At 33.5% G+C, this 72,089-nt stretch overlaps 1 protein-coding gene across 1 annotated transcript; it reads left to right on the forward strand.

The window, feature by feature from the left end:
• The first annotated feature begins 11,534 nt into the window (after positions 1-11,534).
• On the forward strand, positions 11,535-12,707 carry LOC107917111 (WUSCHEL-related homeobox 4). Its single transcript, XM_016846493.2, has 3 exons — positions 11,535-11,821; positions 12,056-12,337; positions 12,429-12,707. The coding sequence occupies exons 1-3, from the start codon at positions 11,597-11,599 to the stop codon at positions 12,573-12,575; spliced, it is 654 nt and encodes a 217-aa protein (XP_016701982.1). The 5' UTR covers positions 11,535-11,596; the 3' UTR covers positions 12,576-12,707.
• The last annotated feature ends 59,382 nt before the right edge of the window (positions 12,708-72,089 follow it).

Here is a 72,089-nt window from a genome sequence, read left to right on the forward strand (position 1 = left end):
GAATTAGAATCTTGAAATGGTATCTTAATGTGTGTTTAGGTGATGCTTAGATTTCTTTAAGGTGTGCATGAATGGCTGAACAATTATGCATGGAATGGTTTTAGGGATAACTTGAATTTAGGTAATTTTGGGTCCACACGGCCTGAGACACAGGTGTGTAACTCAGTCGTGTGAGGCACACAACCTAGCAACATGGTCGTGTGTCATCTGAGAGTTCTTTTGTATACAAGTCAGTGAATTACACGGTTTGGTACTCGGGCATGTGGGGCAACTCAAAGAGTTACACAGGTGAGGACACAGGCTGGGACACAGCCACTTGTCCTTTATTCAAAAGTTACACAGCCTGGTCACACTAACCCTTATTTTTAATTTTTTCATGTTTTTCCTAGAATGTTTGGGGGCTATAGCCAATAGCCCCCTCACTCATGCTTACATTAGCATGTTCACACTAGAGCTGTTAAATATAAACATTTAGACTACCTGGAAGTAACGTTCGGGTACTAGTGGATGACAATAGCACCCTCACTCATGTTACCACTAGAGCTGATTACTATTAATTAAAGACTTCTAAAAGTAAATCTCTTAAAACCTAGAGAGCTCCTAAAAATGTCATAAGTGACCAATGAAACACCTAGAAGTTGGAGCTATTTAGTCATGAGTAGCACTTATTACGATAGCTTTCAGATTCTTCTAGGTGAGAATATGACAACTAGTCGTACTATAACAATAGAACACCCTTAAAAAGGGACATTGGACTATTTAGGCTGTCCTAGTTGGGTTGGGGTAGGCTATAAAAGTAGATCTACTCGGTTATAGTGCATGTCCCCTAAAAAATGACACACGCTCATGTTTTGTTTCAAATTAGTCTCGAATTGCTCCCAAGCTATTTTTAAGGTCCCGAGGGCTCAATTTAGGTACGAAATGCATGTGATTGAATGGTTAATGATATATTTAAGTTATAGAATGATATGATGTTGTATGATTTACGATTGATCAGTAATACTTCGTAACTTTAATCTGACGACGATACGGGTTAGGGGTGTTACATCAAGTCCCAATAAAGGTTTGGTTATTTATATAGATACTCGAGTTAGAAGAAAGAGAGTTTTCTTCTTCCTTCCTAAAGAAGTATTGTTAACTGAATCTTAAAGAACTTACAATATTTCTCTCTCCTTCAAGCTTAAATTGTAGATCTGGTTTTTCACCAGTGGTTACTTCATAACAAGGTAAGATTTATGACTCTGCCAATTATATTATGAAAGAGTAAGTTTATTGGATATGTTAAATCAGTAAGATGGAGATATAAAGCCTTGCTTGGGGATTTTTAATGATAGAAATGATAGAAAAAGAGGTATATGAATAAATCTTGATGGGTTTTCATGTTTTGTACCAACAATTGCTGCTGATTTGTGCAGTAAAAGTTTGGATCTGGAGTTTTGAGCTGCTGTAGGTGAGTATCAGATGAGTTTCTAAACTGAATCCTGGATGTATACCATGTATACTAGATATTTCTATGGAAATCGAATGAACTATGAAACCGAATTTAGAAAAGTATAATATGAATGTTTCCCTATGTCTTGCATGTGTAGTTCACATGGAATTTGATAAGTATACTATTGATGAAGTATGACTGTATGAGCACAAATAGAATGTAAGTGATGATATGTGAGTTATTTAGGTGTTGTTAATTGATCAAAGTGTGAAGTCTTAAATGGTGTCAATACATAAATAGCCGGCCAAGTGAGTTTTTGTTTGTTCATCGTCATGGAGTCTAAAATTGTTTGTTAGGATTAAGAATAGAATCTTTGATATGAACCTTGAAGGAAAAGCCCATGGTAATGGCACTCTCTGAAGAGGAACTAAAGGAAGGTTATTACCCAATAAGGTTCCTTGCGTGTCCTAGGACGATCATGGGCAAACCTCACGCAACATGAGTCTAGGTAAATCCATATCATAAACATGTCAGGAAAGAAAAGCCTTTTTGGCGTAACATGAAAGAAAATCCTTTGTGGCGAATCATGATATGGAAGCCTTTTATGGAAAATCATGAAATGAAAGTGCCTTGTAGCGAAAAATAGAAAGATTAGCCTTTGTGGAAATCTCTATAAAAATGACCCTTGTGGCAACGATTTGAATGAAACACCTCTGTGGTGAACTCTAAAAGAATGATATTCATGGCGAACTCTGAACGAATGATATGACACCCCTAACCCATATCCATCACTGGATTAGGGTCATGAAGTATTACCAAACCGTACACAGCTTAAGAAAGTCAAATGTTACTAGTCATGTTTAAGGTAATACAAAATCAATTATACGAATCGTATGTACATTTCCTTTATAGCATTTAAATGATTTTATTATATCAAATTTTTAATACATAACAAATTTTATGCGCATACCTTAAAACATTCAAACACAAATATTAAATACATGCTATTATATCTATTTAATTTAACAAATTTCAAACATATTATTGAAATAACTTTACACGTGTGCATGGTAAAAGCCAAACATACTATTACATGCCAATTCAAGTCCAAACATATATGCAACCTCAATATTATTACTATATGCCTGAACCTAACTTTAAAGCAATATATATATTGCACATCTTAGCATACCACTATGAACCATTAAATAAGCACAGAATACAACCCATAGTACATCCCACTCGCATGTAAATTATTATACACCATTAATATTCATATAACGAAGTACACATGCTCATACCATTAGTGGAAACACTTATTTTACTTGTGACTATCCGATTATATATATTTACTTAGTATTTCTTTTTACTATTCCAATGATCATAATTTCAATCATCAAATATATTTACACAAGAATCATACTAATACATCACATAAATTATGCCATAAAAACACTTCTAAAACAATTTAGGAACATAGCCGAATACACAATGTACGTAATATTACTCTTTTAGCGAATCATATAACAACATCGCAAACATATATTCTTCATATTAAGTTTATTAACTTGGACTATTCATGACACAAATTATATATTTCTAATATGCCAATATTTAATCACAACTAAATATATATATTTACTTATCCAACAACCATGTTTATCTTGATTAAACTAAATCATAAAATTCAACTAAAGAAAAACATATCAGTTTGTCAAACTTACCATATTGAATAATCACAAGCTATACATATCATTACTTTAAACTGTAAACATATATGAAACACACCATATATATATGACTTGCATTTTACTTATCTAATATATTACATATTATAACTCAGTAAGCATCTGTTATTTATATATGCAACTGTCGAATCATCAATCAAATATATTCATTATCTAAATTCAACATTTAACCAAATATACTTGTTAACCCACTTTAACCAATATTATTAAATACAAGACACAATCGAATCATTACACTAACGACTTAACCTTTAAATACCAAACCACAAACAAGCCTATCACAAGCATATGTATGAATTTCATCTATCACAAACCGAATATAGAAGCATTTCATTTACTACTCCCAACCGATTTGCAAGGCAAATCACACATCCTAAATAAGTCAATAATAAACCACATCCAAAACACATTCATCACCCATATATTAAGTTTAACTTGCACATATATATACATAACCCATGACCAAAGTTACTTAAACGTTAGGACATTAGCACTAGGATCAAGCCATTTTCGCATGGCTTTATATACATACGCATCCAAAATAAACTAACTCCAAGGCTAGCCTATACATGCCATAAGATCGAGTTTAACTTATAAGATGCCGAAACCTTAGATAGTGTGATGGACTGTGCTGATCATCCCCGAGCTCGTAACTTGATCCAAAATCTATAAAACAAAAATGAGCATACACACAGAGTAAGCTTTTATAGCTTAGTAAGTCATAAGCAAATAACAATTCAAGACATTATCAATTCATTTAAATCAAACCATAATATACTATCATAACTACATTTAATCCCACATTTAACATTTCATATATATATCCTGTGCTTTTATAATAAACCTTATCTTAACCGAATGTACATATATATATACTCAAAGTATCATTCGTTTTCAAAGGCATATTAACACCATATAACCGAATGTTCATAGACTAATATACATATACTCATAAATCCAACTTTAACAACTCATACTTATACATAGCATATAACCGAAAATACTACATGAATCCACCTACATTTACATTATTATCATATATAGAATTTTCATTTAATAACAAATAACAAACTTACCTTACTTTCAATTAGGTAATCAAATAACTGATACCTAATCGTTTAACTCATTTTACACATTCGATCATAACTTATCATTGTCTGTTGAACCATTCGGAATTGAATAGAATACTCAGATAATCACACGTATCGAACAATGCCGACATCCCAGACGTGGTCTTACATGTAATCACATAACGATGCCACTGTCTCATATAGGGTCTTACTTGTGCACATATATCGGAATCACATATCGATGGCAACGTATTAAACGTGGTCTTACTCGCACACATATATCGGAATCACATATCGATGCCAACGTATTAAACGTGGTCTTACTCGCACATATATATCGGAATCACATATCACAAGTCGAAGTCTCATATATATATATACATGTATCAATTTAAACTTGGCCAAAACACAAATATGTTCATTAATAATATTATTATTCACTTTCTAGGTTACAAAATCATCATACAATCGAATATATATATACACTCATGATTCACACTTTAATATCATATACATATATCATTTAGCCGAATTTAAATTTGCAATTATTATACATATAATCAACACTTTAACATGAATAGTTCATGTCATTACTTCAAATACCAAACTTATTCGTTACTTTATCATTAAACATAGATTATTTTTCCATATTCAATGTTGATTTGTAATTTTCTACTATTTACTACAATTATTTACAGATCACTTATATTAAAAGTTAACAACATCTATATGCATATGAACTTACCTCGGGCAATGTAAAACGGAACGGGATGACTAGTCGACAACTTTAGTTTTCCCCCGATCCAAATTCGAGTTCTTTGGTTCTTGATCTAAATATATTCAATTTAAACTCATTCAAACACATTTTCATTCAATTTAATCCAAACACACATAAATGGGAAAATTACCATTTTACCCCTGACATTTTACACTTTTTACAATTTAGTCCCTATTGCACAAAACACAAAATATGCAAAATCTAAACATACCCATGTTAGGCCAAATGTTCCTAGTGTTCATACAAGTCCATATATTTCATTTATTTCACATTTTAGTCCCCTAAATTATTATTTTTGCAATTTAGTCCTAATTACTCAAAATCATCAAAAACTCCAATACAAAATATGTTAATCTAAAACATATCTTTCATATTTCATCATCAAACAACAAAGCTCACAAGCTCTCAACAATGGCATAACTCAAAATATTTACCAAAAGAAAAAAATTCAAGCATGGGTTTACTAGTACTCGAAGCAACGATATCAAAAACGTAGAAATTATCAAAAACCGAGCTAAACACATACCTTGATTGAGCTTGAAAGTGCCGAACTAGGTTTTTCTTTTTCTTTTCTCTTGTTTCGGCAAGAACACCAAAATATAACACATAAATGGCTTATTTCTTTATGTTTTATGATATATAATATATTATATTAACATAACATTTAATTTACACTTTTAACCTTAGTTAAAATATTACACTTTCATATATATTATGCCCATAGCCATCCACTTACATTAACAATGGCCCAATTACAACATGAAGGTTTCATATTATAAAGACATTCAACAAGTTGGTCCTTTTACTATTAACCACCTAATTTTTATTTTACGTGATTAAGTCCTTTTATTTAATCGGACACTCAAACGACAAAATTAAATCACAAAAATTTCACAGATATAAATTCACACATAATAAACATAAAAATAAATTTTAAATATTTTTCTGACTCGGATTCATGGTCCCGAAACCACCGTTCCAATTAGGGTCTAAATCGGGCTGTTACAAATGATATTCATGAAGAACTTTGAATGAACGATATGCGTGACGAACTATGAAGGAAATGTCCTTGTGGAGGACTGTGTAGAACCCTTATTCTTAATGAGTTTCTTTTGTGGTAGACTCCGTATGGAATGACGTAGCATATTCGCCTGGATTCTTTTAAAATCAAAATCAGTAAGAGTAGAATGTGCTATCTGATGAATACAAAGTAAGAACCAAGTGAGTTTAAAGAATGAATTTAAGTAAAGACTATGTTTGATAATTCAAAGTAGGATATATACTTGTAAATAGTAAGAGAAATAGGGGGTTGAAGAATGATCAGGTATGAAAAGTAACTCAAAGCGTCGATTTTCGAAGAGTATGGGTAAAGGAACCATCTTCATGATAAGTTATAAAGGAAGTCTAATGGGATGAAGTCATTGATGGAACTATGATAAAGGATACAGACCATGTTATAGGGGACAAAAAGAATGATCATGTTCATAAATGGTGCGATCCTCATAATGATAGATAGGTGATGTTTAAAGAAGATAAGTTGGTGGTAATGAACTATCTGCCTGTTTATGGAATACAACGACTAAGGTATAAATGATTATTTCTCACTAAGTTCTTATGAACTTACATGGTTGTTTCCTATCTTTTAGGATGAATGTGAGACCGAGCCTGGAGGAATGAGGCTAGGACTACGCCAAAAGAGTGGCGTATCGATTTATTATGCATATAGAGCGAGTTAGGCTACGTATTCAAAGTTTGAGCCGGTGCGTAGAATTTGTACCTCGATAATATCTATGATAGATTAGGATTTCAAGCTAGACACTTTTGTAATTTAATTGCCATGCATTGTGCTTGTATTCACTCGATTGTATATACTTACGTATTTTAGTTCAAATTTTTGTAATTAAGTGAGTTGTAGTCTATTGTAATTTGTATAAGTAGGGTAAGTTTACATCTGTATTGATGTGGTAATACCCAAGATGCGGATCCAGTTCATTGAATCGGGTTTGGGGTGTTATAGATCTGGTTTGCTAAATCAGTGTGTAACATTTAAAATATTAAATGTTAAAAATATTTATTTTCAATGAAATGGAAATTTTTAGGAATATATTAAATACATCCTAAATATTAATCAATTTTCAAATGCTAATTAAAGATATTTTTTCAATACTTTTTTTCTCTTAAAATTATAAATGAAATACTTTCTACCTTTTTTTTAAATGCTATCAATTTTGTACAATGATTGTTTCTATTTGAACGTAAATTCAAATGTTATCTTGAGAAACAAATATTTATTCCACCACAATATTATATTTATAGGAAACATTTCAGAAAGAAAATTACGATATTGAGTTTATGAAATTTTATGTAGAAGCTTTTGATTGTAACTTGATATTATACTTTTGTGTCTTAATAATTTTTAATTGTCATAAATTGTGTTTTTAATTTAGAGACTAGACTGCAGAGTTATCGTCTATACAAAAATTATTTTCTGAATTGTTCCATTAATGATAACTTCTTTTCAAGTGTTTTTTTTCCTTATTTGTTAATTTTATTCTAAATAATTTTGTTTCTTTTATTTTTATTTTTTTAATTTTTTTATTGGAATGATAAATTTTTCAATAATATTATTAAAATTTAATTATATTGAATTAAATTATTTTTGGTGCAATGATGATTCAAATCCAAGCTATTCCTAGAGGATGTGAATAACCAATCAATAAGTCACAATTTGAGATTTTGAATTAAATCCTTTGTGAAGTTAAAGTTTTTTTATTTTAAATTATTTTAGAAATTATATAATGTTATAATTATGTGTCTTAAATAATTTTTAAAGGTTATAAATTTTTTGGGTGAATTACAAGAGGATGGCAAAACCTTAACAACAACGCGGCTAGCATAACTTGAATCCATACTACACGTGGAGTGGTGAATACCCTAACCATCAGGTCAACGCATAAAGTTTTATAAGTTACAAATTTTAAGTGTTAAATTTATTTTATAAGTTATAGTCTTGAGATGTATTTAGAGAATCATTTAAAGCACATAAATTTCAATTGTTATCCATATTTTTACCAGTGTATAGTTAAAGGTAATGAATTTTTAATGAATCTCTCTAGAATTAATCTTTTATTATTTAGTATTAAAATTTATGTTCTTCCTATACATCTTTGTAACTTATACTGTTAAATTCCATAGCTAAAGTTTTAGAAGTAACTTTATCAATGGAATAAAAAATTTATTTAAATAGTTAATTTTTTCAAGTATTTAGATCAAATTTAAAATTTAGAATCAATATTATTTGGAAGTCCTTATTTAAATACCATCCTAATCTGAATAAGACTATGCTCACACCATAAAATTGATGAGAACATAATAAAAATTTTTGTATAGAAATATCATGATTCTATACCCATTTCGTTTTTAAATTTATTGTGAAAAGTATGCATGACAATGACTACCAACTATTATTTAAGAAAATCTTTAAAATATATAGAGAAAAATCTCAAAATATTATATAAATTTTGTTATACAATGCAATATGATGTATATTAATTTTGATTTTGTGTGAAATTTTGATTTTAATTTTTACAAACTACTAATATTATTATCAACATATTACTCTTTTAAATTTACTTATTACATATATAAACGACTATATTTGTCTCATACAAAAATAATTGAATTTATTTGTTTTTAAAGTATTTATAATTAAAATTAAATTAAATTTTATATATGCAATTGAATTAAAATAAAAATTTTACATATATAATTATATTAAATTATATTACACATTAAATTAAATTTTATATATAATTTTAAAATTTATTCTAAAATTATCACTTTTTAGAAATATTTTTAAACCATTTGTGAAATTAATAAAAAGCTACTACATTATAATAAAATGGAAATGGTTTCATATGTAATATCTTGTTAAGAGAAAAAAGTGTGTATATAATTGAATCGCACACGTGTAGTTTGGGTCAGATGTTGAGAGTCACACGTGCTACATCCAATCAAGTGGTCATAAAATCAAGTTCTATATTCAAACCTCATCATACAAAGTGAAACATGCAATTATTATTTACCCACACTCAAATATTATATAATCATTTGGAATTCTTTTATTTATGTATATAAAAGGATTGCATGTATGGTTCCATTGCATGGCAATTCCTGATAAATAAGATATTGCCAAATTCAGACCCAAAAAGGCAGTGAGTATTGTTGGTTTTTTAAGATTATAATATAAAAATTTGGGAAACCTAGTGCTACAGTTCCAAAGTAGAGGTGGAGAGACTATTTGGTATGTTTATAATGCACTAAACCATAAACTTTTTTTTTCCTTTAATAAACATTCTTTGCTTATAGAGATAAATTTAATAATGGCTTATAATAATAGAAAATAATTATAATATGATAAGATGACATGACTAGAATATATGATGTTTAGGAAGCTATTATTAATTATTTCTAAAATTTTAAAATTTTTATTTAAGTTATTGAATTATTCAAAAGTTTTTATTTAAGTCATTAGGTTGTTAATTTTTTTTTAATTTATGCCAAAAAGCTCCTAGCGATGATTCGACAATAAATACGGTGAATCAATACCTATTGATGAATAGAACAATATACTTTAGATCCAAGATGATCTGACTATAAAAAAAACTAAACTATAAAAGAGAAGGAGAAAAAAAGTTTTCGATTGATGCAGGTAATGTGAACAGAGAAAATCACATAACATTAATTTTAGGGTGTGTTCTCCATTGCTTTTGGGATGAACTTTTTCTAAAAAAAGTACTTTTCTCTTAAAAGCAATGAAGAACACATATCATTGGGGCAACTTTTTTAACTTTTGGGATGAGCTTTTTAGAGATGAAAAAGCAGTAAATTTTAGCTTTTTCAGCCAAAAAGCACTTTTGGCTGTTATTTTATTTTTTTAACCTTACTTTTTGACTTAAAATGTGTTTGATGCTATTATTTTGTGTTCTCTTTCTTGGTTATTTAATATGAGTTTTACAAATGTATTAGAAGCATTAATTAAAAATAAAAAATATTTTTTAAAATAATACAATTGTGTCAATATCTAATTACAAATATTTAATTATTATATTTAAATATTTAAATATAGTTTATATATTCTAATTAAATTTAATAAATAATTAATATTAATTACTTAGAAATATTTAAAATTAATATTATATATTAAAATATTAACAATAAGTTATAATAAATTATTTTTTTATATTTTTACTAAAATATCATAATATTAACTAATTTGAACATTATTTAAATACATATTTGTTACTTTATAATATCATGTCTAAAATGGACATTTTACTTTTCAAAAATACTTTTTGACAGCAATATCAAACACTTAAATTTTTCCAAAGCACTTCTCAAAAGCACTTCTCAAAAGTACTTCTCAAAAGCACTTCTCTACAGCACTTTTCAAAAGCAATGAAGAACTGGCCCTTAATGGTCGAGTAACTTAAATAAAAACTTTCAAATAATTAAGTAACTAAAATGAAAATTTATCCATATTTCAATAATTAATGATATAATTTACCATTTTATATATTATATAATAAAAATGATTAACAAATAAAAAAATTTCTATAAATATAAAATGATAAATTATGAATAGACATAATTACTAGGTGTAAGCTTTGTGTATCCCTTTTTTTTTTTGAGTGTCTGTTTCATCATATTCCGTATCTTGGAAAGCAAAGGAAAGAGTTCCATTTTCAAGTATTGGGATTGGAGGAATCCTTTTAAATTCCTCTCCCACATTCACTTTATAGCTAAAAATTAAAAAGTTTTGAGGGAGAGAGAGAGTAGTGTAAAGGAGCAAAAAAAGAGGCCACCGAAAAGCAATAACACCTTATCATCACAGCAGTGAAATTGAAACACCCAACCCACACGGATTTGCAAATTAGCATTACACTATATTGCATTCCTACCACTCATTCACCCACACGCCCATACCTAATAATAAAACCAAATGTTTCTGCATGTATTCTAATATTTAATTCATATCAATTGTTCATTCCATTCTTAAACATTTTTTACTATTATTATCATAAAAAATAATAAAATAAAAATATTTTAAAATGGAGAGGAATTAATTTATATAATGTAAAATCTAAAGTAATTTATATTATTAATATTTTAATAATTTAATCATTATATTTCATATTTTATTTATGTAAATATGAATGTCAAATTTAATATAAATTTAAAATTTTTAACTATTTATTTTATGTAAAAATTCAACTACTTAATAATTAAAATATTAATTTTATAAATAATTATGAAAGCGTGTATAATTATTTTGATTTTTACGGCATAATTAAATCGAATCTCTTCTCTTATTGCAACACTTATCTTTTCTTTTCTTTTTTTAAAATATGGGAAATCACAAGTCAACCTCACCTCATCATTTGGTCTCCGTTCTTCAAAGCACCACCGCACATCCCACTTTCATTCTTTTTCTTTTCCTTTAAAGTTTGCTTTTTTCCCCCTCAATCTGCTATATAATTCACTACTCTCCATCGTTCACACCTTCACCATGGGAAACATGAAGATGCACCAGCTGGCTTGTGGATTTTGGGAGCAAGAACCATTGCTCTCTCTTGGCTGTAAGCGTTTACGCCCTCTTGCTCCAAAGCTACACTCCAACTCTACTTATACTACCGTCTCCTCTTTCGACCTTAAGAGCTTCATTAGGCCCGATAGCGGCCCTCGGAAACTTGGCAATGGCCCCTCTGAAGACAACAACCGACATTCTCCTCCGGTACACTCCACCAGCCCCCATTCCCTCTATTACTAGCCTATACTTGCATACAATTATTTATATCATTTCATGTACCCTAGTAGCTTGGTTTCAGTCGGAAGATCTACAGCATAATCATAAGGTTTAAGGCTTTAAACTATGTTTCATCACTATTAGTAATGGAAACTCAATTAATGAAGTAAATATGATTAATAGTGTTTGAAGAAGTCTAACGTGAAAGTTGACGACATGTAGGTGGAAACGCACCCAGGAGGTACGCGGTGGAATCCAACGCAAGAGCAGATAGGGATTTTGGAGATGTTGTATCGGGGTGGGATGCGAACTCCAAACGCACAACAAATAGAACAAATCACTGAGAAGCTAGGGAAGTACGGCAAGATCGAAGGCAAAAACGTGTTCTACTGGTTCCAAAACCACAAAGCACGGGAGAGACAAAAGCAGAAGCGAAGCAGCCTTGGACTCACCCATTGTCCCAGAAGCTCTGCTCCCATTACTCCAATAACTTTGGATACTAGGGTACGTAAAAGTTAACGCTAAAACCTCTCTCCCTTTGATTTAACTATATTAGCTTTATGAAGCTTATCAAATTATCATGCATGTATAATAGGAGGAAACAATGGAAAGAGAGGAAGATAGTCTATGTAAGAGGAAGTGCAGAAGCTGGTCATTTGAGGAAAAAGATAGCAGATCGTCAAGTAAAGAAGATGAAAATAGAACTCTGGAGCTCTTCCCATTGCACCCGGAAAGCAGATGAATGATGATGATGGTGGTGATTGTGTAGCTTTTTTTTTCTATCCCTATCTTCTTTTGTTGCAGGGAAGAAGAAAGATACAAAGTTGTCTCCATGTACTCTAATGCATTATTTATTCCTGACTTGAGAACCAAATCTATTACTCTCTTTATTATTTCTCTGATCATCAGCTGGTGAAATGAGTTGTTTTTGGGTGAGTGATCCATCCTTGCTGATTATGGGATGAACATAATAAACTTGTTGAAATGGATAGGTTTTAGCTTGAAAGCAGTGTTGTGATCCTTGGACAATGAAGTCCCGCTCCTACTTCTTCCCTTGCCATTGACTATTGCCTTGGCTCCTTTGAATCTGGATCGGATAATAATTTTTTTGCCAAAATTGAAAAAGATCCCTCGATGGCAGCCACCAACAAAAGTAGGTGGGTCGGGGTGTTCTTCAGTATAATTAAAGTTAAATGCATGATCTATCTTTGTTATGATTCTCATTCTATTTCTTAGAAGACTTGTATAAAGTTGCAATTATATCTATTTGCTTCTCGTTGTGACTAGTGAGTTATTAATTGACGTAGCAAGGTTAAAGAAAAGAAGGAAAAAAGAATCTTGAAGTGGAAATGGTTGGTTCGATAAACAGAAAAATCCGTTTTCTATCCATTCAATATAAAATTTTAATTTTAATTATATCAATTTAAACGTTTTTACTTGTTTATATTAATTATAATCCAAAATAACTTGGTTTGCCTATTCATGTTGCTGTTGTTGTTATAATAAGTAATAGAACAAAACAATAATGTGAGATAAGTAAATAGAGAAAAAAAATCAAAACACTAAGTTTATTAATACAATCTGGATCTAATAATTTTACTAGTACAAAGTTTAGTTTAGAGTATGAATTCATTTTAATTGTTTAACTTGAAACTACTATTGATTTACGATCGGATAATACAACTTCAAAATAATTCACGATTATTACATTCATCCTCCTTTACAATTGTGACTTCCCTTACTCTATTAGGGTGAAATTTTCAATAATTTAATTCACCTACATATCAATAAACCCTATCAACATTTTTTTTACAATTCTTAAATATTTTTAAGCAATTGATTAACACTATTGATATTAGCCCTTAGTAGAACATTGACGGAACCTAGTTAAGGTATATGGAATATATCCACTCAAACGTTCCTATGCACCATAAATTAAGAAACATTAAATGTACCCACCAAAAATTCCAACAAAGATTTGTGCAAACAAATTAAGTTCATCGTCCTAACACTTTAACCGTAGATTTATTTATGATTAGTGTAAAAACAATGATGGTAGTGATATTAGATACTATAGCAATATTATAAGGTAAGACAAAATAAACTAAATACACCGCACTGTCCATCCAAACTCATCCTGTTCATCCACACATTTAGTGCAGTCATTATAACTTTTATATTCCACATCCTGTATATATACCCCATTCACTAGTTTATTAATAATTTCTATTGTCATGTGAATTATACCTAAACCTGTTCTCACCAAATTTACAACGACTAATACAAATTTTCTTATCAACTTATATTAATTACTCATTCGTATTGACGATGCATATATATGCAAGCTCAATTTCATGTCAATTCACTTTATAAGCACACAAGTTTTCTCAATTCATGCATATACTAATATATATAAAATTACATCTCTAACAATTTATTCTTTTTTAACAAATATAAGACGACATTTTATTTAAATCATGCCTTTTTCATTGCCTTTTATAATCAAACCATGCCAAGAGGCATTCCCAAGTAATTTATTTAACCCAATTAGCCATTATCAATTCTTTTAGCATTACAAAACCTTTATACATCCATTTTAACCATTTAACATTTTCATAATACCCAAACATATTTATTTATAATGCCAAGTAAGAGATTGACCCGAGCACTTAAAAGATCAAAGCTTGACAAAAACGGAGCTTTCTTCCTTAGTTCATAGCTTTTTCCTTTTCTTTGCTGCACCCACCATTCTAACCTTTTTTTTTTCAAATAACACATTTAATAACATAATCAAATATATATTCACAATAACTCAAATGTAACCATCTATACTTTAATTGAATATAAAATGCAAAATAACCCCTAAAATTTCTCACATATCACCTTTAATCTTCTTATACATTCTAAACTTTCTCTACAACTTCTTCTTCTTCAAATCCATGGATTTTAAGGTTGAAACTAAGTTCATAAAAATCTAGAATGTAAGATTTCTCGGGAAATGAAAAATAGTAATAAAAAAAAGAGAGTTTTCTTCTTGTTGTAGTGCACTTGAATATTCCAAGAGAAATGAGGGAAATATTATTTTCTCAACTATTTTTCATTTAAAACATAACACCTCAATTTTTTTATAAGATACATGACACTATTTGGGATTTGATATAGTAAAATTATGAAAAGGTTGGGGTGAGTTAGATAAAGAATTTTTTTTATGAAAGAAAATTTTGTATTAGAGATAAGAATTACAAAAAAAAAAAGAAAAAGGAATGATAATATATCATAAAGGACTAAATTGTAAAATTTGGAAAGTTGAAAGACAAATGAAAATTAACCAAAAGGGAAACAATATTTTTTTTTACTATTTGGCATGTGAATAAATTGGGTTATGTACTGGGGTTATGAAAATCACTTTTGGGGATCCAAGTTGAATGATTTAAAAGTATAGAGAATAAATTGTAAATTTTTCATTTTTGAAAAAAATAGGATAAGAACATAATTTTCATTACACAAGGATGTTATTAAGTATGAAATGTGAATTATGGATTTTTGAGTTGATTTATAACTATTTATTGTCAATAAATTGTGTTTAGAGGCATAAAAAGACAAAAAAGGTAATTTGACCCCATAAGGGTATTTTGGTCATTTATTGAGAATTTTATGATTGAAATATTATTTGGATAATACTTTTGATATATGGAATTTATTTGAACATTCGGATCATGAATTAGGGAAGTGAACCAAAGATTTTAAAACTTTTGACTTAGATGGGTGGACTTCGACCTTTGGCCCACTTGAATAATTTTTAAGAGAAAATTTAAGGAGGATTCAGCCTCCATCGGGCTACTTGCAGTTGGACATTTCCTCCCATGGGACTTCTTCTTCTTGTCTCATTTCCCCATCCTTTTTATCAAAATTTCTTAAATACCCAACACCCAAACTTTGAGATTTTGCTAAACTCACTTGGAAAACAACCTGCTAAACTCATTTCCACATTCAATCTCTCAAATTTAAGCCTAGGTTTCATGGATTCTTTAGAAAGAAAATAAAGCCAAAGAGAGAAAGCTCTATAAAGGTAAGAAATGGTGATTTCCACCTCTCCTCACTTAATATTTGAGTTTAGTTATTTTGAGAAAGCTTGAGAAGCTTAGATGTTGAGGTGATGGAGTTTCAAGCTTGTTAGAGGTTGAATTCAAGTATTAGATGTAACACCCTTAACTTGTCTCCATCACTGGATTAGGGTTACAGAACATTACTGTACAATCCTAAACATTTAACATCAATATTTAAATAAATTAAACCTATCATAATCCATTCAATCGTATGCATTCTATCCCTAAATCGAGCCCTCAAGGCCTTAAAAATAACTTAGAATCAATTTGGGATTAATTTGAAACAAAACAGGAAGTTTAAGAAAAGGGTGCAAAAATTGGAAAATAAAAGTCACATGGCTGTGCGACATCACCCCAGGCCGTGTAACTTTCGAATAAGGGACACATGGCTGTGTCCCAACCTGTGTCCTCACCCGTGTGACTCACTGAGTAGGGTCACACGACCATGTCACATGCCCATGTGCCAGGCCCTGTAACTTTCTGGTTTGCCTCACACGCCCGTGTTCTAGGCCGTGTGCTCGGCCGTGTAACTCAATAACTTGAATACTAACAAAAATATCAGATGACACACGACCGTGTTGCTAGGCCGTTTGTGTCACACAGCCGTGTGACAGCTCGTGTGAACCCAAAATTTACCTAAAAATCAAGCCATTTCATAACCAATTCATGCATAACTAACCCAACCATTTGTGCACACTTTTAAGGGACTTAAACATTATTCAAACACACATAATCATGCCATTTCATACAAACTAATTTTCCTAACTAGTATGCCATTTAAAGGCACCACAATGCATCCAAGCATCATTTACCTAAACATGTTAACTGTAATATCCCGATTTTGGGCCTAGTTGGAACAGTGGTTTATGGACCACAAATCCTTTGAGAAAAAATTTATTTTTAAAATATTTTTATGGTCTAAAATTCATGGAATGATTTCATAAAAATTTTATTCAAAAATTTTGACGTTTGGACACTCAATTTAGTTAAAAGGACTAAATCGTAAAAAGTGCAAAAGTTGAGTTCTACATGTTACAGGTGTCCAATTGTTATAAAATTTTAAATTGGAGGTCCTTATGTGGTAATTAGACCATTGTTTAAGTTGGTGGACAAAAATGAACATGGTTAGGCATGTTTTCAAAGTTTTTCATTAAGGGCATTTTGGTCATTTAGTTATTAAAATAAATTAAAAGCCAAATTTTGTCAATCTTCAACCTCTTGGACAAAACTTGTATGGAGAAATTATGGATAGGGTTTTTCAAGCTTCAAAGCTCGATTGTAAGTCTGTTCTAGCCTCGTTTTTAATGATTTTTACATTTTTGCAATCCCCGTAACAAGATCTAACTATTTCTACCATTAATTTGAGTTAGGGTTCATGTTTAAAAATTGACCCATGTGTGACATGTATGAATGTTGATATCTAATGGTAGAAAATGAGTGTTGGGTGTTAAATAAACGACTTTTACTAAGCAACTTTCGATGAAAACATCCATAAGGACCATTTTGTAAAAGTTGTAAAATGGTATAAAAGGGTGTTTTGATGAGAATTTTAGTTTTATATAGTTATGAAAATGGTTTATCTAGGCCTATAGAGTGAGAAAATTGAATAAAAATCACTTTACGAACCTAGGGGCAAAAGTGTAATTTTGATAAAGTTTAGGGGCAAAAATGTAATTTTTAAAAAATATGATTTTTGGATCACATTAAATAATGTGACTAATAATTAGACTAAATGTGATATTATAGATGAAGGAAAACAAGGATTGGACCTAGATCGGGTGAAAAATGAAAAATTGACGGTTAGGTTCCTTTTTGTTATTTTGGAGCCGAGGTAAGTTCGTGTGTCAATAATATTGCAATGCTATGTTTGAATTGAAAATTCTATATTATTATTACACAAATGGCATGATTTAATATATTCAAATGTGATGAAAGAATGGTACATAAAATTTGTAAGAACAATGATATATGATTAGTAGCACATGAAATGTTGAATGGTTCAATCATTGATGGCTTGCTTTATAATAGCTGAATATATTGAGAATTTGATATAACATGATGTTTTATTAATTTGGATAACTTGTGAAAGAGTGAAAAGGAAGGTAAGTCCATTTACAAGTAAATACAATGTGTGAGGTATGTTAATTGCTTAAATGATGATTATATGATAAATGTATGCTCTTAATAAGAATATGATTTGAATGCTCAGTGTATGAAAATTTATGAAACATTGACATGATTGATAATAAGAGGAAGAAAAATCTCGATTGAATGAAATAGGATATTCGATTGATTCTTGAAAAAGAATTGATGGTAAAAATGATCTAGCCTGGACGGGTGATCCAATCCTTATATAGCCCTCCCGAAGAATATGTGTAAACGGATTTAGCCCAGATGGGTAATCCGAATAAGGTTCTGAATTTAGCCTAGACTGGTAATTCAGATCCGAGCTCATTAGAGTATATGTCATTGTAGGGGATTTAGCCTGGACTAGTAATCCCGACGATACTCTATAAGTTTATATTACAGGGGATTTAGCCTGGACTGTTAATCCCGCTGTAAGAAAGGAGGTTCGCATGAGTGTGTTTTTTAGAAATAGAAAATACGAATTGACAGACATGAACTTGTAAAGTGATCTAGCCTTCCGAAGAATATGTGTGCTGAAATGGATTTAGCCCAGATGGGTAATCCGATTAGGGTCTGGACTGGAAATCCTGACATTACCATATGAGTTTATTCTGTGGGGGATTTAGCCTAGACTGGTGATCCCATCGTAAGAGCGAGGTTTGCGGGAGTGCGTACTTAAAATGATCACTTGTATGAATTGACGGTGAGCGGGATATCTGTCGAGATTCCGAGAAATTTAACAAGATTAATATGAGAAATGAAATAAAAATTCTTGCCATGATAAACTCATTTATGTTATATGATACTGTTATGATGCATATGAATTGTCACGTTTGGACGAGTGTTGAGCTAAATGATAGCATAGGTAAATACTCGAAACCCATGGACTTGTGATAAGAGCGAAAATGAATGAGTGATACTTATGAGAGTAATTTCATGAAAATCTTGTGATGGTATCATTATATTGTACTAAAACAGTTTGGACAGCAGCAGTAGTCCTACTTTGAAAATCTACCAAAAATTGTGGACGTTGAATTAAAGGCCGAATAAAATTGGAATTAAATCTTATCGAGTATAGTCTCTTACAAAGGAAATGGTATAAGTAAATGAATCTCCTATTATGAGATATTTGAATGTTTGTGAAACAGGGTTAGAGTGATCTCGGACTCCCCTATATTAACTTTGGAAAATCATTAAAAATTTTATGAAGATAATCATGGGTTATAAATTACATGCTTAAAATCCTTAATGAGTCTACTTTCAAGGGAAATAGATGAGAGCATCATCCAAGTCCCGTACTATGAGATAAATAAATTTTTAGTGAAGAAAGGTTGAAGCTGTTAAATAGCGAAACAGGGGAGAATTTGAATAATAAACTGTACTTATTGGCTAGACCAAAAGTTTTGAAAATTTTATGGTAAGAAGATATGTGAGTCTAATTTCTAGGAAAATTATCATTTCTCAATTTGGAGTCCCGTATCTCCGAATATAAATAATTTAGTGACCATGACTTGAGAAAACAACTTAACTGGACTTTGAATAAATAGAGAGGAATTGAAAAATAGCATGTTAATACATTTCTTATTATTTTTCATGCGAGCTTACTAAACGTAAATCTTACTCCCTCCTTTCCATTTCTTTTAGTGTTGTTAGGTTGGCTCGGGGTTAGAGATCATCGGAGGCAGCATCACACTATCAAGTCAATACCTTTGGAGTATTGATACATATGTTAGAAATATCAAGTGAGTGGCATGTATAGGGACCTAGTTCTATGACATGTGTTATTATGATTTGGCCAAAGTATTGACCTATTGTCTATGGCCATGAGATGTGGCTCATATTGATTATGGCTTGTAAGTATAGCTAGTCAAGTTATGATTTATTGTTTATGATGTGAAGATATGATTATTTTTATTTGTCATGCATGGTTGGCAATATGTCATGTGTGTTGAATGCGTGTTTTATGGCCATGAATTAAATGTGTAATATGGAGATAAACTAATAATGCTTTGAACATGGAAGTTTGATAATAATTTGAAATAAATTGGCACAAAGATAACTATGGTATGACTAGTGTTGGTTTACTGTGAGAATGTGTAACACATGTATGTTGATAGGTAAATGATATGTTTGTATCATTACTGAAGATGTTGAATGCCATTAGATCCATGTATATGTGTGTGCATGTAAGGGTGACAAAATGGCTTGGAAAATAGCCTAAAAGTTAACTACATGGGATGAGACACGACTGTGTGTCTCAACCATGTGAGGGACATTGCTTGGTGACACGTGCGCGTGGCCTGACCGTGTGGTTCAATTTATCTTCTGACGTCAAAAATAGAGAGTTACACGGCCTGAGGACACGGGCGTGTTGATGGCACATGGGTGTGCCCCTGTGTCCACACGGGCGTGTGACCCTGTCTCATGGGAAAAATTTCAAAGTTTTTCCCAGAGCTTTCTAAAGTTCTTGGTTTAGTTCTGAACCCTTTCTAAAGTATGTTTTAGGCTTCGTAAACCCAAATAAGGGACTATGTGTATGTGATTGAATGTTTTAAAATATGAATGAAATTTTATGGCCCAATTTGCATGATTGTTTGTGTTTAAGTCTGGTAATGCCTCGTACCCTGTTCCGGCGTAGGATACGGTTAATGGGTGTTACATTAACATTACCTCATTCCATGCATAAAGACCTAATTCCATTATGTGCCTAAATCACGCCACAAATGACCATTCCTAAGCCAACATCAACATACCCAAAAGGCCATGCACATCAATTACCTTAAAGTGTTAAAAGGAACTTAACTTAACAAGCATTACAAGTCCATCCACCAAACATAAAATTCAAGGCACAAACATACCAAATTACCATTTACACATTCACTAAAATACCATTACAAAACAACCTATACATGCCATTATTAACATTGGCCAAAATGTTCAAAAACTACCAAAATGATTGTTGGATAGTGTGATAGGTCTCTGACGAGCTTCCAATCGATCGAGCTTCCGATAATCCATAAAACAAAGGGAAAAAACTACGTAAGCTACGAGTGCTGAGTAAGCTCATATAAACTTAAACACAACTTACCATTTCATTTGCATAATGTATTTAGCATAAGTGCAATATCAACTAAAACCATAAGCTTGGCATAAACCTAAGCAGAATCATCACATTCACAAGTTAGTACTCTTGTACATGATTCAAATGAATTCATCCACAAAATAAGTAGATTTGCACAAGAAATCACATCATTTAATTCATAAATATTTTTCATAAGTTCATGATTCATTCCATTTGAATACTTAGCATTTTGTTTCCTTTTCATACCCGTTAAACCATCTAGAATTACATTGAATACTCGGGAAAGATAAAAAATAGTCTGCCTTTACATTTAACTGTAACCTTTCCTTTATATCATTGTTCACACGAGCTGTTAAATGGGCCTGCTCACATGAGTTATGGGTTAAAATTTAAGCTACACGATGTTGCTCACATGAGCTATGGAGAATCCGCAACAAATGCAGGACCTTAGAATCGGTCGGACATTTAATACCAGCACCCGAAACATGAAATCCTTATTGACATGGCATCCGTATCCTAAGAATTTTTAAGGTTCAATCGGGACAAGATATCCGTCAATTCATTATAGTATGAGTACATTCATATATTGATTCATTTGCTGTAACACCCCTAACCCGTATCCATCGCTGGAACAGGGTTACATAGCATTACCAAAATTTTCAAAACATTTACAAATAATTCACGTTAATTACTATTATTTTACCAAAATTATTCATAATGTCCCTTAAATGGACCCTTGAGGCCCAAATGGAGTGTTAGGATCGAGTCGGGACTTAATCGGGAACTCCAAGAATTTTTCACAAAATTTCTAAAATTTTCCTAGGTGCAGGGCTCACACGCCCATGTGGTCTAGGGACACGCCCGTGTGACCCTAAGACATGCCCATGCTACAGGCCGTGTTTGACCCCGTGTAACTCTCTAACTTGTGCCACACGGCTAGCCACACGCCCGTGTGAGTAGACCATGTGATCAATTTAATTTTCAAAAATTAGGTGCAGGGTTCACACGGCCAAAACACACGCCCATGTTCTAGTTCGTGTACCACACACGGCTAAGACACACGCTTATGTCTTTACCCATGTGCTCAATTTTGAGCATTCTATTTCTCGAATTTAAGATGTAGGGGACACATGGTCTAACCACATGCCTATGTACCAAGCCGTGTGTCACACACGGTCTAGACACACGCCCGTGTGTCTACCCGTGTGGACAAAATAAAGCCATTTCTAGCTTCATTTCTCACCTAAAATTTTACCTATATCCTGCACCAAAACCTACATCCAAATACCAAGCAATCCAAGCATTATATCAAGACTAATTCAAGCATCAAACATAATATATCATTATATGCATACCTCAATCAAACCATAATTTATGTACTTATGATAATACCATAAGATTACCTTAATAGATATCCCTAAACATAATCATTACTAGCCATTTCAAATAGCTAGATTACAACAACATTTGTAATAGGCCCATTTTGCCCGGGCCCATCAAAAACAATAAAACAAAATAATTAACAAAAAAAAACAAAACAAAAAAGAACCACAAAATTAAATAGTCCAAAATAGTTCATTTACAGTTTTTACCAACTCATACAAAAACAAAACCATAAAATAAAACCAAATAAATAATAAACCAAAATAAACTTTTATGGGTCTAATGTCCTTTTACAAATTTCTAGGCCCAAACCATAAACTAAATTCAAAGCCCAAACATCAAACCTAACGTAGGCCCGAATTAAAACTAAAAAAACCCTTTAAGCCCAATTTCTAACCCAAACTCGAATTAAGATTACCCTAACCAAATACAGGACCTGAGCCCAATGGCCCAATACCCAAAACGAGCCCAGGCGACCCAAGCAGTTTCGACTGGTGAGAACCCTAGCAAGGGGCCTTGCGCCACTACCCACAAGCGGCCTTCTCCTTCGTACAGCATTCCTCGCGTCAGTAGAACCTGCGAGAAGAAGCCAAAAAATGATAAAAGCAGGAAATGCAGCACAGAAATAACAAAAGAAAATATAAAAAAGAATGATAATGTAAATTCATATTTTTCATTTTTTGCTTCGGCTATATAAGGCCAATTGTAAACAAAGAAAAGGGGATACTAAAAATACATATACAAAGGCCATTAAAAATCAGTTTTAAAGGTGATCTTAGATCTCACTTTTCTTTTGATTTGGTTTCTATTTCTCTGATCTTTACTTACTGCATGTAGAAAATGTAAAAGGAAAGGGGAAAAGGAACAAGAATCTCACCTGGGTTTCATCCGTTTCCAGCACAGTGGCCTTCTTTTATGCCGGAATCGGCATTCAGATAAAGAGGTTGAGAGCATTTGGGACATTTTAGGTTTTTTTTAGGGGCAGAAGAATAGATTTTTTTTTTGAAATTTTGCTTGCTTTTGTACTTCAAATCAGATGACGTCGTTTTAGGCCAATTTGAATGGTCTCAAAATGGCGCCATTTAGGCGCCAGACCTATGCGACCCGACTCGTTACCCTCAAGACCCACGTGTTTCTGCGGTGAAGGGATATTTGCGCAATAGACCCTTCCGTTTTTGTGGTGTAATGCAATGTGGTCACGTATTTTTCTATCTTTTTATTTTTACCCTATAATTTCTGTTTTTGATTCATTTAGGTTTGCATTGAAACGACGCATTTTAAGGGTTTGGGATAATCAGTTAGTCCCTATTCTTTGCATGCGCATTCCATCTAAATCCTCTTGTTGATTTAATGTTTAGTTTTTAGATTTCAGATATTGTTTTAATTTCAAATTTGTCCTTAACCTGTTTTGATTTATTTATTTATTACTTTTCTGTTTTATTATTATCATTTATTTTAAATATTTCTATATATTATTTATTTCAACTAGTTTTTTATTAAATTTCTTTCATGTATATTATTTATATTAAGCTTATATATCATTGACTTTAAATATTCGTATATATATATTAGTTAATTTAGGCTATTTTCATATATTATTTATTCTAAACTTTTTTATGAATTATTTATTTAAAAAATTGGTTTTATAATTATTTATTTCAAGATCTTTTATTTTATCTTTACTAAATTGTTTCACATTCTTTATATATCATTCATTTCAAACTTAGTAAATTTAAATTTTTATATGTTAGTTTAAGTTGCTTTTAAATTAATTGTTCTAAATCATTTTATATATTATATTATTTTAAAAATCATTTTGCATATTAATTGTTTTAAATTATTTTATATTTTTGCCATTTATAGTATTTATTTTAAAACTGTTTTGTTATATATTATCTATTTTCATCTTGCTTACAATAGTTGTTTTTCAAACTCTTATTTGTTTTTATTTCATTGTTTTAAACCTTTTTATTTTTTTTATTTTTATTTTTACTCTTTTATTACTTATTCTAATCTTTTTCATATCATTTATTTTTTATTCTTTATTTTTTTAGACATATCATTTTGTATCATTTCCATCAATTGTAAATGTTGAGATTGTATGTTATGCATTTATTGTTATCACGGGTATTATAATCTTGTATTGTATTTATTGGTTATTCGTGATTCAATATTGTGGCATTTTACTTGTAAATTGTTACTTTGCGTCATATATTATCATTCCACCGCACTTCATTCGCTTTAAAGGTTGCATTTTAACATTGTTCCTATCCTGAAATCATTGTTATTAAACAAAGAATTTGCTAAAAACGAAGGCAATATTCCATGTTTGGGAATTCGAGAAATCGTGCCCTAACGTGTTGGGTTTCAATTTTTTGTTTGACCAAATACCCGAATATCCTTTTAAAATTTTCAATGTATGAACTTTAGAAATCATGAGATGATCTTGGAATCGAGGGTTTGAAATGACGTATCCTAACGTGCTGGATATGGTATTTTATTTCTTTGGAACATGAGAATTTCGATATTCACTTCAAGTTATCCAAACCTTTTTTAAGAAACTGAATTTCAAAATCTTTTCAAATTTTCAACATTAGGACTTTAATTAATCAATTAGGTACCAATTTTCGGCGTTACGAGGGTGCTAATCCTTCCTCGTAAGTAACCGACTCCCGAACCCTTTTTTCTTGAATTTCATAGGCCAAAATCGATATTTTAATAAAATAAAATATTTTACAAGGTGATCCGATCACACCTAAACAAAAAGGATTGGTGGCGACTCCATATTTCCTTTAAAAGTTGATCCCCTTTTTTTCAAAATAAAAAGAATGCTTGCGACAGCTTGGCGACTCCGCTGGGGAACAATAAGAGAGTCAAGCTGTAAAATTGATTATTTTTTGTCCTTTTGTCGAAAATTGAAAATTTGATTTGAAAAATCATGTTGCATTTGTTTGCGAACTTTATGATTGTTGTGGTTTAAGTCTCGTAGAATACTCTTACATTGCATTGCATGACCGTTGTGGTTACACCTTTTAAGTGGGAGTGAAAAGCTATGCCTTCGTGAGGTTTTCACCTCCGCATGGGCTAGTGGATTGCCTCCGGGATACATCCGTACCTATGTCTTCGTGAGATTTTCATCTCCGCATGGCCATAGGGAAATATATTCCCCTGAATCGAACTTGGTCCATATGAGCCTATAATGGGTGAGGATTGAGGAATTTGCTGGTTCGGGTATCCTTTTCTTTAGAACTGAACCTCATATAACGAATCCTAGGAGCTTACCCTAGATAGAGTTATGCTAGATTCTAGCGGGTATCCAAATAGATGTTTGATTATTTTCTGTTTGCTTTGAATTTTATTATTTGATACTGACTTATGTGTTTTGTTTTGGCCGTGATTGCATGGCATTGCATATTTAAAGAGGTGTTGATTCGTGTTCGATTACTAAGTTAGAAGGCTTACCACAGAGAACGAATTTCTTGATGAAGTGGAGGATAACGAAGCTATTCGTATATGGTCAGAGAAGTTACAATTAGAGAAAGGGGATAGTCTAGCTGAGGGATATACATCGGAGTTGTGGGATTTCACTCGTATTAGTGTGACACAAAATGAGCCGCAGGAATTGAGAGATATATGGGCCTATTGGGATTAGGGGACTAAGCAGATGTTCTACCATAATTATGGCGATCTACCCTATATGCTCGATATCAAGGTGGACAAGCATTTGTTTCGAGCTATGACTTAATTTTGGAACCCCGCTTATAGTTGTTTCACTTTCAGGAGGGTGGACTTGGTGCCCACTATGGAAGAGTATACTACCTTGCTTTGTTGTCCAAAGATCCAAATTGACAAAGCTTACTCTAGGGCCGCTAACGTCCCAGCTTTCATGAAGAAATTAATGAATATTACTGGGATGAGTGAGCCTTCAGTTACGACCCGGATTCAGCAAAAAAGGATGGCAAATGCATTTCTTGGGTGAATTTAAGAGACTTGATCTTAGCACATCCGGATGTAAAGAAGAAATTTGACATCTTCGCCTTGAGTATTTATGGCTTGGTAATCTTTCCTAAAGCTTTAAGGCATATAGATGAAGCAGTCACCGATTTATTTGATCGACTTAATAAAAAGGTCACACCTGTACCTGCAATTCCAGCCGAGACATTTAGATATTTGAACATGTGTCGAGGGCAAGCGAAGGCAGATTTATTGGATGCACGCAGCTATTATTATTATGGTTTCATTGTCATTTTTGGAAGTGGACAAAGTTTCTCACCGAGTCTTATTTGAGAGTTATTCCCCATTAAAGGAGGAAGTAGCTATGCAGAGGAGGGATGACATTTCAGAAGAAAGGTGGAAGGAAATTCTTTAAAATCTCAAAGAGGAGGATGTTGAATGGAGAGCCCTTTGGATGGTTCCCTACAAGATCCTTTATCGGTGTGGGAGTTTTGATTGGGTACCTTTGCTTGGAATCTAGGGAGCCGTTGGATATGCCCCTTTGCTCGTATTAAGGCAGTACAAATCAAGGCAGTTTAACCAGTGACATACGGATTAGCTCAATGTGAGTTCTCGTATAAGAGGGACAATTATAAAAAAAAGGTTTGAGAGATTTCTGATGCTTTGATGCAAACCCGCTGGATGAAGAGGTTGGCTGTGGGTTCCATGACGACTCCTGAATACAATGAATGGTTTAGTAAAAAGGTCAATGATAATATTCCTGAGCCGAATTTAGAAGGCGCTCAATCAATAGAGGAATACTTGCAAGTGGTCCCATCAGAGTTAGAAATCATAAAACAAGACTTCGAAAAGAAGAGTTTCGAGCTTGGGAAGAGGATTGAACAGCTGGAGGAGGAAAAAAATGAATTTGAGATTAGACGTGGATGTTCAGAAGTCAGGGGCCGAGAAGTTAAGAAAAGGGAAAAATAAGGCTGAAGAGGATCTGGATAGTTTGAAGATAGATTATAAGAAGCTACGTTTATCAATAAGAATTGCTGGGTTGGGGAAAACATCAGAGCAGTGGTGTCAAGAGATTCGAGAGGAAAAGATCAAAGCTGATCTGTGGGAAATGAAATTTCAAGAGACTCAAGCGCAAAACGAGGCTCTAGAGAAAAGTCTATCAGAAAGTTGAAATGAACAAAACGAATTAAAGGTTAGAGTAGTGGAACTCGAGAAATCTCTTCATCAGTATCGAAATCGTAATTCCATGATAGAGTTGAAAGTAAGCTTAAACAAGATGCAGGAAATGAAAAGAAAAATAGAAGAATTAGAGGTGGCATTACAGAGTTGTGAAATACAAATTGGGTTCTTCGAAGCAAGTGAAGAGCGTTGGAAGGAACAGCTTCACTATTCGTAAAATTAAGTTAGAAACAGAGATTACATTATGGGAGAAGCCGTAGCTCAAATTCAGGAGTTAGTTGATCACTTGCAAACTTTGGCAGTACAGGCAGATATACTAAGTATGAAGTATAAGTTGGAGTCAGATCGAGGGGGAGGGAGGAGAGCTAGCTTCACTGCTTAGGAAAATTAAAATTTTGAGCATTAGGGCAATGCCTTATTTGTAACCCATTTTATGTAGAGAACTTTGTTTTCTAGTAAACTTTTCTAATTGGGATTGAATTAGAATCAACGCCTTTTTGCATTCACTACATGCATCTGCATTACATTACATCATATGCATTAAAGTCCATCAAAAGATCCTAATTAACTAAAAATTATTTTAGTAATCTGGAAACTGACAAAAATCTACCAAGTACGCATCCTTACGGTACACGAAGAAAAACCAAAACAATGGACAAAATATTAGAAAGGTTGGAACAAATGAAAAAGGAGATGCAAGAGCAAATGCAAGCACAGATGCAAGAGTAAATGGTTAAGATCCAGCAGGACATGAGGGACCAAATGCTAGAGTCTCAAAGGAATATGATGAATCAGATATCCTAATTGTTGGCTAGGGGGCAGGAAAAAGGAAAAAACCCTATGATCAATGATGAAAAGAATAATGAGGAACCTCCTTATCCTCCGGGTTTTACCCCAACTCATGCTCAAGCACCATTGAAGTAAACCCACGGAGACCATCTGTTACAATCAGGCCTCAACAGTTTCAGGCTGGGGCTTCGATACCAATGAATTTTTAGGCTGACAAAGGCTTTAACCTATGAGATAACCCAATTAATCCAATTGTTCCTAATTTGGATGAAGTTTGTGGAAGGGGAGAGGGCAATGATAGAATAAAAAAAGCAGTTAGAGGACCGATGTAAATAGCTGGAGGAAAAGTTCAGGGCAATGGAAAGCGCTGATAGTCATCATGGAATCGACGCTAAAGATCTGAGTTTGGTCCCAGACTTAGTACTTCCTTAAAAGTTCAAAATGCCAGAATTTGAGAAGTATAATGGGACCAGTTGCCCCGAGGCTCACATCACCATGTTTTGTAGACGGATGACTGGGTATGTTAATAACGATCAACTACTGATCCATTGCTTCCAAGATAGTTTGGAGGGAGCAGCATCAAAATGCTACAATCAGCTAAGTCGCACCAGGATTAGTTCATGGAGAGATTTAGCACAAGCATTTATGAAGCAGTATAGCCATGTGACGGATGTGATTCTTGATAGGATTTTTCTACAAAATATGAAGAAGAAACCAAGTGAGAGCTTCAGACAATATGCACAGAGATAGAGGGAAGTGACTATTCAGGTTCAGCCGCTGCTCTTGTAGAAGGAAACCACAATGCTCTTTATTAATACTCTAAAGACCCTGTTCATCAACCACATGTTGAGAAGTACTACAAGAATTTTTTCAGATGTGGTAATGACTGGAGAGATGATTGAGAATGCAATAAGAAGCGGAAGGATAAAGGCAGAGGAGAATGCCAAAAGGTCAGCCCCGCGAAAAAAGGAAAACGAGGTAAATAACTCAAACATAGGGTATTCAAAATCTGTTACTGTAAGCCAACTAAAAGCGATGGCTACTAGTCAGGGCTCATCAAGAAAAGAATTTGGTGCGAAGCAAAACGTTGAGAAACTCTAATTTATGCCAATCCCAATGACGTATAGGGAGCTATATCAAAGTTTATTTGATGTGCATGTAGTGGCACCTTTTTATTTAAAGCCATTACATCCCCCATTCCCTAAATGGTACGATACAGAAATCACAGAGAATTCGATAGAAAGCTGCACTACTTTTAAGAAGTTAGTTGAAAGATTTATTCAAATGGGCATTGTGAGTACCATGCAGGAATCACAAGGCATTCGATAGAAAACTACACAACTTTTAAAAAGTTAGTTGAAAGATTTATTCAAATGGGCATTGTGAAGTTTGATAATGCACCAAGTATAGAAAATCCGTTACCTAATCATACCGATAGTGGGGTAAACGGGATAGATGGAAGTATGGGGATCAAAGCAGATATTACAAAAAGAAAAATTCCTTTGAAATGGGTCTGGAAGGAGATGGAAAAAAGGGGGTTGGTTATTTCAAATCCAGAAGAGAGTTGTGAAGAGATAGGGAACTATTGTAAGTTCTATATGAAGAGGGGCACAAAATTCAAGAATGTGAGGAATTCAGGGCTTTGGTGCAGGGCCTGATAGATAAAAAAGAGATAGAATTTTGTAAGAAAGCTAAGGAGGAAGGAAGTATATGAGCGTCAGAATCAACAACGAAGGTCCCAAAAGTCAATTATCCTGTGGTCATTATTTCGTGTCCTAAAAATGAAGTGGGGATTCAGATGACATCATAATTCAAAAACCAGCAGTTTTCCCTTATAAGGATAGCAAAAGGGTCCCCTGGAAGTATGATTGTAATGTAACAGTCCTGGGAAAGGAGAGTTCAGCCAGTGCTTTAAAGAAGGATCAAAATATAGGTTCTCACACACATAGTGGAAGACGCTACGATTTGATAAATGCCCGAACAGAACCTGTAAAAGGAAAAGATCCAATAGTGGAACAAAAGAAGGGAAAAGCAGTCGAACCTGAGTTGCCTGTTAATGAACCAGTAAAAGAGGAGGAAGCTAAGGAATTCCTGAAATTTTTGAAGTACAGTGAGTATAGTGTTGTGGAACAGTTGCATAAACAACCAGCTCGCATATCTATACTAGCTTTGCTCCTAAGTTTAGAGGTACACTGAAGTGCATTGATAAAAGTGCTAAACGAGACGTACGTGACTAATGATATTTCTGTCAATAAATTGGATCGGCTGGTTAATAACATAAGTGTTGATAATTTCATCTTCTTCAATGGTGACGAAATACCACCAGAGGGTATGTGATCCACTAAAGCTCTGCACATTACTACTAAATGCAAAGGGTACACATTGCCAGAAGTCTTGATAGATAATGGGTTGGCACTGAATGTATTGCTCTTGTCTATACTAAATATGTAACACCCCTATCCCGTAACCGTCGCCAGAATAGGTAAGGGGCATTACCGGACTTGTAACTCATGTCAGAACAGTAAAATTTTAAACTTTTTCTTGAAATAAAGATCATTCATTTAAATAAGTACTAAGCACAGCCAGAGATAAAATTTAAACTTCACTAAGTAAACATTCAAAAGATGCCATTTTCGCATGGCTTATATACATTAACCAAAAATATTCTTCCGCCACTAGTCTATTCTATACATGCCATAAAATAGTTCTAAACATGACAGTAACAAGCAGTGGATAGTGATAGTGTGACTAGTTGCTGACGATCCCCGAGCCTGTAGCTTCGCAATGAGATCTATAAAACAGAGGAAACAGAGTAAACGGAGTAAGCATTACAATGCTTAGTAAGTTTTAAGCAGTGTCAACAGATAACAATCAAATTATAACATAGTTGTTCGTATTTTTATTTCACTCTTCCTTCGGGCATACCATCCCTTTACCGAATATGCACATCTCATCATATACAATAGGCAGATAAACTTTCACATAAAAGTGAGCTCATGTGACATAGATATATCGTATGATTTCACATAACCTCTCACATTGATCCGATGTCACATAATCATAGGAATAGTCTCATAGATTGCTCTCGTATGCATCACATAACTACCTTATGATTTAGTGCAAATCAAGCTCACATATAAACTTGGAGTACAAACCTGTTTAACCTTTCGCATTGAGTATATTTATAAGCAATTCTTATTACGAAGTCTTACCCGGACATAATCTCCACATGAAGTTATCGGGTCTTACCCGGACAAAATCCCCACACGTAGTCATCGGGTCTTTAGAGCTCGGATATAGTACGAGCACGAAGCTTACGGACATTAATCAGTGATAATATTCTCGCATAAAGCTTGCGGCGTTTTAACCCGGATATAGTACTGACACAAATGCCCTTCGGGACTTATCACATTTATACACTTTCACATCCATCACGTTGGCCACTCGGCCCTGTCACATATATACACTTTCACATTCATCACATCGGCCATTAGGCCTTATCACATATATACACTTTCACATTCATCACATCGGCCATTAGGCCTTATCACATATATACACTTTCACATTCATCACATCGACCATTAGGCCTTATCACATATATATACACTTTCACATTCATCACATCGGCCATTAGGCCTTATCACATATATACACTTTCACAGTCATCACATCGGCCATTAGGCCTTATCACATATATACACTTTCACATTCATCACATCGGCCATTGGGCCTTATCACATATATATACACTTTCACATTCATCACATCGGCCATTAGGCCTTATCACATATATACACTTTCACATTCATCACATCGGCCATTAGGCCTTATCACATATATACGCTTTCACATTCATCACATCGGCCATTAGGCCTTATCACATATATACACTTTCACATTCATCACATCGGCCATTAGGCCTTATCACATATATGCATGTTCACATCCATCACATAGAATCCTAAATCAAAATATAGATTTTCATGTATTCACATCACAATTATCCAAATATACTTCACATACCACATATACTTTCACGTATACACACTGTCTTGGCTGAATCTACATCTATCATTTTCCAATATCACAATTTAGAATTCACGTATGGGTTTAATCAATAGCTTATGAGCAACTAAAACAAGTTTATCAAGGTTTACAACACAATCTCAAATTCAGCACAAGCTGTTTTTCCTGAGCAATAGTCACTAAATTATTTATAACTGGAGCTACAAAACTCCATATCACTTTCCGTTAATTTTCCCTGAATATAGACTCGTATATCTTCCATCCATAAAATTTCCCGAATTTTAGGTTTGGCCAATCAATACCATATTTTTCTTAAAGTTTCCCCTGTTTCACTGTTTGACTAATCTGACCACTCTTCACTACGAATCAAATTTCTCATTTTACAGAATTCAAAATGTGTTTTATTTGATTTCATTTGAAACTAGACTCATTAAGGAGTCTAAGCATATAAATTTTATCTTATAACCATTTTTGTACAATTTATAATGATTTTCTAAAAATAGAACAGAGGATTGCAGTGTCATTCTGCGCTGTCTCACACAACTTTAAGTATCTCATTATCGGAAATTCCTTTGCTTACACGGTTTCTTTTATAAGAAACTAGACTCATTAAGATTTAATTTCATGTCTCATCCAGCCTCTAATTCAAATCGATAAATTTATGGTGATTTTCTAAAGTCACGTTACTGCTGCTGTCCTAAGCAGACTATTTCAAATTACCCTTAAATTCCCAAGCTCAAACACTTAAGAACTTACCATTTGAGCTTAGAACATATCATGGCCACATCATATATTTTTAAATCAACTCATCATGTCCTATTATAATTGAATTTACTCAACGTTTAATCACTTAAAACTTATAAAGGAATCAAACTCAAATACTTAAGAACTTACCTCGGAAATTGCCGAACGATTACAGATCGACTATTCGGTTAGGTAGCTTTTTTCTCTTTTCCGAATTAGACTCCCTAAGCTCTTGAGCTTGAATAAACAAATTTAATCTATTACAAACCAATTATACAAACTCATGGCAGAATATAACAAGAAGACTACTGGATTCTACTAGCCACTCATTGCCCTATTATTAACCTTACTTAATTATAAATGCATTCGGCAATTTGATAATTAAGTTCATATCATGGTATCATAACTCCACATTTATCAATATATCATTAACAAAATATGCTCATGTCAAATTTACTCCCAATCACATCTCAAAATTCAGCAAGCTTAGAACTCATTTAATAATTAAATTCGGTAGCTTAATCACTTTGCTAACTACTTATGCATATAATTCAATGATTTTTACATCATCTTACAATCACCATTATTCAAGACTTTGAGATTTCCACAAATGTTCATCTAATGCCTCTAGGCCGAATGTAATATTGCATCCAAATTCACATAGTTTTTTTTGTTATATCTAATTCTAATGTACATAATCATAATTCAATTCAACATTATAAACCATTATCACCCATTTAGCCGAATATACCACATTAATTTTTAACATTACCCATGTAAATACCTATAGGTTCTTATACCTTAAATTCACACATTTAACCCTTTAATGCCTATTGATCATTCCTTTGGTCTTAACCTAAATGACAGCTCTCATTCTCCATATTTCAACCGAATTTTTCATAGCATGAAGACTTTCATACATTTATAAAAACTTTCATAACTCATTTGAGCCATCAAGCACATTTAGTTTATTCATACTCAACTAGAATCAATTATCCTCCCAAAATCATCAAACATACAAAATATACCCCATTAAGCTCATGACCGATTGCTACATGCTTCATGAACACAAAAATTTTCACATGGGTCTTGTTGCAAGCTTCAAAACCAACCAAAATTCACAACTTTTCAAAGAAAATAACATGAACCTTACCTTATTTGAAGTCTTCTTTTGCCGAATGCCCTAAGCTCAAAGGTTTCTATTTTGTTTCTCAACTCACGGCAAGAAGAAGAAGAAATGGCCTTGTTATTTTCACCTCAAACATGTTTTATTCATTTATTTCATTAACTTTTATTATTTCTATTTTATGAAACCACTTTCTTTAATATAAACAAATATATTATTAACATTATTTACTAACATACAAAGCACAAAATGCCAAAATGTGTCATTCATGCCCATCATTGCCGTCCACTACCAAGAAAAAGGAATGTTTGACATGCAAGTCCCTCATGCTTCAAACCATGCAATTTTTAGCCACTTCCAATTAACCTATGACATTTTCAAGATTTTTCACATAAGCCCCTTTTTATTTATTTCACATCCAAATGACAAAATTTAAAGCATGAAATTTTCACACATACTTATTCATAAATAATAAGCATAAAATATAACAATTAATTATTTTTGTGACTCGGTTTTGTGGTCCCGAAACCACTTTCCGACTAGGGTCAAATTAGGGGTGTCACAAAATAGATTACCCATGGGTAGCTCGCACATAAAGGAATGTCAGAATATAGTGCGGGCATTCGATGACACAAAGAGAAGAGTCATAGAGAGAATAGAAATACCTTTGTTGATTGGCCCAACTACATATGAGGTGGACTTCTTAGTAATGGATATTAAACCCTCCTACAACTGCTTGTTAGGGAGACCTTGGATACATTCGGCAGGGGCGGTGCCTTTGTCGCTATATCAGAAGTTAAAGCTAGTATCAGAAGGTCGGCTGGTGACGATAAACGCTGAAGAAGATATTATTGCAGTTATAACCAGTGACACGCCATATTTGGAGACAAATGAGGAAGTAATCGAATGTTCTTTTCGGTCTTTGGAGTTTGTAAATGCAACATTTATCACTAAAGGGAGCAAGATTTCGGTGCTTAAAATATCCAAAACTACAAGGATGAGTCTACAGTTGATGGAGGGAAAGGGAGCTTTACCAGGAAAAAGGGACTTGGGAGACGTCTCTTGGGGAGAGTTAAGGTTACAATGCTAAAAGATAAACATGACCGCTTTGTTTTAGGGTTCAAGCCAAACGCGAGACAAAGAAGGAGGGAATTGGAAAAAAGGCAGGAAAGAAGAAGGACACGTTTAAGTGGTGAAGAAATCAAGTGGGATCCCATGATAATTCCTCACATATCCAAGACCTTTATATTAGGACCAATTATTCATGCTGAGTGAAGGACGCCAGGGAAAGAAAATATTGAAGAAATGTTGAGGAATATACATATCAATGCCATATCCGAAGAGACAGATGAAGGAAGGACCTTGTCAGATATTCGCCCTTATGAACCTGGGAGTGTTTAAGACAACTGGACTGCAGAAGAAATTCCTGTAATTTTTAGAGCTTACTCAGAGTAATGTTCAAAACACAACTGTTGCTTTAAGCCTAAAGGTAATAAGGATTTCTTTGTGAAATAGGCTCATGTTCAAACATCATTATTTCAATGAAGTACATTTTTGCTATCATTTTGAGCAAATATTCTTTCATTCTTTCCATACAAGTAGTTATTTTATTCTTTCCGTACGAATAATTATCTCTATCCTTATGGACTTTCTTCCAAATAATTCTTTCATTTCATTCATAATCATACCATAAAAATAATATTTCTTAAATTCATTTATTCTTTGTATATTTTGTACCTATAATAGGTCCTTGGATATCAATGTCATGAGTGACGCTGTTACTGACTCAGAATTGCCTTTTGAGCAAAACATGTGTTTAGAGGGATCCTAGGACTTTGTAGATGATAGAGATTGTGACTTATCTCCGGACTTGTTAAGAATAGTAGAACAAGAGGAAAAACAAATTCTACCTCATAAGGAGACAGTGGACATGGTGTCCTTGGAAGAAGAAAAAGTTGTAAAAATTAGAACATGCATAACTGAAGAAACAAAGCGAGACCATGTGGGGTTACTTCAAGAATTTAAGGATGTCTTCGCATGGTCATACTAGGATATGCCCAGGTTAAGCTCTGATATTGTAGTACATCGCCTTCCCATAAAAGAAACTTCGAAGGATGAGGCCAGACATTGTGCTAAAAATAAAGGAGGAAGTCAAGAAGCAATTTGTTGCCAAATTCCTGTAGGTGGTCAAATACTCGGAATGGGTAGCCAACATTGTGTCTGTTCCTAAGAAAGATGGAAAGGTACGAATGTGTGTGGATTATAGAGACTTAAATAAGGCTAGCCCAAATGACAACTTCCCATTGCCTCACATTGATACTCTAGTGGATAATACCGCTAGCTACTCATTGTTCTCCTTTATAGATGGCTTCTTGAGATATAATCAGATAAAGATGCATCCTGAAGATATAGGAAAGACTACCTTCATAACCTTGTGGGGTACCTTCTGTTATAAGGTGATGCCGTTTGGGCTGAAGAATGCTGGAGGGACGTATCAAAAGGACATAGTGACCTTGTTCCATGATATGATGCACAAAGAGATCGAAGTTTATGTTGATGATATGATTGCCAAATCCTAGACTGAAGAGGAACACATCCAATTTCTGAGGAAGTTGTTCTTGAGATTGAGAAAATTTCAACTAAAGCTTAATCCAATAAAATGTACTTTTGGAGCTAGATCGGGAAAGCTGTTGGGCTTTGTAGTCAGTAAGAGGGGAATTGAGATTGACTCAGAAAATGTTTGGGATATACAAGAATTGCCTCCACCGCATACTCAAAAAGAAGTTTGAGGTTTCCTTGGAAGGTTAAATTACATTGCTCGATCATTTCACAATTAAAGGAAAAATATGACCCCATATTTCTTCTTCTTAAAAAACACAACCCAGGTGTATGGGATGATGAATGCCAGATGGCTTTTGATAAGGTTAAAAAGTACTTGTCAAGTCCCCCAGTGCTGTCCCAGATAGGCCGTTAATACTGTATTTAGGAGTATTTGATAACTTTATGGGATGTGTGCTTGGTCAACATGATGAGTCAGGAAGAAAAGAAAGGGCGATATATTACCTCAGTAAGAAATTCACTGAGTACGAATTGAGGTATTCATCGATTGAGAAATTCTGTTGCGCTTTGATTTGGACAACTCGGAGGTTGAGGCAATACATGCTCTACTATACGACCTGGCTAATCTCGAAGTTGGACCTTGTAAAATATATGATGGAGTCAAATGCTTTGAATAAAAGGATGGCTAGGTGGCAAATTTTGCTTTCTAAATTTGACATAGTCTATGTGAGCCAAAAAGCCGTGAAAGGGAGTGCAATAGCAGATTTTCTAGCTGGCAGAGCTCTTGAAGATTATGAGCCATTGAATTTTGACTTCCCCAATGAAGAGCTAATGTATGTGGCAACTACTGAAGAGGATTCTACAAAAGATCACCCTTGGAAATTGAACTTTGACGGAGCCTCAAATGCTGTGGGTAATGGAATCGGGGCAGTCTTGGTATCCCCAAATGGAGATCATTATCCATTCACATGTAAATTGGATTTTGATTGCACAAATAATATGGCAGAGTATGAGACATGTATCATAGGACTCTGTGCAGCCATAGAACGCAGGATCAAAGCATTGGAAGTATATGGAGATTCTACGCTAGTGATTTATCAACTTAAAGGTGAATAGGAAACAAGAGACTCCAAATTGATCAATTATCAAATGTTAGTGCTAGGGTTAATTGAGGAGTTTGATGATATTACCTTCAATTATCTCCCGCGAGATAAAAACCAAATGGAAGATACTTTGGCTACTTTGTCTTCTATGATCAAAGTGAGAAAACAAAAAGATGTAAAACCCATTCAGATGAGTATTTGCAAGGCCCCATCTTATTGTTACAACATAGAGGAAAAAGAGAAAGACGACCACCCTTGGTATCAGGATATATTGCGATACGTGAGAAATCGTGAGTACCCTAATCAGGCAACTGAGAATGATAAAAGGATGTTGAGAAGACTAGCGTGTGACTATGTCCTAGATGGGGAGATCCTATATAAAAGAAGAAAAGATTAAGTGCTATTGAGATGTGTGGACGCTGTGGAAGCCAAGAAAATTTTGGAAGAAGTCCACGAAGGCATTTGTAGAGCACATGCTAACGGTTTCATAATGGCTAGAAAAATTATGAGATTTGGATAGTACTGTCTACCATGGAGGGAGACTGCATCAATTATGCCTAGAAGTGTCACAAATGTCAAATTTATGGTGATAAAATTCATGTACCTCCTTTGCCTTTGCATGTTATGACTTCCCAATGGCCTTTCTCCATGTGGGGCTTGGCTGTCATAGGGCCAATCTCGCTGAAGGCTTCAGATGGGCATTGGTTCATCTTTGTAGTCATTGACTATTTCACCAAGTGGGTAGAGGCTGCCTCATATGCTAATGTGACTAAACTAGCAGTTAGCTGATTTTTAAAGAAGGAAATCATATGTCGATATGGAATGCTCGAGAGGATCATATCTGATAATGCATTAAATTTGAACAACAGCACGATAGCAGAGGTCTGCAGTTAGTTCAAGATCAAACACCATAACTCATCACCATATCGCCCAAAAATGAATAGGGCAGTGGAGGCGACTAATAAAAACATCAAGAAGATTGTGGGAAAAATGACTGAAACTTACAGAGATTGGCACGAGAAGTTACCATTTCCTCTCTATGCTTATCGAACATCTGTCAAAACTTCTCTTAGGGCATCGCCTTTCTCATTGGTCTATGGAATGGAGGCAGTTTTATCCATTGAAGTAGAGATACCTTCCTTTCGAATTTTGTCAGAACTAAAGTTAGATGAAGCAGAATGGATACAGTCTCGATTTGATCACTTGAACTTAATTGAGGGAAAGAGGCTAAGGGCTATCCAGCATGGTTAGAAGTATCAAAAATGAATGATGCGGGCTTATGACAAAAAGGTTCGCTCGAGAGAATTTCATGAGGGAGATTTGGTTTTGAAAAAGATCCTTCCTATACAACAGAATTTCAGAGGGAAATGGACGCCAATTTGGGAGGGGCCTTACGTGGTGAAGAAAGCTTTTTCCAGAGGAGCATTAATTCTGGCAGAAATGGATGGGAAAAACTTGCCCAATCCTGTGAATTCAGATTCAGTCAAGAAGTACTATACTTAAAGAAGGAAAGACGCCAAAGTGAAAACCCACAAAGGACGCTTTGAGACCATCTAAAAAGAGAAAATATATATATATATATATGAAAATAAAAATAAAAAGATAAAAAGGAGAGGCTAAGGTGAAAACACGCAAAGGGTGCCTTGAGACCAAAGGGGATTTGAGTTGAAAACCCAAAAAGGGCGGCTCAAATTTTGATCAAAGATGGGACAGGCAGTGATCTTGCTATACCTGAGTTAACAAGGAAAAGGGTATCCTACATCTTGGGGCATTGACGAAGTACTTCTGATCCCCTAAACACGTGGCAAGCTCAAATTGGTCTTTGAGAAGTCTGTACAGAGAAACTCAGTTTGCGATATCAGGGGTACCTAGTCTTCATCTTATTAAATTGGCTATCTTTGAAATATTTTTCTTTTTTCAAGATATGCATTCCCAATCAATTTCCATCTTTATTTTTCTATTTTTGATAATTTATTCACTTCGAGCTATGTTCCAATTCAATTTCATTCATATCCACTGTTATGATTTGTTGCAAGCATGTTGTATTGAAATAATGATTAATGGACTAATAATACCTTCATAAAAGAAGTTCTCTTATTACTCTAGAAGCTTCTAAATAATACAAGAACTCGAAATAGGACTATTGTTTAGAATTAACCAGGCTTGAGGTTTGGAAATATTTTAGAAGGAAAAGTCTAAATTAAGACTATCTCTTCAGATTTTTGATTGAACAAAATAGCAAGATATTATACCAGTGACAAAGCTTCAATGAATAAGCAAGCAATGTTCATTAAGCATTAAGAGGAAATTATTCTTGGATAGGAAAATTCTACATTCATAAATGTTGGTCATGGTACCCGGGGATGCTGTAATAGACCAAACCAATTGAAAAAGTTTCAGATTTTATGTCCTGAGTTGCAGTGGGAGGGTTTGAATATTAGGTCCTGGAGGTGGATCCTGAAGTTACAGCAGGGAAAGCTTGCTGAACAGAATGTGATTGTTTAGATTTTTTGTCAAGAAAATACCAGCCAAACAAGATGGTAGTGTAATACGTCAACGATAATGCCCTGATGAACAATGAGCGATGATACCTTAGGCATTTAACAAAGGGTCATTCTCATTTCTACATTCATATATCATGCATAACACATCTAGTTAGAAGCATTTGATTCATCTTGATCATAGCATCCTAATCATTTGGCATAAACATAGGTATATAAAACCAAGTCTATAGGACATGTCCCAGAGGACGGTGTAGTAACATCAGTGAATTTAGATTTTGTCTCCCTAAGTAATAGTGGAGCAAATAAAAAATGACAAATCTTATCTTCCCGAGGTAGCAAGGGAGCAGATTTTAGCCACTAGCCTTATCTCCCTGAGGTAGCAAGAGAGCAGACTAATGATTGTAGTCTTATCTTCCTGAGGTAGCAAGGAAGCAGACTGAAGATTGCAGATTTTATCTCGCTCAGATAGCAACAGAGCAGATCGAAGATGGAAAATCTTATCTTCCGAGGTAGCAGGAGAGCAGATTTTAGCCACTAGCCTTATCTTCCCGAGGTAGCGAGGGAGCAGGCTAATGATTGTAGTCTTATCTTCCTGAGGTAAAGACGGAGCAGACTAAAGATGGTAAATCTTATCTCCCTGAGCAGCAGTGGAGCAGATCGGAGACGATGAATCTTATCTTCCCAAGGTAACAGGGGAGCAGATTTTAGCCACCAGCCTTATCTTCCTGAGGTAGCAAGGGAGTAGGCCGAAAATTGTAGTCTTATCTTCTTGAGGTAGCAAGGGAGCAGGTCAAGAATTGTTATCTTATCTTTTTGAGGTAGCAAGGAAGTAGACTGAAGATTGTAGATCTTATCTTCCCGAGGTAGTAAGGGAGCAGATTTTAGCCACAAGTCTTATCTCCCTGCAGTTACAGTGGAACAGACTAAAGTCACTAGACTTATCTCCCTGAGGTTGCATTGGAGCAGGTTGAAATTACCAATTCTATTCTCCTTGAAATTCTAGCGGAGTTGATTGAAGATACAAATCTCTTCCCCCTGAAATTGCATTGGAGCGGGTAGAAGCACCAATACCTATATCCCTGAAGCTGTAGTGGATTAGGAAGAAGGTTATGTGAAGAAGATGAACATCAAGAGGTCAAGATTCGATAAGACTAGGCAAAATTAGCCCCTTTAAAATATTTGCTCCATTCCTGTTACATGACAATGAGCAAAGGGGGGCAACTGTAATAGGCCCATTTCGCCCAGGCCAATCAGAAACAATAAAACAAAATCATTAACAAAAAAAAAACCCACAAAATTAAATAGCCCAAAATAGTCCATTTACAGTTTTTACCAGCTCATACAAAAAACAAAACCATAAAATAAAACCAAATAAATAATAAACCAAAATAAACTTTTTTGGGTCCAATGTCCTTTTACAAATTTCCAGGCCCAAACCATAAACTAAATTCAAAGCCCAAACATTAAACCTAACGTAGGCCCGAATTAAAACTAAACAAACCCTTTAAGCCCAATTTCTAACCCAACCAGAATTAAGATTACCCTAACCAAATACAAGACCCGAGCCCAATGGCCCAATACCCAAAACGAGCCCAAGTGACCCAAGCAGTTTCAACTACTGAGAACCTTGGCAAGGGGCCTTGCGCCACTAGTCACGAGCAGTCTTCTCCTCCATACGGTATTCCCTGCGTCAGTAGAACCTGCGAGAAGAAGACAAAAAACGATAAAAGCAGGAAATGCAGCAGAGAAATAACAAAAATATATATATAAAAAAGAATGATATTGTAATTTCATATTTTTCATTTTTTGCTTCGGCTATATAAGGCCGATTGTAAACAAAGAAAAGGGGATACTAAAAATACATATACAAGGGCCATTAAAAATTAGTTTTAAAGGTGATCTTAGATCTCACTTTTCTTTCGATTTGGTTTCAATTTCTCTGATCTTTACTTACTGCATGTAAAAAATATAAAAGGGAAAGGGGAAAGGGAACAAGAATCTCACCTAGATTTTGTCCGTTGCCAGCATAGTGGCCTCCTTTTATGCCGGAATCAGCGTTCGGATGAAGAGGTTGAGAGAATTTGGGACGTTTTAGGTTTTTTTTAGGGGCAGAAGAATAGACTTTTTTTCTTCTGAAATTTTGCTTGCTTTTGTATGTCAATCAGACTACGTCGTTTTAGGCCAATTTCAATGGCCTCAAAACGGCGCCATTTAGGTGCCAGACCTGTGCGACCCAACCCGTTACCCTTAGGACCCGCGTGTTTCTGCGATGAAGGGATATTTGTGCAATAGACCCTTCCGTTTTTATGGTGTAATGCAATGTGGTCTAGCATTTTTCTTTCTTTTTATTTTTACCCCATAATTTCTGTTTTTGATTCATTTAGGTTTGTGTTTAAACGACGTGTTTTAAGGGTTTGGGATAATTACCCAATCAGTCCTTATTCTTTGCACGCGCATTCCATCTGAATCCTCTTGTTGATTTAATGTTTAGTTTTTAGATTTCAGATATTGTTTTAATTTCAAATTTGTCCTTAACCTGTTTTGATTTATTTATTTATTACTTTTTTGTTTTATTATTATCATTTATTTTAAATCTTTCTATATATTATTTATTTCAACTATTTTTTATTAAATTTCTTTCATGTATATTATTTATATTAAGCTTATATATCATTGACTTTAAATATTCGTATATATATATATTAGTTAATTTAGGCTATTTTCATATATTATTTATTCTAATTTTTTATGTATTATTTATTTAAAAAATTGGTTTTATGATTATTTATGTTAAGATCTTGTATTTTATCTTTATTAAATTGTTTCACATTCTTTATATATTATTCATTTCAAACTTAGTAAATTTAAATTTTTATATGTTTGTTTAAGTTGCTTTTAAATTAATTGTTCTAAATCATTTTATATATAATTTTATTTTAAAAATCGTTTTGCATATTAATTATTGTAAATTATTTTATATTTTTGCCATTTATAGTATTTATTTTAAATTTGTTTTGTTATATATTATCTATTTTCATCTTGCTTACAATAGTTATTTTTCAAACTCTTACCTGTTTTTATTTCGTTGTTTTAAACCTTTTTATTTTTATTTTTTACTTTTTTTACTCTTTTATTACTTATTCTAATCTTTTTCATATCATTTATTTTTTATTCTTTATTTTTTTGGATATATCATTTTGTGTCATTTCCATCAATTGTAAATGTTGAGATTGTATGTTATGTATTTATTGTTATCACGGGTATTATAATTCTTGCATTGTATTTATTGGTTATTCGTGATTCAATATTGTGGCATTTTGCTTATAAATTGTTACTTTGCATCATATATTATCATTCCACCACACTTCGTTCGCTTAAAAGGTTGCATTTTAACATCGTTCCTATCCTGAAATCGTTGTTATTAAACAAAGAATTTGCTAAAAACGAAGGCAATATTCCATGTTTGGGAATTCGAGAAATCGTGTCCTAACGTGTTGGGTTTCGATTTTTCGTTTGACCAAATAGACGAATATTCTTTTAAAATTTTGAATGTATGAACTTTGGAAATCACGAGATGATCTTGGAATCGAGGGTTTGGAATATCGTATCCTAACGTGCTGGATCTGGTATTTTATTTCTTCGGAACAAGAGAATTTCGATATTCGCTTCTAGTTATCCAAACCTTTTTTAAGAAACTGAATTTCAAAATCTTTTCAAATTTTCGACATTAGGACATTAATTAATCAATTAGGCACCAATTTTTGGCGTTACGAGGGTGCTAATCCTTCCTCGTATGTAACCGACTCCTGAACCCTTTTTTCTTGAATTTCATAGGCCAAAATTGATATTTTAATAAAACAAAATATTTTACAAGGTGATCCAATCTCACCTAAACAAAAAGGATTGGTGGCGACTCCATATTTCCTTTAAAAGTCGATCCACATTTTTTTCAAAATAAAAAGAATGGTTTCGACAACATTTATATGCCAACATTTGGCCATGTTACCTATACATGCCATTATACCAAAATGAGGTTACTATTTATACCAAAACAAGCTAGCGGATAGTGTGATGATGCTCTAACTGTTCACCAACCTTCACGAGCTTCTGAGCACTATAAAATAGAGAAAAGTAAACCTAGAAAGCATTATATGCTTAGTAAGTTCGTATAACTGAAATTAAACTTACCAAACTCATTTATTAAAATTAAGCACATAATAGCATATTTCCATTAACTTGGCAAAACTGCTTAAATACATGCATTCAATCAAACATGTTAGTCATAAAATTTTTATATAAATCAAGTAAACATAGATGAGCTCATCAAACTATATTCTTTCATAACATTATTCATTTCATCTCATAACTCTCATATCATGTCAAGTATTTTATCTATTGAATCATAGAAATTTCGATCGATACTCAGCTAGTACACTCAAGGTGTACAATTCAATAACCCGTCAAGTTATATTCAGGAGTACCCATTAGGGTACTTAATCAAAGAACACACTCTCGAGCCATATATCATATATCAGGATTACCAATCCAGACTAAATCCTTTTTCTAACATGTGCTCAGAAGAGCTCAATTAGAATTACCAGTCCAGAATAAATCCTAATTATAACATATGCTCGAGAGGGATTATAACAGGATTACCCGTCCGGGCCAAATCCTATCTGTAATGAGGTCAATAGGATTACTCGTCTGAGAATGTAGGACCTTATTCAATAAGGGAAATCACATTTATCCGTCGAAATCCAATATTCAAATGGAACTTAACCCTTTTAAACCATTTCAAACATGTATTCATTTCTTTATTATAACATTTAAATTAATTCACATAAATATAAAACACATTCCATACAAACACAACATTCAATTTAACATATTTACAAGCTCGGTTAAGTTACACGAACTTACCTTGACACTTGTTCAAGCATATAAATCTACTGATCCAAAACTTTTTCTTTTCCTCGATCTAGCCTCAAATTTGTGTTATCCGGATCTATAAATGAATTTAATCATCAATTTATCACATTTCATATTTATTTGGATTCAATTTACATCGTAGGCAAAATTACCATTTTGCCCCTAAACTTTCCATAAATTCCAATTTCATCCCTAGGCTCGGAAAATGAAATTCATGCAATTTACTCCCTATTCCAAGCCTAACAGAAATTTCAATATACAATTTATAGCAAATATATTCTATAAATTTCATAATTTTTCTTCAACTTTCACAGCTTTACGAATTAGTCACTAAATCATGTTTTTATCAAAAACCACTTTGTAAAACTTGTTTATCTATCAACAATCTTTCATTTTCTACCATAAAATTCTAATTTTCAACATATTCATCCATGATATAATTTCTACACTTTGATAAATTTTCAAATTAATCCCCCAAATAGATAGATTAGACTATCCCGATTTCAAAAATATCAAAATAACTAAAAACGGGACAAGAAAACTTACCCAGTTAAGCCAAGAGAGATTATTTTCTCTTTCTTAGGGTTTCCATGTATTTTGGGAAGAAGATGACATAAAATAAGATGTTAATTTCTTGTTAATTATTTATCATCTTTTAATTAGTTCTATTTCCAATTTAGTCCTTGCCTTTTTCTAAATTTCCATGGATGAATCATCAAAAATATCTACTAACTTTTGATTAATGGTCTAATTACCATATAAAGACCTCAAGTTTTGAATTCCATAGCTATTTAATCGTTCTAGCTACTAGAATTCAACTTTTGCATTTTATGTGATTTGGTCCTTCCCATAATTAAACACATATTGATAAAATGTTTCGTATTAGAATTCTCACATGACATCTCTATCATAATACGGATCATGCAATAAAATTAAAATAAATTTTATTTTTGTCTCGAATTTGTGGTCCCGAAACCATTATTCCGATTTCACTGAAAATGGGTTGTTACAACTCTCCCCCTTTAAAGATTTTTGTTCTTGAAAATCTTACTAGTAAAAAGGTTCGGGTATTGCTTTCTCATGGTATCCTCCGGTTCCCAAGTTGCTTTTTCAATACCATGTTTCTTCCAGAGAACTGTTACTAATGCCACAATTTTTATTTCTAAACTATTTTATTTCTCGAGCTAATATTTTGATCAGGTTTTCACTGTATGTCATATCAGGCTAAATCTCTACCTCTGTTGGAAAAATAACATGTGAAGGATCTGATCGATACCGTTGTAGCATAGACACATGAAAAAAATTATGAACCCGATCAAGGTTTGGTGGTAAAGCTAACCGATATGCAACAGGTCCAATTCTTTCTATAATTTCATATGGTCCAATAAACCATGGACTCAATTTTCCTTTACAACCAAACCAGAGAACTTTCTTCCAAGGTGATACTTTCAAGAATACCTTGTCACCGACCTGAAATTCTATTTTTTCCCGTTTAAGATCAGCATAGGACTTTTGACGATCAGGAGCTACTTTCAAATTGTCCTGAATTATTTTCACCTTTTCTTCAATTTCACGAACTAAATCAAATTCGTGTAACTTTTTCTCACTGAGTTCTATCCAATACAATGGAGTTCTACATTTGCGACCATGTAGTGCTTCATACGGTGCCATTTTGATACTGGACTGATAAATGTTATTATAAGCAAATTCAACCAAAGGAAAATATTTTTCCCAGTTACCTTCAAATTCAAGTACACAACATCGAAGCATATCTTCCAAGATCTGTTTACACTTTTAGATTGACCATCTGTCTGAAGATGAAATGCAGTGCTAAAATGTAACCGTATACCCAGAGCTTCTTGCAATTTTCTCCAGAATAAGGATGTAAATCGAGAATCTCTATCTGAAATAATGGAGACAAGTACTCTATGCAATCTAACAGTCTCAGAGACATATATTTCAGCCAATCTATCCAAAGAAAAATCCATACGTATCGAAATAAAGTTTGCAGGCTTTGTTAACTAATCAACAATTACCCAAATGACATCTTTCTTCTTTGGAGCCAGGGGTAACCCCGATACAAAATCCATGGTAACTCATTCCCATTTGCACTTCGGTATCGTAACTGGATGTAATAATCCCAAAGGCAACTGATGTTCAGCTTTTACTTGCTGACATATCAAACATTTAGATACAAATTCAAAAATATCTCATTTTATTCCTGGCCACCAGTACATCTTCTTCAAATCATTGTACATTTTATTACTACCAGGATGAATAGACATGTTACCATTATAAGCTTCATTCAAAATCTTCTATACTAGTTCTAAATTCTTTGATACACATATTCTGCCTCTAAATAACAGACATGTAACAGCCCGATTTAGACCCTAATCGGAACGGTGGTTTTGGGACCACAAATACGAGTCAGAAAAATATTTAAAAATTATTTTCTATGTTTATTTTGTATGAATTTATATCTATGAAATTTTTGTAAATTAATTTTTTCGTTTAGGTGCCCGATTAAATAAAAGGACTTAATCGCGTAAATTGAAAAGTGGGTAGTTTATTTTGTAAAGGGCTTAATTGTTGATGGCTTTTTAAATGAGAGTAGTTATGATGAAATTAGCCCAATATATATAGTGTTGGATAGCTAAGGACATTTAAATGAAATAATATAAAGTTATAATTAAGGTTAAATTTGGAAATGAAATAATATATTATAAACTATCATATAATAAACATAAAACAAGTTTATTTCATATCATTTTTCCTTGTTCATACACCGAAACTAAGACAAAGAAATAGAAAAAAAACAAAGGCTAGGGTTCCGCACTTTTAAAGCTCAATCAAGGTTAGATTTTTGTTTGGTTTTTGATAATTTCAACGTTTTTGAGATCATTGCTAAGAAATCTTCAAGACCCATGCTTTAATTTTTGACTTTGATGAATATTTTGAGTTGTTCCATTGTTGGTAACTTGTGATTTTGTTGTTTGATGATGAAAAATGAAAGATATGTTTTAGATTAATATATTTTGTATTAGAGTTTTTGATGATTTTGAGTAATTAGGACTTAATTGCAAAAATAATAATTTGAGGGACTAAAATGTGAAATAAATATAATATATGGGCTTGTATGAACACTAAGAATATTCGACCAAACATGGGTACCTTGAAAATTTTTGCATATTTTGTGTTTTGTGCATAGTGACTAAATTGTAAAAATTGTAAATATTAGGGGCAAAATGGTAATTTTCCCATTTATTTGTTTTTGGACAAAATTTGAATGAAAATATGTTTGAATGAGCTTAATTTGAATATGTTTAGATCAAGAACCAAAGAAATCGAATTTGGATCGGGGAAAAATGAAAGTTGCCGACTAGCAGCCCCGTCCTGTTTTACGACGTCCGAGGTAAGTTTATAACCGAATAGACGTGTTTAATTGTAGTTAAATATTAAATATATATGATGTTATGAAATGTTAGAAATGATATATGATATAGCCGAATGTGTAAAGGTTTGGTTACTACGTTCCTGAATTCATTCCGATCGAGTTATGACGTCCGAAAGTCCCGTATGAACCTTAGGAATAGCTAGGATACATATTTCATGATATAAGATACTGTTATATGTGTGTGAGTAAGTCATGGTATTGATTTGTGATTCCAATATGTGTTTACGAGTAAAACCCTTTCAGAGATAGTGGCATCGATATGTGGCTACACGTAAGACCACGTCTGGGACGTTTGCATTGTATGATCTATGTGATTATCCGAGTGTCCTAACCAATTTTGAATGGTTCATCGGGCAAAATAAAATTGGGTACGGTTTGTGTAATGCGAGCTAAATGGCCAGGTATGATTTAACTTGATATCTACTCGAGATAAGGTAAGATAGTACTATAGATATGTGTTGTAAATCATGTACAATGCAATTGAGGATTTCATGTGGTTTAGGATATGTGTATTCAGCATATGAATGAATAAATTTGTGTAGTACTGAAATGTTACTTAACATGTGTATACATAATTTGTGTATTCAGCTACCTAGGTATTATTTAAACATGGGATGACATTTGATTATTCTTAAGTTGCATAAAAGAGTAAATGGGTGTGTAGTTATTAAGGCTACTAGTGTGGAAGTTGATTTATATCATATTAAATGATTGTATTTGTATTCAGCTTAGGTGGTTAATAATGCTAATGCATGTAATTTAGTTAATATGAATCAAATATGTTATTGAGTTGTTTATTGCTTATGACTTACTAAGCTATGGTAGCTTACAATGTGTATTACGTTACTCTGTTTTATCGATTTTGAAGTCAAGCTGTAAGCTCAGGGAATCGTCAGCCAAGTTTATCACACTATCTACTGTTTTGGTACATTTAAACTAAACTTGAATTATGGCATATATAGGCTGGTTTTGGGTTTAAATATTTTGGAAATGAATGTATATATATGCCAGGTGAAAATGGCTTAATCATCTTGCTTGGGATTGGTTATGTTTGCTTGTGGTTTGTACTCATTTTACCTATGGTATTTTATGCTATAAATGAGTAGTATTTATGCTATGTGCTTGGTGGTGTATTAATGTTGATTAATGACTTGGATGTGGTATGCACATTTGACCGTAACACGTATACCTAGGTATATTTAAGGATTTTGAATATGATTCTTGTTAGGTTGAGTAAATGATCATTCAGTTGGTGTGTTTTAATAAGGTATGATTATGTAGTTTCATATTAAAGATTAAATTGTTAGATTTAAATGTAAGATAAATATGCTTTGATAAGTTATTACATAGTGTGCAAGAATCATGTTTGGAATAGGTATAATTGAGATGGTTTGTGATTCGGTCATATGTTTATTAAGTAAAAATTTTCACCTATGTTTGCAATTAATTGTTGACCATTATAATTTTTACTATATAGATGCTATGCACATATGTGAAAGAAAATTGCATGATAGCCGAAAGGACTAGATTAATTACATGTATGGTATTTAATTTAATTATTATAATATCTTAAACATATTGGATCATAGGTTATTATGAGAATTTTGGAAATGACAAAACATGGGCATTTAACATTCGGCGATGGTACATTGATAAACTTTTACATGACTATATATATATGCGCATACTTTCACTTTATAGTTGATAAGTATATGTGCTAGATTTTTATATGCAACTGAATGCTTGTTATTGATCTCTGTAATTATACATGATATGTGAAATTCAGATAAGCTACAGTATAAATGCCACATGATTAAGAAAAAGGGGTGGCCTTGACATTGTTTAATTATTATAAAGTTTGTGCATCCGCATGATTTTCAATAAATAAGTTTAATACTCAATAATGAAATTACTAATACAATTATGTTTTGTAAATGCTTAAACTGTTACATATACGTATAAATATATGATTTAGGTATATTTTATTTAGGCTGAGTGATACATGCTAACCCCTTTTAAGATGTAAAGTTTGACTGAATAATAAGCTTGTATGTGGTTTGAATTCTGGATTGCAAATTGATAATGAATATTTTATAGGATTAATAGAATGGTCGGTAATACTCTGTAACCCTAGTCTAGCAACGGATGTGGGTTTAGGGTGTTACATTTGATTGATATCAGAGCTACGGTTTAGTCGGTGCTAGGACTACGTAGCGTGTGTGAGTTTAGCTATACATGCCATAATTATATATACTGTGATAGTGTGATGACTTTTAACATTTGAAATGTGTTTTCATATAGTAAATGTACCCCGATAGAGTTGTAGCTAATGATGTCAAGAGTGTAGCGCTTGCTCCCGCACAAGGGACAGCGCAGGTTGATTCTCGACCGACTTCGAGTATTCCAAAAAGTGAGGCTAAACTAGCCTTCTATCAAATAATGAATGATTGTTTCACTCAATATATTTAGACTAACCCGGCTACACAACAACCTCCACCCTCGATTAATCCATCTTTGATGCCTGCTATACCTCAATAAGTGATCCATTACGATTGAATAGACCACCTGTCGATAAAATTAGAAAACGTGGGGCTGAAGATTTTAAAGCCACTGATGAAGATGACGCTGAGCGGGCTGAGTTCTGGCTTGATAATACCATCCACGTGTTTGATGAGTTGTCCTATACTCCTGATGAATGTTTAAAATGTGCTATATCCCTACTTCAGGATACAACATACCACTGGTGGAATACCCTAGTATCAGTAGTTCCGAGAGAGTAGGTGACCTGGGAATTCTTTCAGGCTGAGTTCCGTAAGAAATATATTAGCCAGAGATTTATCAACCAGAAACGAAAAGAATTTCTGGAGCTGAAATAAGGTCAGATGATTGTGACAGAGTACGAGCAGAAATTTGTAAGACTAAATCGGTATTCCCGGGAGTGTGTTTCTACTGAGGCCATAATGTGTAAAAGATTTGAAGATAGGCTGAATGAAGACATTAAGTTGTTGGTTGGCATACTTGAGATAAGAGAATTTGTGGTACTTGTTGAACGAGCCTGTAAAGCTGAGGAGCTCGGGGAAAGAGAAAAAGAAAGCTGATTTTGAAGCTAGAGATTCGCGTAAAAGATCATTCAGTAGGTTAGTTCAGTCAGCACCAAAGCAGTTCCGAGATGATTTCAGTCGTTCAAAAGCCATTTTGGGTTATTCTCGACGAGACCAGAGTAGACCACCAGTGAGCTAGAGAGCTACCTCAGTAGCGAGTGTGGGTAATGTCAAATCCAATCAGCTTGAGTGTAAACACTGTGGTAAACGACACCCTGGCAGTTGCAGGCTGCATGATCGGGCCTGTTTTAAATGTGGATCGACAGATCATTATATTCGAGACTGCCCAATGTTAGCTGAGGAAAATCCAGTGCATAATACGAGATCGGGTAACTCTGCAGCCCTAGGTAGACCAGCCAGAAATGCTGGTAATATGAGTGGCAGTCAGAGAGGGACTAAAGATATGACAATCAGATCTGAGGCTCGTGCACTTGCCAGAGCCTATGCTATACGTGCACGAGAGGAGGCTTCATCCCTAGATGTTATTACTAGTACTTATACTCTTTATGATACTAATGTAATTGCATTGATTGATCCTAGTTCTATTCATTCTTATGTATGTGAGACATTAGTATTCAGCAAGACTCTGCCTGTTAAGTCTACTGAATTTGTGATTAGAGTGTCAAACCCTGGGGCCGGTGTGTTATGGTTGAGAAGGTGTGTAAGAATTGTCCTTTAATAGTTTGAGATCTGTGCTTTCCGACTGATTTGATGTTACTACCATTTGCTGAGTTCAAATTAATTCTGGGTATGGATTGGTTGACTTTAGATGATACTGTTGTAAATTGCAAAAGAAAGACCATTGATCTATGGAACCAGAATAATACTAAGTTTGTGATTAGAGTGTCAAACCCTTAGGCTGGTGTGATATGGTTGATAAGGTATATAAGAATTGTCCTTTAATGGTTCGAGATCTGTTCTTTCCAACTGATTTGATGTTACTACCATTTGTTGAGTTCAACTTAATTCTGGCTATGGATGGGCTGACTTTACATGATGATGTTGTAAATTGTAAAAGAAAGACCATTGATCTATGGAACCAGAATAATGAAGTCATTCAGATTGAATCTAGTGATTTCTGTGGTTTACCAGCAGTGATTTCTTCAATGCTAGCTCAAAAATATGTGAGAAAAGGGTGTGAAGCTTACTTTGCCTATGTGCTCGACAGTAAAGTGACTGAAAGAAACATTGAACCAGTACCTATTGTATGTGAGTATCCGGATGTGTTTTCAGAAGAATTACCGGGTTTGCCGCCTATTCGGGTAGTAGAGTTTGGTATTGAATTAATACCCGGGACGACTCCAATATCCATAGCTCCGTACAGAATTACACCTACAGAATTAAAAGAATTGAAGGCTCAGCTAAAGAATTGACATATAGAGGTTTTGCACGACCGAGTTTTTCTCCGGGGGGTGCATCTGTGTTGTTTGTGAAAAAGAAAGATGGAACTATGAGAATGTTCATCGATTACAGACAACTTAATAAGGTGACTATAAAGAATAAGTATCCGTTGCCATGGATTGATGATCTGTTTGACCAACTGAAAGGGGCTACAGTATTTTTGAAGATAGATTTGAGATCAGGCAACTATCAGTTGCGAGTTAAAGATTCAGATGTGCCAAAGACTAGTTTCAGAATGAGGTACGAACACTATGAGTTTCTGGTTATGCCTTTAGGACTCACTAATGTACCTGTCGTTTTCATGGATTTGATGAATCAGGTCTTCAGACCGTACCTGGATTAGTTTATGGTTGTGTTTATAGATGACATTCTGATCTACTCTCGAGATGAAGCTGCACATACTGAACATTTAAGACTTGTGTTGCAGACCTTACGAGATAAATAGTTATATGCGAAATTCAATAGATGTGAGTTTTGGTTAAATGAAGTCAGTTTTCTGGGCCATGTGGTATCAACATCAGGTATTCGGGTGGATTCGAGCAAAATTTCAGCTATACTGGATTGGAAACCTCCGAAGAATGTTTCTGAAGTTTGAAGCTTTCTGGGACTTGCTAGTTATTACAGACGGTTCGTGAATGGTTTCTCTATGATCGCAGCTCTGTTGACAAAGATACTGCAGAAAGATGTTAAGTTCGAGTGGTCAGAGAAGTGTCAGAAAAGTTTTGATCAATTAAAAGCCCTTTTGACTGAAGCTCCAGTGCTAGTTCAACCAGAATCGGATAAAGAATTTGTATTTCATAGTGATGCATCTTTGAATGGTTTGGGAGTTCTAATGCAGGAAGGCAAAGTTATAGCTTATGCCTCGAGACAGTTGAAACTGCATGAAATGTATTATCTGACACATGACCTGGAACTGACAGCAATTGTGTTTGAGTTGAAAATTTGGCGTCACTATCTGTTCGGTGAGAAATGTCATGTTTATTCAGATCATAAAAGCCTGAAATACTTGATGAGTTAGAAAGATTTAAATTTGAGACAATGACGATGGTTAGAATTACTAAAAGATTACAAGCTTGTGATTGATTATCACTCGGGAAAGGCTAACGCTGTTGCTGATGTGTTAAGCCGAAAGTCACTGTTTGCTTTGTGTGCAATGAATACACATTTGGCTATGTCTGATGATGGTTCGATAGTGGCTGAATTGAGAGCTAGATCATTATTTTTTCAACAAGTATGTGACGCCCAGAAGGTTAATAATGAATTGATTACGAAACAAGCTCAGTGTGAGACGGATGTTGATTCAGAGTTTAGAGTTGATACTGATGACTGTTTGAGATTCAGAAACTGAATATGTGTCCCGATGAATTCAGAGTTGATTAAGATGATTTTGAATGAAGCTCATAGTAGTTGATTATCTGTTCATCCAGGAAGTACAAAGATGTATAATGATTTGAAACAGCTTTACTGGTGGCATGGTATGAAACGAGACATTTCTGACTTTGTTGCAAGATGTTTAGTCTGTCAACAAGTAAAAAGCGGAACATCAGGTACCTTCAGGATTGCTTTAGCCTATCATGATACCTAATTGGAAGTGGGATAGAGTCACGATGGATTTTGTATCTGGTTTACCGTTGACACCGAGCAAGAAAGATGCAATGGATCATTTTGTTCCGATACGTACGGACTACTCACTTGATAAGCTAGCTGAATTGTATGTTTCTCAGATTGTGAGATTACATGGTCTGCCTATATCCATTGTTTTAGATCAAGATCCGAGGTTTACATCACGGTTTTGGAAGAAACTGCAAGATGCACTAGGTACGAAATTACCTTTCAGTACTACTTTCCATCCGTAAAAAGATGGCCAGTCTGAGCGAATCATTCAGATACTTGAGGATATGTTGAGATGTTGCATGAAGGTACGTGGGAACGATACCTACCTCTGATTGAATTTGCGTATAATAATAGCTATCAATCGAGTGTCAAAACGGCACCTTATGAAGTTTTTTATGGTCGTAAATGTCGTATACCATTGTACTGGACTGAGCTTAGTGAAATAAGATACACGGGGTTGACTTGATCAGAGAAACGAAATAGAAGATGAAAGTGATCCGTGAAAGCTTGAAAGCAGCATCAGATCATTAGTAGTCTTACGCGGACTTGAAACATAAAGATATAGAGTTTCAGATCAGAGATAAAGTCTTTTTTAAAGTCTCACCATGGAAGAAAATACTTAGGTTTGGTTGCAAAGGCAAACTGAGCCCGAGGTTTATTAGACAGTACGAGGTAATAGAGCGTATTGGGCCAGTTGCTTATAAATTATCATTGCCACCTGTGTTAGAAAAGATCCACAACGTATTCCACGTTTCAATGCTTTGGAGATATCGATCTGACCCTTCCCATGTGATCAGTCCGTCTGAGATTGAAATTCAGCCTGATATGACCTACGAAGAAGAACCGATTTGTATTTTGACTCGTGAGATTAAAGAGTTACAAAAAAAGAAGATTCCATTAGTTAAAGTATTGTGGCATAAGCATGGAGTTGAGGAAGCAACATGGGAGCCAGAGGATACAATGAAGGAACGTTATCCGAACCTATTCACCGGTAAGATTTTCAGGGATGAAAATCCCTAAGGGGGGAGAGTGAACGGTGGTTTCGAGACCACGAATCTGAGTCAGAAAAATATTTAAAAATTATTTTCTGTGTTTATTTTGTATGAATTTATATCTGTGAAATTTTCGTAATTTAATTTTGTCGTTTAAGTGTCCGATTAAATAAAAGGACTTAATCGCGTAAATTGAAAAGTGGGTAGTTTATTTTGTAAAGGGCTTAATTGTTGATGGCTTTCTAAATGAGAGTAGTTATGATGAAATTAGCCCAATATTTATAGTGTTGGACGGCTAAGGACATTTAAATGAAATAATATAATGTTATAATTAAGGTTAAATTTGGAAATGAAATAATATATTATAAATTATCATATAATAAACATAAAATAAGTTTATTTCATATCATTTTTCCTTGTTCATACACCGAAACTAAGACAAAGAAATAGAAAAAAAACAAAGGCTAGGGTTCGGCACTTTTAAAGCTCAATCAAGGTTAGATTTTGCTCGGTTTTTGATAATTTCTACGTTTTTGAGATCGTTGCTTAGAAATCTTCAAGACCCATGCTTTAATTTTTAATTTTGATGAATATTTTGAGTTTTTCCATTGTTGGTAGCTTGTGATTTCTGTTGTTTGATGATGAAAAATGAAAGATATGTTTTAGATTAACATATTTTGTATTGGAGTTTTTGATGATTTTGAGTAATTAGGACTTAATTGCAAAAATAATAATTTGAGGGACTAAAATGTAAAATAAATGAAATATAAGGGCTTGTATGAACACTAGGAATATTCGGCCAAACATGGGTACCTTGAAAATTTTGCATATTTTGTGTTTTGTGCAATAGGGACTAAATTGTAAAAATTGTAAATATTAGGGGTAAAATGGTAATTTTACCATTTATGTGTTTTTGGACAAAATTGAATGAAAATATGTTTGAATGAGCTTAATTTGAATATGTTTAGATCAAGAACCAAAGAAATCAGATTTGGACCGGAGAAAAACGAAAGTTGCCGACTAGCAGCCCCGTCCTGTTTTACGACATCCGAGGTAAGTTTATAAGCAAATAGACGTGTTTAATTGTAGTTAAATATTAAATATATATGCTGTTATGAAATGTCAGAAATTATATATGATATAGTCAAATGTGTCAAGGTTTGGTTACTATGTTCCTGAATTCGTTCCGATCGAGTTGTGACGTCCGAAAGTCCCGTATGAACCTTAGGAATAGCTAGGATACATATGTCATGACATAGGATACCGTTATATGTGTGTGATTAAGTCCATGGCATCAATTTTTGATTCCGATATGTGTTCACAAGTAAGACCTTGTCTGGGACAGTGGCATCGATATGTGGCTACACGTAAGACCACGTCTGGGACGTTGGCATTGTATGATCTATGTGATTATCCGAGTGTCCTAACCAATTTCGAATGGTTCATTGGGCAAAAGTAAATTGTGTACGGTTTGTGTAATACGAGCTAAATGGCTAGGTATGATTTAACTTGATATCTACTCGAGATAAGGTAAGATAGTACTATAGATATGTTTTGTAAATCATGTACAATGCAATTGAGGATTTCATGTGTTTTAGGATATGTGTATTTGACATAGGAATGAATAAATTTGTGTAGTATTGAAATGTTACTTAACATGTGTATACATAATTTGTGTATTCGGCTACCTAGGTATTATTTAAACATGGGATGACATTTGATGATTCTTAAGTTCCATAAAAGAGTAAATGGATGTGTAGTTATTAAGGCTACTAGTGTGGAAGTTGATTTATATCATATTAAATGATTGTATTTGTATTCGGCTTAGGTGGTTAATAATGCTAATGCATGTCATTTGGTTAATATGAATCAAATATGTTATTGAGTTGTTTATTGCTTATGACTTACTAAGCTATGGTAGCTTACTATGTGTATTATGTTAATCTGTTTTATAGATTTTGAAGTCAAGCTGCAAGCTCAGGGAATCGTCAGCGAAGTTCATCACACTATTTACTGTTTTGGTACCTTTATACTAAACTTGAATTATGGCATGTATAGGCTGGTTTTGAGGTTAAATATTTTGGAAATCAATGTATACATATGAAATGTGAAAATGGCTTAATCATCTTGCTTGGGATTGGTTATGTTTGCTTATGGTTTGTGTTCATTTTACCTATGGTATTTTGTGCTATAAATGAGTAGTATTTATGCTATGTGCTTGGTGGTGTATTAAAGTTGATTAATGATTTGGATGTGGTATGCACATTTGACCGTAACATGTATACCTAGGTATATTCAAGGATTTTGAATATGATTCTTGTTAGGTTGAGTAAATGATCATTCAGTTGGTGTGTTTTAATAAAGTATGATTATGTAGTTTCATATTAAAGATTAAATTGTTAGATTTAAATGTGAGATAAATATGCTTTGATAAGTTATTACATAGTGTGTAAGATTCATGTTTGGAATAGGTATAAATGAGATGGTTTGTGATTCGGTCATATGTTTATTAAGTAAAAATTTTGACATATGTTTGCAATTAGTTGCTGACCATTATAATTTTTACTAGAACATGAGTATTTGTGATATTCGGCTACATTGTTTTGGTTAAATTTTTATTTACCCTTTACTTGTGTATATGGTGATTATATTATAGATGCTATGCACATATGTGAAAGAAAAATGCATGATACCTGAAAGTACCAGATTAATTACATGTATGGTATTTAATTTAATTATTATAATATCTTAGACATATTGGATCATAGGTTATTATGAGAATTCTGGAAATGAAAAAACATGGTTATTTAACATTCGGCCATGGCACATTGATAAACTTTTACATGACTATATATATATATATGCGCATACTTTCACTTTATAGTTGATAAGTATATGTGCTAGATTTTTTCATGATACTGAATGCTTGTTATTGATCTTTGTAATTATACATGATATGTGAAATTCACATAAGCTAAAGTATAAATGCCACATGATTAAGAAAAAGGGGTGGCCTTGACATTGTTTAATTGTTATAAAGTTTGTGCATCCACATGATTTTCAATAAATAAGTTTAATACTCAATGATAAAATTACTGATACAACTATGTTCTGTAAATGCATAAACTGTTACATATACGTATAAATATATGATTTAGGTTATATTTTGTTTAGGCTGAGTGATACATGCTAACCCCTTTTAAGATGTAAAGTTTGACTGAATTATAAGCATGTATGTGGTTTGAATTCTGGATTGCAAATTGATAATGAATATTTTATAGGATTAATAGAATGGTCGGTAATACTCCGTAACCCTAGTCCGGTGACGGATGTAGGTTTAGGGTGTTACAAGACAACCATTAGTCCCAATCTAAAATTCTGAATCAGAAGTCGATTCACATTGTATCCGTTTCGCTTGTAATTTACTATCATCTTTCTGAGCTTCAGATTTCTATTGCAATAACATCGATCTAACTTTTAACTTAGCTATAATTGAACCATTATCAGATAACATCAACTAACTTTTCATTGCTCACAAAGCAAACAAGGATTTTCTCCTTAGAGCATCAGCAACCACATTGGCTTTTCCTGGATGGTAGTCAATAACCAGATCATAATCTTTTAATAATTCAAGCCACCTGCACTGTCTCAAATTCAAATATTTCTGAGACATGAAATACTTCAAACATTTATGATTAGTGAATATGTGACATTTTTCACCAAACATATAATGTAGCCATATTTCAATGCAAACAAAATTGCTGCCAATTCAAGATCATGTATTGGGTAATTTCTTTCATGTGGTTTTAACTATCTTGAAGCATAGGCTATTTCTTTACCTTCTTGCATCAAAACACAACCTAAACCATTTAACGATGCATCTCTGTAAATTATAAATTCCTTACCCGATTCAGGTTGAACTAACACAGGTGCTGTCAATAAGGCTTTCAATCTATCAAAACTTTGTTGACAGTTATTGGACCACTCTAATTTCACATCTTTTTGCAACAATCAAGTCATCAGAGAAGCCGTCATTGAAGAACCTTTTACAAACCTTCGATAATATCTAACAAGTCTTAGAAAACTTCAGACTTCAGATACATTCTTCGGTGGCTTCCAATTGACAATATTTGAAATTTTACTTGGATCTACTCGAATACCCTCTGCAGATACAATATATCCAAGAAAACCAACTTCTCGTAGCCAAAATTCACATTTACTGAATTTGGCATACAATTGCTTCTCATGCAGAGTTTGCAACACAATTCTTAAATGATCAGCATGTTCATTTTCATATTGAGAGTAAATCAAAATATTATCAATAAATACCACCACAAACCTGTCTAAATACGGTCTAAAAATTTTGTTCATGAGATCCATAAATACTGCAGGTGCATTTGTCAAACCAAATGACATCACAAGAAACTCATAGTGTTGGTACGTGATATTCGCGACAGGTTTTAAAAATTTATAATTAATCATTCGTGAAACTAACTATTATCATGATGAAGGCAAGTGTACCTATCGAACAATAGTATAGCTTTTGCAAGAACGGATTGTCAAACCCAAAGGAACCAAGAGTACTAGTAATTACTTTCTTTTTATTCTCTAGCCTAAAAATTAAGGGATTTGCTTATCTAAACTAATTAACTAAAGTAAGAGTGCACATAGAGAAATTGGGGAAAAGCTTTTGGGAAAATTTGATTGATTAAGACAATACCCAAGGAAAAATCCACCTAGACTTCACTTGTTATTTGACTCTAAATCAGACGATTTATTCATTTGACTTGATCCGTAGAAATCCCTAAGTTATATTATTATCTCTCTTGAGACTAATAACATCTAACCCTAGGTTGATTAATTGAAATCTCTTTCTAATTAACACCCTAGTGTTGCATTAACTCGATCTATGGATCCCCTTATTAGGTTTTACCCTAATTCGGCAAAATCTTATCACCCTATCTTTAGAGGTGCAATCAACTCCGTTTAATTACAATAAATTTACTCTTAGACAGGGTCTTTTCCTCCTCTGAATAAGAGTATTAACTTGAATCAATATCCTAGAATATTAAAACAAGAATTAAGAACACATAATTAAGAACAAGTCAAATATTTATCATACAATTCAGATAATAGTAACAAGAGCTATCTTAGGTTTCATTCCCTTTAGGTATTTAGGGGGTTTAGTTCATAATTATAAAAGAAAACATCTCAGAAGAGTAATGAATACAAAACATAAAGAAAACCCAAATCCCCTGAATGGAAATTGAAGGGAGATCTTCAGTCTTGACGATGAATCTGGTTTCTGAGATGGACCAATCGGTTTCCCTAGAGTAATTCCTTGCTTCCTACTCCGCGTCTCTCTTCTAAGTGCCTCCTCCAGTGTTTAAATAGGCTTTAGAATGCCTAAGAGCCCTCAAAAGTGGCCTTTTCCGAATAGGGCTATACTTGGGCTCGGCAGGGACACGCCCATGTGCGATTACTCCAGCCTGTGGTCAAGGCTGTTGAATAGGCACGGGCGTGTAGTCTACCCGTGTAAGTAGTGCTTCGATCCTGCCAAATGGACATGGTCATGTGAGGAAGTTCAGACTGTGTTGATTTCCCATGTGGGTCCATTTTCTTCGTTTTCAGCTCATTTCTTGCTCTTTTTACTCTCTTATGCTCACCTAAGTATAAAACATGAAATTAAAGGATTAGGAGTATCCAATTCACCAAATCTAAGGAGAAACCATCCAAAAATGTGCTAAGCATGAGATAAAAATATGTATAAATTACGGTTTATCAAGTGTCCATACCTGGTTCTAAAAGCTGTCTTTGACACATCTGAATCTTTTACCCGTAACTGATAATAACCAGAACAGATATCAATCTTTGAAAATATAGTGGCCCCTTTCAATTGATCAAACAAATCATCAATGCGAGGTAATGGATACTTGTTCTTTATTGTAACTTTGTTAAGCTGTCTGTAATCAATGCACAACCTCAATGTCCATTTTTATTTTTTACAAATAGAATCACTGCACCCCATGGTGAAAAACTAGGTCAAGCAAAGCCTCTACCAATAAACTTTTGCAACTGTACTTTCAACTCCTTTAATTATGTAGGAGCCATTCTGTAAGGTGCTATGGATATAGGTGTTGTTCCCGGGGCAAGATCTATAGAGAACTCCACTTCTCTAATCGGTGGTAAACCAAGTAATTCCTGTAGAAATACATTAGGAAATTCACATACAACTTGCACTAATTGAATTTTTGACTCAGATACTTTAGTGTCCAACACATTAGATAATCCATATAATTTATTAGATTCAACATGGAGTAACTCACCATTTTGACATTTCAATACAATATATTTCTATTTACAATTCACCACTGCATCATATTGGGTTAACCAGTCTATTCCCAAAATCACATTAAATTTATCAAATGGCAGTAACATCAAGTTAGCCGAAAAGCAATAACCCTTTACCATCAATGGACAATTTTTACAAACTATATCCACCATAACATACTGGCCCATGGGGTTTGAGACTTTAACCACAAATGCAATGAATTCAATCGATAAATTTTTAATAGAAACTAAATTTGTGCATATATATATGAACGTGTGGAACCAGGATCAATCAAAGCAGTAATATCAGTATCAAGTAGAGAAAATGCACCAGTAATAATGTCTGGTGTAGAGGCATCTTCTTTGGCACGAATAGCATATGTCCTTGCCGATGCTCGTGCTTTAGATTTAATTATTATATCTCTTTTAGTACCTCGGCTACCACTGACATTGCCGGGGTGATGGGGTGGTCTGCCTCTTAAAACAGGATTACTTGGCTTTGGAGCTTGCTCAATTTCTTTTTCAACTCTCTCTAGACAATCTCTGAGAAAATGGTTAAGGGAACCACATCCTTAACAAGCCCCACTTCTTAAATGACATTTTCCAAAATGAAACTTATTACTATATTTAAATTTCAGTTTGGGATTACCAACGCTACCAACACTGGTTACAGATGGAGATGAAGACCTCGGGTTGGAGCGTTGAGAGCCTCGCTCTTTTCCAAAATATCCTGTACAGGTGGTAACACAATCATAAAACTTATTTAATTTCTTAGAAGTAGATGATTGTGACTTACTCATAATTCTTTTACCAGAAACTCGAGCTTCTCTTTCAGCTTGTTTATTTTCTTCACTCAATTTTCAGCTTTATGAGCTCGATTAGCCAGTACCGTAAATTCCCTTAATTCACCAATACCAATCAGCAGCTTAATGTCTTTATTTAAGCCCTCTTCAAAATGTTTTCACATATTGGCCTCAGTTGGAACCCGCTCTCTAGCATATTTGCTCAACCAAGCAAATTTCCGTTCATACTCAGATACAACTATGTTTCCTTCTTTGATCTCTAAAAATTCCTTCTTTTTTCTAATCCATATATCTCTGGCTAACATACTTCTTTCTGAATTTAGTCTGGAAAAACTCTCATGTAATGTTTTCTCTTTTGGTACAACGAAGTTATAGTATTCCACCAATGATAAGTTGTGTCTTTCAATAAGGTTATTGCTGTAACAGCCCGTTTTTAGGATTAACTGGAACAGTGGTTTCGGGGTCACCAAATCCGACGAGTAGGTTTGTAAATATTATATTTAATATTTACGAGTTAATTGTGATTTTTAAAAATATTTTTGATATTGTGATATTTGTTTTATAAGTGATTTATTAAGTTCAAGTGGTATGACCCTAAGGTCAAGTGGGTTTAGGAAATGAGGTATCAGGACCTCATTTCTATAAATCGAGTCGTAAATATTTTTATAAATATTTACAAAGTGGCAAAAAGATGGTATTAAAGTTTCGTTGAAAAATTTTATCGTTTCGATAGTTAATTAAGCAAAAAGGACTAAATCGCGTAAAATGCAAAAAGTTACATTCTAATTGTTTAACTGTTTATTTTCCATGTTTTACTAAAGTAGAAGTCCCTATTTATCAATTAAACCATTACTTTATGATAGTGGAGATTGGTGGTTTGGCATATATGAAATTATGTATTATTATAAAGGACAAAAAGGTAAATGGAATATTAAAATGTATTAAATAAAAATAAATAAAGTAACAGCCCAATTTGGACCTTAATTGGAACGGTGGTTTCGGGACCACGAATCCGAGTTAGAATAATATTTAAATATCATTTTCTATGTTTAAAATGTGTGAAGTTGCTTTTGTGAAAGTTTTGTTTAAAAATTTTAGTGTTTGGAGGTCGATTGATGAAAAAATAGTTTAATCGCGTAAAATGGAAAATTTAAGGGTTAATGTATAAGGGCCAAATTATGATTGTTTTTATATTATGGAATATTAAGGTTGCAATTTGGCCATAAATAGGAATTGGTGGCCAACCAATATGCATGGATTAATGACTTGAATTGTTTGGTATATTTTATGGCATTATGGTATACTTTAATATATGTTAATATATTATATTTAATAAAAGATGAAAGTGTTCATCTTTCTTTTATTTTTACTCGGCCGAAACTAAGAGAAAGAAAGGAAAGTTTCAGCTTTGATATTTTCGGTCCTTGCATGTTCAATTAGGTAAGTGATTTGAGTTTGATTTTTGTTAATTTTTACACTTTTGAGATAGTTGCTTTGAATACTATAAAGCCCATGCTTGAAATTTTGAAATTGATGATATAGTCATGAAGTGTCATTGTTAATAGTTTGATAAAATTTACGTTTGATGTGAGAAAATAAAATAAATGTGTTAGATTAACATTTTGGTATTGGGATTTTTGGTAATTTTGAGCATTTAGGGTTAAATTGAAAAAAAAGTACTAAATTGAAGGACTAGATTGTGAAATTAGTGAAATGGGAGGATTTATATAAGCTTAGTGAACATTCGGCCCTAGCATTGTATATACAAATTCTTCATATTTTGTGTTTTGAGAAATTTGGATTAAATTGTAAAAGTGCATAATATTAGGGGTAAATTGGTAAATTGCTCAATTATGTGTATTTGTACCTAAATGAAGGAAATTCTATTTGAATGAGATTAATTTCAAAATTTTTTAGATCAAGAACCAAAAAGATCGGACGTGGATCGGGGAAAATAAAAAAAAATCGTTGAGTAGTCGAATTCGACTGTCCGTCGAAATCCGAGGTAAGTCGTTAAGCAAATATTTATTGTTGGTTTAAATAAATATAATTTATATATTTGTGTGAGCCGCGTTGAAGTATATAAAATCTTGGTGTTGTCGAATGCAAATAGAAATAATAAATATGAAAATTTCACTAAGCATGCGAGTTTGATTATCGAGCACTAAGTGTGCGAAGGAAAATATTAAGCACTAAGTGTGCGATTTCATGGCCTTTCTAGTTAAACAATAGCACTAAGTGTGCGAATACAACGGGTGAAGGAAAATGATCAGACGATCTAATTATCAAATGCAAGAGTAGTAGTGTAATATTTATGTTCGTAATAATGAAGGTACGTAATCAAACCTTTGTGGTTGATATTATTGAACTTGAAATTATATGGTGGGTAGTTATAAATATAATATGTATGATAGATTTGGAAAAATGAGAGATGGATGAGTTGAAAAGTATAAAATAAAATAAATAATGATAATAATAATAAAATGATATGATATATATATAATAATGTTTGATTATTTATTTTATATATGAGTGAACATTCGACTAGGTATTAAATGGTAAGATGGGAAGTGTTAAGTAATTATTATTATTATTTTTAGAGTTTATGTATATTCGAACATGTTAGGTATTAAACTTGACTGATTGATATATATTGGTAGTCAAGTTTGGTTGAATATGTGATTTTAGTAGCAGGACTTGGTTACTAAAATTGAGTTTTTAATGTCTTTTAAATTGTTTAAATTGCTTATAACTAAGCTAAAATAGCTTACTTTGAGAATGTGAAAGTGTATATATGTGATAAGGCCTAATGGCCGATGTGATGAATGTGAAAGTGTATATATATGTGATAGGGCCTAATGGCCGATGTGATGAATGTGAAAGTGTGTATATATGTGATAGGGCCTAATGGCCGATGTGATGAATGTGATAAGTCCCGAAGGGCATTTGTGTCAGTACTATATCCGGGTTAAAACCCCGCAGGCTTTATGCGAGAATATTATCACTGATTAATGTCCGTAAGCTTCGTGCTCGTACTATATCCGAGCTCTAAAGACCCGATGACTACATGTGGGGATTTTGTCCGGGTAAGACCCGATAACTTCGTGTGGAGATTATGTCCGGGTAAGACTTCGTAATAAGAATTGCTTATAAATATATTCAATGCGAAAGGTTAAACAGGTATGTACTCCAAGTTTATATGTGAGCTTGATTTGCACTAAATCATAAGGTAGTTATGTGACGCATACGAGAGCAATCTATGAGACTATTCCTATGATTATGTGACATCGGATCAGAGTGAGAGGTTATGTGAAATCATACGATATATCTATGTCACATGAGCTCACTTTTATGTGAAAGTTTATCTGCCTGTTGTATATGATGAGATGTGCATATTTGGTAAAGGGATGGTATGCCCGAAGGAAGAGTGAAATAAAAATACGAACAACTATGTTATAATTTGATTGTTATCTGTTGACACTGCTTAAAACTTACTAAGCATTGTAATGCTTACTCCGTTTACTCTGTTTCCTCTGTTTTATAGATCTCATTGCGAAGCTACAGGCTCGGGGATCGTCAGCAACTAGTCACACTATCACTATCCACTGTTTGGTACTGCTATGTTTTGGATTATCTTATGGCATGTATAAAATAGACTAGTGGCGGAAGAATATTTTGGTTAATGTATATAGCCATGCGAAAATGGCTTATATATGTTTGAGCATAATGTTATAATCATTTGGTATGGAATGGTTAATCACTATCATAATTTGTGCTATTCATGCTAAAAGGGCTAGTTGAATCATGGAAACTATGAAATAGGTAAAGTCTACCTTAAAGGCAGATGCTGGCAGCAGCAGTGATGTAGATTTGGAAAATCACTAAAAATAGTAGGATTGGAATTAAATAATGAATAAATTATGTAAACGAACCTTGATGAATCTATTTTCATAGGAAAGTAACGAAACGATCATATGGACAGTATGTTAAGAGATATTCAGGTTCTCGTGAGACAGGGCCAGAACGGTTTCTGGATTCCCTGTTCCAACTTTGGAAATTCATTATAAATTAACCAGAGATAATTAGGAGTCATGCCATATATGTATAGATTCCTCTCTGAGTCTAGTTTCTATAGAAACAAACGCCATCAGTATTAAAGCTCTGTGCAGGGAGATATCCAAGTCGTAATGCAAAAAGGTCAGTGTAGTCGATCCCTGTAACATGGGAGACTTTGACTAATAAACTGTACTAATTGGCCTGACCAAAAATTCTAGAAAAAAATATGTAGATGGGAATATGAGTCTAGTTTCAGGGGAAAATTATGAAACTGATTTTTGAGTTGTGAAACTCAAGATATTATTTTTAAGGTGACAGTGTCGCAGTTAGCCAACTGCCTGGAAAATTTTAAAATGGACTGCGATAGTAAGCGAATTTAGTCTGTGAACCCCTCGTGTCCGACTCCGGCAACGGTCTCGGGTACGGGGTGTTACAATTGCACATTTCATACATTCAGCGGGTGCACAAGACAATTGATCTAAAACCTGGATAGTATTTTCCAACCAAAACTCAGCCCGTTCTGGATCATCATCTATAGTAGCTCTATATTCTTCTACCCCATATTTATGATTTTATCTATCAGAGGCTTACCAGATCTAGCGGGTTCAGCACCTTGTGGTACCTCAAGAACCGGTCGAGGAGGAGGTAGGGGAGGTTGTTGTACAACAAGATTTGTTCTTATATATTGAGTGAACCATTCATTCATCATTTGAAAGAAGGCTTGTTGAACCTCCTCACTTTGGCCCTTAGATACAGGTCTTTCACTACTAGTTGCAGCTCTTTAAACTAAAGCTGAAGTATTGCTTTTAGCTTCCTCGGATTTAGCTCTAGCTTAGTTGGATGACATTACTATATGAAAAAAACATTTAAAATGGTTAAGAAATATCATACTATCACAAATTATATAATGGCATGTATAGATAAACTCATACTTGCTACGTTCAGTCCAAGAATTGACTAATCTGTGCTCTGATACAAATAAATGTAACACTCCTAACCTGTATCTGTTACCGGAACAGGGTTACAGAGCACTACCGAAATTTATAGAACATTTACAAATAATTCACATTAATTACTATTATTTTACCAAAATTATTCATAATGTCCCTTAAATAGACCCTTGAGGCCCAAATCGAGTATTAGAATTGAGTCGAGACTTAATTGGGAACTCCAAGAATTTTTCGCAAAATTTCTAAAATTTTCCTAGGTGAAGGCTCACACGCCCGTGTGGTCTAAGGACACGGCTGTGTGGCCTTAAGATTGCCCATGCTGCAGGCCGTATTTGATCCCGCGTAACTCTTTGACTTGTGCTACATAGCCAGCCACAAACCCGTGTGAGTAGGCCATGTGATCAATTTAATTTTCAAAAATTAGGTGTAGGGTTCACGCGGCCAAAACACACGCCCGTGTTCTAGGCTGTGTAGCACACATGGCTGAGACACATGCCCGTGTGCTCAATTTTGAGCATTCTGATTTTCGAATTTAAGATGTAGGGGACACACGGCCTAACCACAAGCCCATGTATCAGGCCGTATGTCACACACGGTCTAGACACTTGCCCTTGTGTCTACCCATGTGGACAAAATAAAGCCATTTCTAGCTTCATTTCTCACCCAAAATTTTACCAACATCCTACGCCAAAACTGACGTCCAAATACCAACCAATCCAAGCATTATATCAAGACCAATTCAAGCATCTAACATAATATATCATTATATGCATACCTCAATCAAACCATAATATATGTACTCATGATAATACTATAAGATTACCTTAATAGATATCCCAAAACATAATCATTACTAGCCATTTCAAACAGCTAGATTACAATAACATTTATATGCCAACATTTGGCCAAGTTACCTATACATGCCATTATACCAAAATGAGGTTACTATTTATACCAAAACAAGCTAGCAGATAGTGTGATGATGTTCCAACCGTTCACCAACCTTCGCGAGCTTCTGAGCACCATAAAATAGAGAAAAGTAAACCTAGTAAGCATTATATGCTTAGTAAGTTCGTATAACTAAAATTAAACATACCAATTTCATTTATTAAAATTAAGCAAATAATAACATGTTTCCATTAACTTGGCAAAATTTTTTAAACACATGCATTCAATCAAACATGTTAGTCATAAAATTTTTATATAAATCAAGTAAACCTAGATGAGCTCATCATACTATATTCTTTCAAAACTTTATTCTTTTCATCTCATAACTCTCATATCATGTCAAGTATTTTATCTGTTGAATGTAACAGCCCGATTTTGGGGCTAGTCAAAACAGTGGTTTCAGAACCACTAATTAGAGGTCGGAGAAATTATTTTTAATATTATTTTATGTGTTAAAGCATGATTATATGAGTGCATGAAAATTTTGGTGAACTAATTTTAGCGATTGCTTGCTTAATTTCGAAAAAGGACTAAATCGCATAAAGTGAGAAAAATTTGTTTTACTAGCTGAAAGTGTTAAATGACTATGAAACATTAAATTAGAGGTTCTTAATGAGTAAATAGACCACAAATTTATTAGTGGCTGGACATGGAGCCTTAATTCATGGAATGGTCAAATGTTAGGTGACATAATTGATAATAAAATATTAACCTAAAAGGCTAGCTATCATCTTTTTCATTTTCCTTTCTTCTCCACTGAAAATTTTAGCAAAGAGGGGATTTTGAGAGCTTAAAATTTTAGTAACTTCTATCCCTTGCAAGTAAATGATTTTGATGGTCATTTTTGTTTATTTTTTTTTCTTTTGGAACCCTTATAGCTTAATCTAGCTAATGAGGGAACTATTTTGGAAAATGGTTGAAAGTATAGGGTTTTACCATGAGTGTATTCATGTTTTTTTTTCTGAATTTTTATATAAGAAAATGAATCATGGTTGTTAGATAAACAACTTTAGTGAAAGGGGTTTTCATGAAAACACCTAAAAGGACTATTTTGTGAAGTTTATAAAATAGGTTGTAAATGTGTGAAATAATTGAAAATTGTGAGTTGCTATAAGAGTAATAAAGGTTTTGCTAAGCTTGTTAAAGGAGGAAATTTGATTAAAATCGTTTTACGAGCCTAGGGGAAAAATCATAATTATGTGAAAGTTTAGGGGCAAAATGGTAATTTTGCCCAGGTATGAATTATAGATTTTCTTGATTAATGTAGTGATTAAATAAGTGAATTTGTCATTATAGATCAAGAAAAACAGAGTCCGAACCTAGACCGGGGGAAGACCAAGCTAGTAGACTAATTCAATCTAGTCGCCCACTTTTTGTATACTGAGGTAAGTTGTACGTAAATAATACAACTTTGTTGTTATTATGTATTGAACAATTAACATGGCATAAAGTGTTTGATTATTTTTTTGAATATGCATGATGAAAACTGATGTAACTCCCGGTTGAACCTTAGGAATAGATTGGATACTGTAACACCCCTATCCCGTAACCGTCGCCGGAATAGGACGAGACATTACCAGAAATTAGGAATCGGATCAGAACGGTAAAATTTTGAACCCTTTCTTAAATAAAAGATCATTTATTTATATAACTAATAGACACAATCAAAGATCAAATTTAAAACTTATACAAGTAAACTTCCATAAGATGCCATATTCGCATGGCTTATATACAATAGTCAAAATATCATTCTACTTATAGTCTATCCTATACATGCCATAAGCTAAGTCCAAATCACATGATTACTACAATAGTAGATAGTGTGACGAAGTGCTGACGATCCCCGAGCTAATAGTAAGAGTCAACGATCTACAAAAATAAACAGAGAAACATAACATTCAAAGTAAGCTTTCATAAGCTTAGTAAGTCTTAAGCAATTTAAACAGTTGAACTTAAAAACAAACCAAATGTTCGAAATCATATAACACTTTCTGAGTACAATACTATTTGGACGATTATGCACAAACACATATCATTTTACTCCGTTTATACTCAAACTCATATAAACATAGTATTTACAAGCTTCCGGATTAACTTTAATTCTTTCAAATTTCACTAGTGTATCATTTCTTACCCACACTTACTTTCAACATTCATAGTTAAATGGCATATCGAAAACTATCTTGTAACTTTACAGAATAACTGAATGCACACATATGCAAATATACATATGAATTTACAACATCTTTTCATATGCTTCTCACCCGTCAGATCAATCTCACATATAATATATATATGTATCACATACCAGAATCACTTAAAGTGTAATACGAGTTCAATTTATCATCTTAGCATAGGATCTCGTAGTCATATACTTTATCAAATTCACTAACACTTGGCCTGCGAGGTATAAAACCTGAACATAGCACCAGCATGAAGCCTACGGGACTTTAAACTTAGATATAACACCAGCACTAGGCCTGCGGGATTTAAGCCGGATATAATACCAGCACGAAGCCTGCGGGATTTAACCCGGATATAATTCTAGCATATAGCCTGCGGGTCTTTAAGCTCGGATACACATCAAATATCATGCATATTTAATCATATATTAACACATCTCATTCAACATATCACATTAGTAGTCATTTGCTACATTCGGATATAAGCTTCATATGAACACTATCATTTACATTTCGATTCACACCAATCATCAAATTCATTTAATTCACATTTACTTAATTAGTTGTTCGTACCTGAATAATTTACTTTACGGAATGAATCCACATATCGTATTAGCCCATAGTCTTATAGCACCACACTCTTAACAGTTTACCTCATCGAAGTTCACATTTAATCACTTTAGTGCCAAGCCATATTCGGCTACCACAAAGGACTAATAATAATAATTTTATACACATCATGGTTTCCTTTAGATATTTAATAATCACAAATTGTGATATCTCTACCAGCACATATACGACATAGTTTAT

This window comes from Gossypium hirsutum, chromosome A01 (genome assembly GCF_007990345.1).
Source record: "Gossypium hirsutum isolate 1008001.06 chromosome A01, Gossypium_hirsutum_v2.1, whole genome shotgun sequence".
In the NCBI taxonomy this organism is placed as follows: Eukaryota; Viridiplantae; Streptophyta; class Magnoliopsida; order Malvales; family Malvaceae; genus Gossypium; species Gossypium hirsutum.

Bases quoted from the DNA above. Each gene is read 5' to 3' on its own strand.
- LOC107917111 (XM_016846493.2), top strand. From the start codon at position 11,597: ATGGGAAACATGAAGATGCACCAGCTGGCTTGTGGATTTTGGGAGCAA. The intron at 11,822-12,055 runs GTACACTCCACC...GACGACATGTAG, and splicing joins ACAACCGACATTCTCCTCCG to GTGGAAACGCACCCAGGAGG. The intron at 12,338-12,428 runs GTACGTAAAAGT...CATGTATAATAG, and splicing joins CAATAACTTTGGATACTAGG to GAGGAAACAATGGAAAGAGA.